Source organism: Neovison vison, chromosome 4, assembly GCF_020171115.1.
Source record: "Neovison vison isolate M4711 chromosome 4, ASM_NN_V1, whole genome shotgun sequence".
NCBI classification, from domain to species: domain Eukaryota; kingdom Metazoa; phylum Chordata; class Mammalia; order Carnivora; family Mustelidae; genus Neogale; species Neogale vison.
Window position 1 is genome coordinate 69,233,268 of NC_058094.1, and position 71,350 is coordinate 69,304,617.

At 41.1% G+C, this 71,350-nt stretch overlaps 2 protein-coding genes and 4 non-coding genes across 6 annotated transcripts; 2 read left to right on the plus strand and 4 right to left on the minus strand.

Moving 5' to 3' along the window:
* The first annotated feature begins 11,895 nt into the window (after window positions 1–11,895).
* Window positions 11,896–14,078, plus strand: CRH (corticotropin releasing hormone). The gene is made up of 2 exons (XM_044245523.1): window positions 11,896–12,222; window positions 12,959–14,078. Exon 2 carries the CDS (start codon window positions 12,973–12,975, stop codon window positions 13,561–13,563), a length of 591 nt encoding a protein of 196 aa, XP_044101458.1. The 5' UTR covers window positions 11,896–12,222; window positions 12,959–12,972; the 3' UTR covers window positions 13,564–14,078.
* Window positions 14,079–15,734: 1,656 nt separating this feature from the next.
* Window positions 15,735–58,123, minus strand: TRIM55 (tripartite motif containing 55). Its single transcript, XM_044245522.1, has 10 exons — window positions 57,867–58,123; window positions 57,123–57,295; window positions 50,649–50,814; window positions 48,772–48,867; window positions 37,422–37,655; window positions 37,054–37,076; window positions 36,826–36,950; window positions 35,067–35,323; window positions 33,438–33,725; window positions 15,735–15,952 (listed from the first exon to the last, which is right to left on the minus strand). Exons 1-10 carry the CDS (start codon window positions 58,032–58,034, stop codon window positions 15,830–15,832), a joined length of 1,653 nt encoding a protein of 550 aa, XP_044101457.1. The 5' UTR covers window positions 58,035–58,123; the 3' UTR covers window positions 15,735–15,829.
* Window positions 58,124–68,210: 10,087 nt separating this feature from the next.
* On the minus strand, window positions 68,211–68,283 carry TRNAA-AGC. The gene has a single exon. It is a non-coding gene; the product is annotated as a tRNA-Ala (tRNA).
* Window positions 68,284–68,419: 136 nt separating this feature from the next.
* On the minus strand, window positions 68,420–68,509 carry TRNAY-GUA. The gene is given in 2 exon segments: window positions 68,420–68,455; window positions 68,473–68,509. It is a non-coding gene; the product is annotated as a tRNA-Tyr (tRNA).
* Window positions 68,510–69,021: 512 nt separating this feature from the next.
* On the minus strand, window positions 69,022–69,114 carry TRNAY-GUA. Its single transcript has 2 exons — window positions 69,078–69,114; window positions 69,022–69,057 (listed from the first exon to the last, which is right to left on the minus strand). It is a non-coding gene; the product is annotated as a tRNA-Tyr (tRNA).
* A 367-nt stretch (window positions 69,115–69,481) lies between these two features.
* Window positions 69,482–69,554, plus strand: TRNAR-ACG. Its single transcript has one exon. It is a non-coding gene; the product is annotated as a tRNA-Arg (tRNA).
* Window positions 69,555–71,350: the final 1,796 nt, after the last annotated feature.

Consider the following 71,350-nt stretch of genomic DNA (forward strand, 5'->3'; position numbering starts at 1 on the left):
CTTAGCAGAGTTCCAGTGAGATGAGAAATAAGAAAGGCAAAGGCTTCTGGAAGAAGCAAAAACAAGGGAAGCCACTATTACAATTTCCTTGACCAAAATGGAAGTTGCTGCAGTGTCCCAAAGTTCCCAGAGAAGTCTCTGTGGCTAGTTCCCGAGAACCTGCTCAGCCCCTTTCAGGGCATCCTTCCATCAGAAGATTTCTGATAAAATCCCAGCAGATAGAAACATGGGTTGATATTTTTGTATTTCATTAAAACCTCAAAGCCCCAATTTTCTGTCACTGCTTATGTTCATTCTTATGTTTATTCTTGGCCCAAAGAAGATGCTCATTGTCAGAGAGAGTTGACTTGGTTTCAGAGGCCTTGCCGTTACTTTGGGGATGCTACTGAGACTTGCGTAGACATAAGGGCCCTGCTTTGAGCCATCCCCTACCTGATGCTCCCAATCCCATCCTGACCAGTCTCACCACCCTGGCACTGTACCAGGAAGGCCACCTGTGTATATGGCAATGGAGTCTCGGTGGCACCATGCTGCAAGATCAGGAGCCACCCCCACAATTAGACATAGAAATGGGAGCAGGAGGAACATGGCAGCTCTTCTGCAGAAATCAAAATGATCCAGCTTCAGGAAATTTAGTAAAAAGACTAAGCTTTCCCATCTTCTCTCACGAAAAGCCCTAGGAAAAGTTCAAGCGCCTAGAAAAGCCACTGAAGGAACCAAATAAATATATTTATGCATTTCCTAAATTTAGACTAGTGGAGAGACTTACTGTTTACAAGTACTTGAAAGGTGTAAACATTAAGAAGGTAACAAGAAGCTGAAGGGCTGCACAAGAAACTGTATCTCAGAATATTTGATGGAACGGGATGAACATGAAATTATCAAGGAAATGAGATTTGGAAGAGGCTTGGTAGTCTAAGGCTGGCCTCCTGGAAAGTTGTGAAGGCAACTGTACCTGTGCTGTCCCCACCTCGTCTCTCTGACTGAACAAAGGAGAGGGGGCATCTGTCTGGAGATTACTTCAGGGAAACAGATGAGTAAAGGAGATTTAAAAAATTATGATGAATGATTATTTTCTGTTGCCTGGCCTTAGACCAGAGACTAAGAATGAACAATTGTGAGGTCATCCAAGAATGTTTAGGGTATGGAGAAAATAAATGAAACAGCCAACTTGATGTGAGTGGTCATCCACTCACATCACCCAGTCAGAGACACTGACAGACAAGTCTGTAGCAGCCTGTGGGGCAATGAAGGTGCTCCCATTAGGAAGTGAGGGACTTACTGATCTTGGAATAGAAAAGAGATGTATATATTCTTGTATTTTATTTTTAATTAGGAATGTTAATTGTTGTTTTTAATGCCTCCGTATAATGTAAAATTCCCCCTTTGACTACACCTACTTTCAATTAAATGGATAAATGATCAGGCTAAGAACAGAAGTTTCAACACAAAAATAATCCTTAAGTGAGCAGGCATTTACCAAACAGGGTGACACCAGCTAAACAGATATTTCTCAACTCAAAATTATGCTATTCCTAAGTAAAAATGTATCTTTGTTTGAGAAGACAAGACAGAAACTGAAATGCATATTGCTCAGTGAAAAAAGTCAGTTGGAAAAGGCCACATGCTGTATGATTCCAACTTTATGTCATACTGACAAAGGCAAAACTACAAGGACAGTACAAAAATCAGGGTTTGGAGGAAGGGAGGGAGGGAGGAAGGGAGGAAGGCATGGATAGATGGAGCACAGGGGGATGTCCAGGGCTATGAAATGATTCTGTGTGATACTGTAACTGTGGATACATGACATGATGCATTTGTCAAAAGTCACAGAATATACAACACAAAGAGTGAACCCTAAAGCAAACAATGGACTTTATTAGTAATAGTATATCAACATTGGTTCATCAGTTGTAACAAATGTAGCATAACAGTGCAAGACATTAGTAATGATGATAACAATAGGGGAAAACCAAGGTGGAGAGAAAGAGAATGTGAGAATTCCTTGTACTTTCTGCTCAATATTTCTGTAAACCGAAACTTCTCTTAAGAAAGTAAAATCTAGGGGTGCCTGGGTGGCTCAGTGGGTTGGGCCTCTGCCTTCGGCTCAGGTCATGATCTCAGGGTCCTGGGCTTAGCCCCTGCATCAGGCTGTCTGCTTGGTAGGGAGCCTGCTTCCCCCTCTCTCTCTGCCTGCCTCTCTGCCTACTTGTGATCTCCATCTGTCAAATAAATAAGTAAAATCTTTAAAAAAAAAAAAGTAAAATCTATTATTTTTTTTTTCTTAAATCATCTGGGTGGCTGAAAAACCTCTGGTATTAGAAAATCTCAGTGATTACATCTATTTTATTTCATTAATAAGCATTAAGCTTAATAAATATTGAACTGATGCTAGGCTCTGAGGAACTGAGATTAAATAGAATCACTGCCTTCAGCAGTAACAACAACCATGTCTTCAGCTGACCACAATAATACCTAATATTTATTGACTGCTTCTTATAGTCTAGGCCCTCAATTCCCTATCTCATTTAATCCCATAACCCTACAGGGGATAAATAAAGAAAGCAACATTTTATATTGGCTTGACAAATAAGGAAATAAGTTTGGAAAATTTAAATAACTTGTTTAAGGTCACCCTCCTAGGAAATAATAGAGTCAAAACTATATTGCAGTAATTGGACAACTGCCAATCAGAAGTCTAGTGCATCCCCACAGGAACAGGGAACCAGTTAACATTCTTTATTCTATTTGTAAGGCTGCTTTGAAGAGCTTTGTTCTTACTGAAAACTTCAAGTAAAGATATTAGAACAAATTCCATTATAAATAGGAATCAAATATGGTTCTGCATCAAAAAGCTGAGTAACTTTTTTTACAGAAGATATTTATCAGATTATGTAATTGTATTTCTCTATATAAATTTGAAAAATCCTTTATTGCAGTTATTGTTGCTGTGAAGAGGACATTAGCACAAGTCAGAACTTCACAGCTACTGAGAATTAAACTACAAGGAAAACAAGTTGGAAAATGAGGTAAGGCTCAAATATGTATCTATATTTAACTTTATATGAATAGGAGCATTAAACTTCACTGCTGCTTGAGGCCATTAAAATCTTTTTCATTATCCTGGGAACACTGTTGGTCAGATCACTTCTAAAATTCATGGGAAAGAGAACAGTGACTGTGGCAAATGAGACAGATCCTTTCTTTCCCACATAAAGGTTTCATATAACCATCCTTTCAAGGGTTTGTTGACTCATAATTGTGAGACCACCTCGAATTAACATAGTCCTTCTCTTAAGCAGAACAATCTACTAGTCAGGGTCCTGGGCTCAGCCCCTGCATCAGGCTGTCTGCTCGGTAGGGAGTACTAGTAGTACTAGTAGAACAATCTAGTAGTCAATCTAAACACCAGTAAATACCATGTGTAAGCAGTGTACCAGGATTTATGGGCTACAGAATGGGAAGTAATCTTGCAAAGAGCTCGAAAACAGAAAACACACACACACACACAACACACACACACACACACACACACAGGAAAATAACTGTAGACTTCCTAATGAAAGCTAACATCACATTTCCCACAGGTGAATGACAGAAGCCTTGGAGATGAAAAGAGCTTGTAGCAAGGTTCAGAAAAGGTCTACACCAACCAGGAACAACATCTTTGAAATCCACAGCTCTTAAATATTGACTGCTCATTGCTCTGTCCACCTTTACAGCCCTCACTGTATCCTGTCTCTTGAGTGACCGAATTTTTTTTTTAGTGAAAAACCTAGTATCTCCCATTGCAAACAGTTTTGTCTAGGACACTTCTGCCTTTTCATACCCAAAGAAGGTCCTCCTTTGCAAGGTGGGCTCACAGATTTTGACTGAGTTAAATTACCATAGAGATCATCTTCTTCTCCTCACGAGAAGGTATGCATTAGACCTGACCAGTTATGGGTGGTGAGGAAGAGTTCTACAGCTCTTTCCCATGTGACCCTTTCCAGGGCAGATAATCCTGAGAAGCATTGGAATAGATACCCTCTCTTGAAACCCTTTCTTCAAGGGTAAAAAGTGTCAGCCTTAAAGTTTTTCCCAGGAGTCGTAGAAGATGACTCAGTAGTTCTAGTCATGTACTTTAATATGGATGCCAAAGAGTAAAGCTGGACTCTCCATGAAATGCCTTGACTTATTATATCTCCCGATTAGTCCCACATTATACTTGCTTTGTGGTCAAATAAGTGGGAAATGCTGAAGACTTGAATATTTACAGTGCAGGAAAAATATTTTAAAGTACTAGAAACTTTTGCAGTAAAAAAATGTGTTTAACTTTTCTTCATATCCTCCCCCGCTCCTCTGTTATTTTCCCTTTGTAACACCAGTAACATTCCTAGGAGAGCTCTTTGAGAAATCTTTCTTTAAAGTTGAGAAATGTTCATGAATATAAATACCTATGCAGGATGCTTGGTCGATGACCAACTATTGTAAGATGATTAGTTGCTGCAAATTGCCCTTCATGACACAAAGTTCACACACATCTTCTCACTGCCCTCCATCCATTATCTGGAGCCTAAAACAGAAAATTCAATGTATTATGATGTAAATAGAAAGGTCAGTCATGTCTATCAAGGCAAGGGCTTGTTAGAGAAGCAGAAACGTGCCCCTTTTCTGTAGCTCTGAGTCATCTCCCTAGAGTTAGTTACTTCCTAACTTTTGGAAAAAATAAAGGGACAAATAATAAAATCCTTACCATTTTCTGAGGAAAGGAGATGAGACACCTAGTGATTTCTGGATGCTGAGAGAATTATTGACTGATGGGGAACTGAAAGGAAGCCCTACCCCTTCACTAAAAAGGAGTGTGGCTGCCCACAGGTAGTGTCCCAGGCTCCTGGAGCAATCATAGGAGACCCTGCCATTGTCTTATACAGCTCTTGGCATCACTAGCATGTGATGTTCTTGCTACAGAGGCCCAGTTGTAATGACCAAAAGACTATAGGTTGTTTATCTGCCTCCTGTTCCTCCAGTCTCCTCTCTAACAATCTACTTTTCTCTATTCAGAAGTCTTTCCAAAATACATGGGTGTTTGCCTTCCCTCCCTCTGAGATCCCATTAAAATGACAGTATAAACCCCAAATGATAAAGAGAATAGGATGAGGACCATAAGCAGATAAGAGGCTTTAACAAACTTCTGAAATAACAGAGAAGATGAAGTGGTAGCTGAGGAAACAAGGCAGAGGATGCAGCTATAATGGGTCTGCAAAGGGGTAGCTGTAGAAGGAAAACAGAGAAGATGGAGTATCTTATGTAGGAGGTATAGAAGTCTTTGCAGAAGCCACACAAAGGAGCAGACAGCTGAGGAAGAATCCCACCTGCAGAACTTAGGAGGGGCTCAGGACTTAGAAACTCCAAGTATTGCCAAAGGCAGGAAGGAGAAAAGGGGTGAAAATAGGGAGCATACTTGAAGGTCTATATATGGAAGAGTTAATCCCTCTACCAATCTTTCCTTCTTTATGAGAACACTGAACATTCAAATATCTACCTGTTAGGCAAAAAGCAAAGAAATAAACATTTGTAAAGTATGTTGTGATTGGCTGAATTACATCCCCCCAACATTCATATGTTGAAGTTCTTACAACCACCACTCCCCACCCCTGTACCTCAAAATGTGACTATATTTGGGGATAAGGCCTTTAAAGAGGTAATTAAACTAAAATGAGGTTATATGGATGGGCCTTCATCCAGTATAAGAGGTGTCCTTGTAAGAAGATGAGATTAAGACATATACGCAGATGAAAGACCATGTGAAGTCACAGGAAGAAGATGGCCATCTGCAAGACAAGGAAATAGGCCTCAGAAGAAGTCAGCCCTGCTAACACCTTAATCTGAAGATGTGAGAAAATAAATTTCTCTTTAAACCACCCAGTCTATGGCACTTTGTGTTGGCAGTTTTAACAAACTAATACATAAATTTTCCTCAATTGAAGTTGAATAGTGTCACAGTAAAGTTTTCTATAATTTGACATTGATGGATATTACATCCCACAGTATTGACTGTTTTGCTGTCTTTCTAATCACCCTAAATGGAAGGCTGCTTGATAACAAGGTCCTTTTTCTTCATGGATAGCTCCCAGCCAGCTTTGTGTCACCCAATTCTTAAATGTGAGAGAGCCACCATTTATACAAAGGTTACCTTAAGGGATTTAAGGGACGTCTCCAACATAAAATAGAGAAGCCAAAGTAAATAAATTCTTTTTTTTTTTTTTTTTAAAGACTTCATTCATTTATTTGAGAGAGAGACAGTGAGACAGAGCATGAGCGAGGAGAAGGTCAGAGGGAGAAGCAGACTCCCCGTGGAGCTGGGAGCCTGATGCGGGACTCGATCCCAGGACTCCGGGACCACGACCTGAGCCGAAGGCAGTCGTCCAACCAACTGAGCCACCCAGGCGTCCCAAATAAATTCTTTTTAATGATCATAGATGGAATAGATGATTTAGAGAAAGAAGACTAATTTTCCTAGTTAATATTCTTTTTTTTTTTTTTTAAAGATTTTATTTATTTATTTGAGAGAGACAGTGAGAGAGAGCATGAGCGAGGAGAAGGTCAGAGAGCGAAGCAGACTCCCCATGGAGCTGGGAGCCTGATGTGGGACTCGATCCCTGGACTCCAGGATCACGCCCTGAGCCGAAGGCAGTCGTCCAACCAACTGCGCCACCCAGGCGTCCCGTCCTAGTTAATATTCTTAAAGAAATTTGACAAGAGATTATACTGTAAAGCAAAAATAAGGGCTATGAAGAAAGGATGAAGAAAGAATAAAAGGCCTGGAAATTGAATATATGGCTATAAAATAAAACTAATTGAGGAGTTGGAGGATATTTAGGAGTCCTCCCAAAAAGTAGAAAACAAAAGAAAGAGCCTTAAAAAGAGAGAATATAATGAACAGAGAGGACCAACAGGGAAGGTACATCTTACAATAAAAGTCCCAGAAAGAAAGAACAGAAAATGGAAAAAAATCATAAAAATAATACAAGAAATTTTTAAACACTTAAAGAACAAGAATCCCCAAATTCAAATAGATAAATGAAAAAAGACCGAATATCATTGTGAAATTTCAGAATATCAGCAACAAAGAGAAAATACGAAAATCATCAAGTGTGAATGAGAGGGAAAAGGGTCCTATATAGAAATGAGAATCAGAATAAATTGGATTTTTTTTATCAGCAACATTGGATGATAAAACACAGGGAACCATACTTTCAAAGTCCTATAGGAAGATTGTGTTCAACCTGGAATTATGTACCTTGCTAAAGTATCATTGAAAGCAATTATATGAATAAAATAAAATAATTTTCAGAAATGCAAGAAGTCAGAAAATCTACTTACCATACATCCTTTCTTAGAAAGCTAACTGTGGATGTGCTCCAGCAAAATACACTCAGAAATCAGGAAGAAATAAATCATGTGGTTCTAGATAATGAATTTAATTGAGAACTGAATTTTGTGCACCAGATTTAGAAAGTAACCAGTCTAAAGCAGGATGTCATAATGCTCAAGGGGAGGGGTCTTAAATAGAAGGGGAGGCTTGATAAGATTGTCATGATAGAAAATTGGGGGGGGGACCAAAATTAAGAGAATAATTCTAGGAAAAACCAGACTGTTGAATATGAAAAAAGATGATTTGGTAAAACAAAAACAAGAAAGGAGATATAATCAGAGTCTATGACTTTGTTATGCAGCAAACAACTTTTACATAGTCAATGGTTAAAAACCTGTATTGCTTTTTGACTTTAGGATCAATCTATAATCAAAACACTGAAGATTTAACTATGATTATAAAAAGATTAACACTGACAACCTAGAAGTAAAAGTACAGAGGAGAGAGCCTGGGAGATAAAGATGCAGGAGGCTGAAAAGCTGAAGTGATACTAATATTCTCATAACCATCTGGAAGTTAAGAGATATTATTTATATTTGAAAGATCAGAAAATGATTCTGTAGATGTAGTACCTAAAGGTACAAGGACAAGGTGTAGAAGAAAAATTACAAAGCAGGTCATTAGTATGGTGATCTAAAATGAGGAATGTATAGAAATTGTGGTACATCTCCTTACAGTCAATAAAATGGATATTATTTAGATATAGGAAAATATTTGAGATATTTTAAACAAAAAAAGCAGACTGCAAAATTTTATAAAATGTTCATCTAGTTATTTTTTGATGGGTGGCTTATGGGTCATTTTCTATACTTCATTCAACACATTTTCTGTAGTTCATCTATGTAGAAGGTGTGTTGTTTATCTACTGTGTTTTGGTACTGTGCTAGGGCTGTGAGTATTGAATATGGAAGTTTATAAAGACAATCAAGTCTCTGCCACACAGCTTACAGTCCAGAAAGGAAGACATATTTACCAGTAACTATTTAAAAATGTGAACTCTATGATGATGGACATTCATGATGTTAGGAGAGCACTGAGCACAGATCCTAAGCCTAATTTAGGAATCTGGAAAAGACTCCTTCAACCAATAACTTTTATGTTTTAAATAAGAGAGATTGTTTTCTTTTTTAAAGCAGAGATTCAAAATTGGAAGCATATTATTATCTCAATTACATAAATGTATGTGTCAGGAAAAATTCTCAAGGGACACAAAATATTAACTGAGATTATCTGTCAATTTTGGAATTGAGGATCTTATATTCTTCTTTATACTTTCCTGATTTTTTCCAAATTTCTACAAGGGATAAGTAGCTTTGATAATAGAAGTTATCATTAGTGGTAAAGCAGTTAGGTAGTTGTGCTATTTGAGATCCTTTCCCTAGTCCTACCTATGGAAGCTGAAGGCAGTTACTAACATAGCTGAAGCACAAACAGTTACCAAAACATCTGTCTACCCTAGACTTTTTAAAAGACTGTCATTGGAGATGGTAGATTCCTTTCAACAAAAGTTTCAGTTAGCAAACTTGGAGACTGTCTTTGTTTGCCATGAATTTTGCTAATAGTAGCACATGTTGGGGTGTTCCTCAAAAGTGCAAGGAGATGCAGATGCCAAGGATAAGCCCAGCAGTTCTATTACATCTGATATTTCTTTATTAATTGGGCTACTGTGCCATGTCTTTCAAAATTTAACTATATCCTATACGTTTTTATTGAAAAAATGTGGTTTAAAATGTAAAGTAATCACTATTTTTATGCCCATGTTCCTTGGCTTGTGTTTTTAGGTTCTAAAAGCATTTAAATTGGTTCTCCAGTGACTAGTTACTCCTACATGTAGGATCAGATCTATCCGTGGTGATTTTTATGGACTATCAGTTTACTGCACATATAAGTCCTCTGCATCATATTATTTCTCCAGTCACACATTTATATAATTATTTTGAGAACCACAGAACTCTGTATTTCATCCAAAGATCCCTTTTCTCCAACATGAACTAAGGTGGAAGATCAAACTAATGCATTGTAAATTGGCAATACATTTAAAAGCTTCACATTATAATACAAGATTCAGCTGAAAGGTAAATTGCAGTGTGTGCACCCAGAGATTTAAGATGAAGTGCTGGGGCATCAGTATGCAAAGAAAATCTCTGTGGTCTCATGCCTTAGGAGATTTCTTAATAAAAGAAAGTTTAGGGTTGGTGTGTGAATGTTTCACTTTATCTAACTTTATCTTCTCGTGTCTATTTGTTTGTGTGTCTCCTAGAAAAGGGGGAGGTTCAAAGGTATTGTTATGTTACAGAAATCGTATAGGCTGCTAGTCAAAAGAACTGGATTCTAATTCTAACTTTATCACTAACTAGGTAAGTCACCAGAGGTTATCTCTGGTTTTCATTTAAATGGAATGATCTCTTCAAGTCAGTGATATGATGAGATCTTTTGGATTAATCACTGAGTAAGGGCTGTTCTACTCAGTTCCTCCTCCTCTGGGATCCAGGCCTTTTGTCCTCACCCTATTCAGAGCAACTCTGTCCCCACCAACTACCTACTCCAGGAAAATTTGACAGCAAAAATTCAACAGTGAAGAGGAAACTATACTAAAACATCCTTCATATGGCCCAAAGGAGAGAGATCTGAAGGGATGTAGGGTTAGTCAGAGTCCAAAATGTATATCTTCTCTGGAGGAACCTCTCAGGCCTTCCCAGCTAAACCCATGGTCTTATCCTTTTCCTAGTTCTTTTTCTGTATCCATTTACCTGAACTTCCAAATCTACTTCTACTTCCAGATTGACCTCTAAGCTGATTCTGCCACTGGGGACAGTAAAGGGATCATAAAGGAAATTAAACAAAAAGTTAAGTTCCACTCAAAGGGGAAAAAAAGCTCACAGTAACAAAAACCAAGGTTCTGTATGCCCTCATCAACATAAAACACTGCTTCCCTATAGAAACTCAACCTTTTTCTATAATTCTCATTTTCCATTAACAACCTACGTATTTCCCAGAAGACACGTCTTTGTTCTCTTATGTACATTTCATCTAAAAGTATGTTCCATAGTACAATGATCCAACTATAGGCTGAATTCTCTGGAAACTGCCAGCATTTCTCTTTCTACCTTCCTTTTGTTTCTAAGAGCAGTTGTGGATTAGTATAGACCCAAAATGGGAGTTGAAATATGTATTGCATCTTTTATCATGTAGATACCAAAAAAGCAGCAGGGCTAACCAGAAATGAGCAACAGGAGATTTCTGATAAATAACTCATGGTTATCTAGAAGCTGAATTAAATCACAGATACCAGAATTTGGAATTTCATTTTGAACTGCAAAATTAGAGATAACGGCCTCCTACTTATATGATAGTGTCAATTTAATTTGAAATTTGAGTATGATTTTACAAGCTTAGCATTCCATTCTGTGGTAGCAGAGAGCATTTATGTATTTATCAGGTTTCCATGCATTTAAATTTGGGAAAAAAAAATGATTAAGAAAAAAACCAACAACAATCTGGGTGTCCCTGTTGGATACTATAATGGATGTTAATAGTATTTAGAAATAAAATGAATGAGATTACCTTTTTATGGGCTCAGTATTCATCAATGAAAAGTACAGGAGATGAATTCAGCCCTATTATCAGGCAGTTTGAGCCTTTCCCAATATAAAACCGGAAGTTAGAATGAATGCTTCTTTCACTGGGTTTGCATCAGGTAGACCAAATGAAGATTGTATAACTCATACACCTCTCACAAATCCTTTCTCTCTCTAATTTGAGAATAAGAAAATCCACTATTAATTTTGGATTCTGACAGGAGAGACAAAGAGGGAGCAGTGAAGTTCTGGGGGAATTTAAAATCTCACTACATCCCCAACTGACCCTAGTTTGGGCCACTTCATTATGGAAAGCAGCTCCTGCCAATCATTTTTTTTTAAACTTGAGCCTCATTTCAAGAGACTTATTGGTCTTGCTTCTGCAGACTCATAATTCCTTTATTTGCTCTTGGGAAGAAAAAGCAGGTAGAGGCTTAAAAGCTAGATATCCCCACAATCCTATCTACTTGTTCATCATTCTTAACCAGGCGGAAAGTTGATGCAACACCTGTCTCTAGCAAAGGATGATTTTCAGATACTGAGGTGTTGCCAGAGACAACTGGTCAGAGAAGTTAGGAGGGAGAGGAAAGAGGAGGATCCAGATCCAACCCTTAGAACTGGTTGCTGCTTTCTCCATAGGACTGTGCATTGATAGACCTCCTGTCCCTCACACTTTCTTTTCCCCCTCCCCTCTCATTCGATGTCCTTCTGACCCCGAATTCGACCTTTCATAGTAAGAGATCAGTATGTTTTCACACTTGGGAAATCTCATTCAAGAATTTTTGTCAATGGACAAGTCATAAGAAGCCCTTCCATTTTAGGGCTCATTGACGTCACCAAGGAGGCGATAAATATCTGTTGATATAATTGGATGTGAGATTCAGTGTTGAGATAGCAAAACTCTGCCCCTCGTTCTCTGGCAGGGCCCTATGATTTATGCAGGAGCAGAGGCAGCACGCAATCGAGCTGTCAAGAGAGCGTCAGCTTATTAGGCAAATGCTGCGTGGTTTCTGAAGAGGGTCGACGCTATAAAATCCCACTCCAGGCTCTGTTGTGGAGAAACTCAGAGCCCAAGTCCGTTGAGAGACTGAAGAGAAAGATAAGAGGGGAAGAAAAAGAGAGTGAGGACAGAAAGGCGAAGGGAAGAAAACCCCTGAAAAAGCCCCGCAGACGTCCCTCTGCAGAGAGGCGGCAGCGCCCCACTCACCTGCAGAAGCACCTCAGAAGGTAGGGAGCGCTTAGACGGAAACGCGCCTCCAACTTTGCATTGCCTAAACTGCCATGGTGTGCGCGGCGGAGCCGGGTGTCCCTTTGAGAGTATGTGTGTGAGTGTGTGTGCGCCTGTGTGTGTGCGTGTGTGTGTTTGCTGACTGTGCTTCAAGATTCCTGTAGTAGCCGGGATGTGTCAAAAGCAAACTTAGACGGCTGCTACCAGTTACTCCTCGCTGGCCTTGTAGACGAGTCCCCGCCATCGATCTCGACCCCCGAGAGAAGGACGCAAGGGCTGGGATGGAGAAAAAGGAGGAGGAGGCAGCAGTTCTCAATTTGGAGGACAACGCTGAAAGATCCGGAGAGGGCGGGGGGTGGGAGTGAGATCTAAAATTTGTAGATCTTCTCTAGAGTTCGGGGAATCGGTTTTGGGGATCATTAGAAAGGGGACTCAGAGACCCTTCGAGGGTCTCGGAAGAAGGGTCACTCCAGCCCGAACGAGGGGCTGAGCTTTAGTGCTGAGCCCTGTAGGCATCCCCTTTCCTGAACCGCCCCCCCCCAAGCTCACTCCAACTCGAGAAGTCCTAGTTCGAGAGCTTCAGCACCGCGGACAGTGCCTGCCTGAACCCCCGAGGCACGTCTGTGCGTATCCGGTAAAAAGACCCCAAGCGCACCTCCCATTTGAGCTAAACTCTGACCAACTCTTTCTTTCTCTCTTCTCTCATTCCTCTCTCCGCCCACCTCTGTGCCGCAGCGAGCGCCCCTACCATGCGGCTGCCGCTGCTCTTGTCCGCGGGCGTCTTGCTAGTGGCTCTCCTGCCCTGCCCGCCATGCAGGGCCCTCCTCAGTCGGGAGCCCATCCCGGGCGCCCGGCAGGCCCCGCAGCACCCCCAGCCCCTGGATTTCTTCCAGCTGCCGCAGCAGCCCCAGCAGCCCCAACAGCCGCAGGCTCGGCCCGTCCTGCTCCGCATGGGGGAGGAATATTTCCTCCGCCTGGGTAACCTCAACAAGAGCCCCGCTGCTCCCCTCTTGCCCGCCTCTTCACCTGTCGCTGGCGGCAGCGGCAGCCGCCTTTCGCCGGACGAGGCGGCTGCCAACTTTTTCCGCGCTTTGCTGCAGCAGCTGCCGCTGCCCCGGCGCCCGCTCGACAGCCCCGCAAGTCCCGCCGAGCGCAGAGCCGAGAACGCCCTCGGCAGCCGCCAGGAGATACCGGAGAGGGAGAGGCGATCCGAGGAACCTCCCATCTCGCTGGATCTCACCTTCCACCTCTTACGAGAAGTCTTGGAAATGGCCAGGGCTGAGCAGTTAGCGCAGCAAGCTCACAGCAACAGGAAACTGATGGAGATTATTGGGAAATAAAACGGTGCGTTTGGGCCAAAAAGATGCAGCATTTAGCACACAAGAAAAAAAATTAAAAAAAAAAGAAAATAATAAAGTATCCTGTATCATCGCATTGCTCTAATACCATTTGTTTATTTTTTTATAGCTTGAAGCCTAGCAGATATACAGCGAGAGAGCCTATACTCCTTAATTAGCATGCACAAAGTGTATTCACGTGCAGTAACAGCAACAAAATGTTATTTGTATTGTCTACTCTGAGTTTCCATTTCCAGGTGTCTTTAATGGTGTTTAGAAAGTATAGACCCAGAAGGAAATGTTTTGAAGCAGACAGAAGTCACCCAATTTATTTTGTTGTGGTCTGAGCCAAAGAGAATGTCATTCTCTTGGGTGGGTGAAACAAAATCTGTAAGCTCTTTGAATCAACCTTTCCTTGTAAACGTTTCAGTAATAAAACATCTTTCCAATCCTTGGTCAATTTGGTTGTGTAAGAGAATGTTGAATATTTATATTTTTAATAAAAGCTTCAAAGATAATGGTGACTTTATTTTTCCTTTTCCATGTTCGTAGGAGTAAAGCTCTCAGCTACTGGCTTTCTTCACCCTGACTTCAGCACAAGAGAAAACAAAACTCCTTGCATTAATTTCCTACTAAAAATGCAAACATACACCAGTGGCTTATACAGATACTGCAATTGCCTCTCTGTACGTCAGATTACACCTCTGAGGTTAAGTTAAAATAATTTGGGAAGTTTCTTCCAGCTTTAAGACTTGATAATTCTATGAATAGGAGATCAATTCATAATGGAAATAATAATTAACCCCGATTAACTATAAAATGTTAAATAACTGTAGAGGGCAGGGAAAGAGGAAAGGCAAAGAGGAGAGAGGTTTGCAAGACATTCCTCCAAACTATAGGGCCAACACTGCTTGTTTTTTGTTTTTGGTATGAGAAAGACTCACTTTATCAAGCTACTATTTGGTACCAAAGATATACTTTTTCTATGCTATTTCAGTGCCTGCTTTTAATAGGAAAAACTTGAAAGCTTCTCTACTTAAAGCAACGAATTTAATTGCTATAAAATGGCACTTGGGAAAATGTTTTATATAAAAAATATTTTGACTTTAATAACTTCACAAATGCTCTTCTCATTTATATCTATACCAATCCTCATCACTGTAATTCTTAAGAATATAAAGTGTGCATTTTGAAAATGGAACAGGCACATCCAATTAGTTTTACAGTGCATTTATCTTTGGTAGTTGAGTTATAACTTAAAAAAAAATTCAGTTGAATGTATAATACTCCGAAATTAATTTGGATGTATGAAGATGCTTCTTCCCTTGGGACCCTTTGAATACACTTGACTAACATATTAATAAGATCACATGAAACACTGAATAAGTCATTATAAGACTAAGTTGTTAAAAACAGCATTTATTTAAGAGTTCATACAGAATAAAGTAATACTTTTGAAAGAGGCATTATGGTGGGACAAATAAATCATGATTTAAATATATAATGTATTTTAAATATGTATTGTGTGTGTATAGACATTTAAATACACACAGTTATTCTATGGTTCACCAGGTTTGTGCCTCAGTAGATACATAAGAAAATAGACAGTTCCTGTTGGAAATTCTTTTTCAATTCAAGTGCTTGATATCTGCACATCTAACTACGATCAGAAAAATTCACCAGAAATGTCTTAGGCCTTCAGCCTTCTGGACTAAGAAGTGTCACCAGAGCTAAGGAACATTTCTAGATATACCTCAGTGACATCTGTTATGGAAAAGAGGAAACCTTTGTAAAATGTTTCATATCTTTGGTCAATGATTTACCTTTTGTCCATATATTGATAAATCAGTCACTTCTGAATTTCACTGACCAACTGCAATTTTAAAGAAGAAGAAAGAGAGAGCTACTATGATATTATAACAAAAGCCAGTGCCTATTAGAGACAAGAGTGTAGTGCACACTTTTTTTACACTTGCCACTTGTTACGGACACACACGTATCACACCTACATACTCTTCATAATGTTTCCCACACAATAAAAGATTTGCATAAGGTCAAGTTTCTTTTTTCCAATACTTTCAGCAACTATTTTCTCAAAATTGTTTTCCCTCTGGAAAGTCATCTGGAATTAAAAGGTTTCTTCTTTTTTTTGCAGAAATCCTGTTCAGAGGTCCCTTTCATCACCTGCATCATATTAATTTCACCTAGGTTCCCTGCTGCTGGTGTGCATCTCAGCCAGGCAGACAAAGGGCAGCACTTGGAATGAACATCATTCACTCAGGGAGTTCAACCAGGAAAAGGAGAAGACATGACGGGCTGGCTCAGAATCAGCTCCGTTCCCACTCCCTGAAGCTGCGGCCTGTACCTGGAGGGGAGGGTCCTCAAATCCAATCTGCAACAGAAGAAAATCTGGATCAGAGGAAGAAGAGCCTAGTCCTTTTGGGTTGGTCCAGTCACTTTTCTACTCGGGAGAAAGGATAATAATAATTATTATTATATAGAACATAATTATTATTAGGGATGGAAAGCAAGCTCAGGCTGTCTTGGCTATGGCCAAGAGCCATGAAAATAATTCACACTCATGATCCGAAAAGGGGCAGCAGTAATGCATGCAGTGGAAGGAAGTTCTTGGGAAAGGGTCCAGGCTATTTTTTTTTTAAGTTCACATATATATGATTTAGTAAGCCGAAAGTGGCATTGAACTAATAGGAACTTGTGTTTAGAAAAGTCCTCAGTGTACAACATGATGACTATAGTTAACACCGCTGTCTGACATATTTGAAAGTTGTTAAGGAGATCCTAAGAGTTTTCATCACAAGGGAAAAAAACACTTTTTTCTTTTTGGCATCTATATGAGTTGGTGGATGTTAACTAAGCTTACTGTGGTCATCATTTCATAATATATGTTAAGTCAAATCACTTACACTTTAAACTTATACAGTGCTGTATATTATATATTTATATGTAAATAGTATATTTTTTGCAAAGCTGCAAGCTTAGTTTTGAGCAAATCGTGAATGAAAGGACTTTTTTTCTCTAGGCAATAACATCTAATGACCTCAAAATTTCTAAAGAGATATCTATTTTTTATATAGATAGCTCCATAAAAGGTATCTATCCTTTATAGATACCAGACAGATACCGTTGTGATTTTGAAGTAATTGACCAATCTAAACTCATAAGTGAAATTAATTTTTATTGTTTTGAGTTGAAAAAATAATGATGAAATGGGGGACAATCATAAAGGAGTCTTGCTGAAATGCAATCTGATGTGTATACTCAGACTCCTTAGATTTAAAGGTACTTTGACAAACACAGCTCTTCCTAGAGCTACGGAAGATGGCCTAACAAATTCTGATGACTTCACTGGTAAAATTATCCTGCTGGATTAGAATGGCACTGATTTCAAAGCAATGAGGTAGGCACATGCATTCAATGCAGAAGCCCGGGGTGATTTTGTGAAGCTGCTGCATGAATGGACGATAGAAAGCTGACATGACAAAGCAGAATTTTGGTAAGTACGCTGTGTTGTTGCCACTTAAAATAGTTTAGAGTGAAAATGAGTGCTTTTCCTGCACCTTCCCAGATTTTACCGTAAATATGTGTTTTAGGGTAATGTTTCAAGTTCAGTAAAATTGTCCCAAGTCTTTATGGTTCGGGGATTATCCTTCCACCTGCCATGTTGTTCCTTAATAGAAAGTTTAGAAAGGCCATGAAATCATACTCAGTCACAGTAGAATAAAATCAAAGCAAGTAGTTTTCCATGAAGGAATAGTAGAGACATCAAGTGAAATTGGGCTTTTTTTTTTTAAAGGCTACTATTATGCTATTAGATTCTATTTGGTAATGGGTTAGATACCTCTGTGTCCTTGAAGTTGATGTGGAAAAAACAACATCCTGACAGAACCCTGTGCCCTTTTATGGACATCAAACTATTTTCTTCCCCACTGTAGTCACCTTACTCTAACTAATCCTAAAAACAAGAAAACAAACAAACAAACAAAAAACCGAAACCAAAATAAAACAAACAAAATAAAAAACAACCAAATAAACCCCCAATCCAAGTGATCTGGGCATATCAGTGAGCTGTGGAAGACCTTTTTCTAACCACAATTTTATAGAAGTGAATACTGAATTCTGCCTAAACATACATACCACGAGTGTGCATTTTGTAGCCTCTTTTTCTTGAAAGCAGACCCTAATCTAGAGGAATCTTCCATGACAGCTGTTCTGAACTATCTAAAGGGCAAAACTAGTAGCGTAAGGTATTTTCTGTAGAGGGATATATAATCTTTGCAAAACTGCTGGTGGCTAACAAACCATTTGATACTGCCTTTGGGATTTGTATATATTTTTGTGCTTTTCTGTACTTGAGAAGAAAATCTATCTTCCATTGAAAAAGTTCTAGCTGTTAGGGCCTTGACAGCCTTCAAAACTTGGTATCAAGTAGTTTAGGTTGCTCCTTTAACATTCCTTGTGTTTTCGTGCAGTTATTAGATTTCCTTCTAAATGATATGGACAGATGCTGTCTTTCAGAGAAGAAAAGCCAGTGTCTGAGTGGTTGCCAAGAGCAGAGATTTATCCTGAGTATTTTCAGGTGGTTACACCATCTTCTTGTTCTTGTTTATGTAAAATTGGGGACCCACCAACCATCTCAGCAAAGATGTTTTATGCCAAGACGTTGAGCCTGGCATAGAATCCTAGACTAGCCACTTCCTAAGCTGTATGACTTGGATAAGTCAGTTAACCTCTCACTTAAAAAACTAAGGTTTTTCTTTTTGTAAAAAGAGATGAGACCCTATCTCACAAGGCTGTTGTAAGTACTGAATAAATAAAGTAATACATCTAAAGCACTTTGCACATGCCTCACTTACATTAAGTGTTTTTAAAATGTGCATTTCCTCCTTCCCTCTTCACCTTTTCCTTCTCCTCCTCCTTTCTTTCCTTTCTTATATTAGTGAAGAGGCTGCCCTACCATGCAGAATCACCTGGGAACAGCTAATGAGGAACTGTATACAAGAGCAGTGACCCCCCAGTGAGGAAAAACGATTATATTTGCAATCATCTTGTCAGAATTGGTTATTATAGGATTTAATTCCTGTGGCATACTGTAATCATGATTATCCATGATCTATCCAGTGTATCTCCAAGTAGCCCAACTTTATATATGGCTCTTTCCTAAAGGAAGAATGAGTTAAAGATTTAGAAACCTCGTCTCTATGAATACAGCCCATTAAATCATAAGCAGACCTTTTTCCTATAGCTGTCCTCAAATAGAATTGCATATATGTATTCCTTTAGGTAGTTTTCCAAATGCTCCTCTATCACAGGAAATGCTATTTCTTGGGAATACAGGTGTTCCATGGAGCTGAACAAAGGATAGAACATGACAAGCACTGAAATTCCCTACCTGCTTTTGTGTTTGTCCTGCATTTCAATCTACTTTGAGATGTATAAAAAGATGAAGAAAGGATTATTAGTCCCTTATTACACTAAATTTTACACATTTTTCTCCAGTAACCAAACTTACAACCATCACCTAACACTCTGCTGTATCACTATGGGGCTTCAGATTATTTGAGAAATGAATTTTAGGCATAAAATAAAAGCAGGAAATGGACTAGAGAGGCAGCATTTTCCCTGTTTCAACTGCGAGATACAATTCAGTCAAGATCCACAAAAGACCGTAGAGGGGAGTGATATACATTTGCATAGGAGGAAGGCTATCTTCTTAGATGAACTTAACCAGGAATGCCAGGTATTCATGAATCAGATCCGTGCAGAAACAAAATACTTTACTTGGATTTTTTTTCCCTGTTACTATCAAATTTTTTTTGAGAAGAAGAAAATTAATGTCAGATTATGATACAAGGTTCTTACTCCATAAAAGAGTAGGGCGATGAGAGGTTTTTCCACCCAAAGCTTCATGATGTGTTGGCATCATCCTTATCAAGTGAGGTCATCTAGAATCATTGCTTATTGATGGGAATCAAGGAGCATGCATTCTTCCAGAAGCCTGTGGACATCTGTCTCTGTGCACAGGACTGTTCCAGGTTATGGACTGTGTTTACTTGGTCTGAACTGTGTGGCTTGAGTGGTATCTTGATACAAACTTGAATTAGTTGCAACATTAAAAAATCAGGTGCAAGGATGTGGAGAAAGAGAAGCCCTTGTGCACTGCTGGTAGGAATGTAAAATGGTGCAGCTGGTATGGAAAACAGTGGGGCACTGCCTCAAAAAATTAAACATAGAATTACCACATAAGCCAGCAAGACCACCTTTGGGCATATACCCAAAAGAGTTGAAAGCAGAGACTCATATATGCACACCTATGTTCACAGGAGCACTATTCACAACAGCCAAGGGTGGAAGCAACCCAAGTGTTCATCAATGGATGGATTGGATAACTAAAATGTAGCATATACATATAATAGGATATTATTCAGCTTCATAAAGGAAGAAAATTCTGACACATGCTACAACATTGATGAACCTTGAGGACATTATGCTAAGTGAAATAAACCAGTCACAAAATCACAAATATTCTGTGATTCCACTTACAGAATACAAGAAGTATCTAGAGTAGTCAGACTCATAGAAACAGAAAGTAGGATGGAGGTTGCCAGGGTCTGGGGGAAGGGGTAGAATGGGGAGTTGTTTTTTAATGGATACAGAGTTTCAGTTTTGCCAGATTAAAAATTCTGGAGATTGGTTGTGCAACAATGTGAATATACTAAGACTACTGAACTGTATGCTCAGAAATGGTTAAGATGGTAATTCTTATGTTATGTGGGTTTTACCACAATTAGAAATTAAGAAAAAAAAATAGGAGACTTCACATTAAAATCTGGATATGTGGGTTCTCTTGACAAAGCAGAAATACAGCAATCCAGCACCTGCATGGAGAACCCCCACTCTCTGTCCTCTTGGATTGGGTATGCGCTCTCTCTCTCTCTCTCTCCTGATTTCCATCATGCTCACTACTCCCTTTTGCCTCCTTTGCTGCAAGGCTGGTTTCAGTGGCCCCCCTTTTTTTTTGTGCTTATATAGTTGCTATGCTCAGATTAAAGAGGAAGGCAAATTAAATCTTGTATTTACGCTTTTATTAACATTTTTCTTTTACCTGGCTTGCTTTTGCATTAATGTTACCTTTGTGGTCTCTAAGGACACACAAACCTGTTGCTCTTAACCGAAGGCTAGTTTTTAGTAGGAAAGCGTCAATGAAAAGAGCATGAAATGCTCAATGGAGTCTTTGGCTTGATTTTTTTTGTTTTTTGTTTTTTTTTTGAAGATTTTATTTATTTGACAGCACAAGTAGGCGAGCCATAGGCAGAGGAAGAAGGAGAAGCAGGCTCCCTACTGAGCAGAGAGCCCCATGAGGGGCTTAATCCCAGGACCCCAGGATCATAACCTGAGCCCTAACCCACTGTGCCTCCCAGGTGCCTCTCTTTGGCTTGATTTTCATGCTAAACATGATTTTTTTCTTTTTTTAAGCCAGCATGCTTCTTGTAGCAAGATTCTTGACAAAGCATGAAACTGCCTTCAGTGCTCAACTGAAGCCAGATGTGTCCCTGGGCACTTAGCAGAGGGGATCTAACTGGTGCAGTTTAGTGAAATGCTCTTATCCTAGCATGGAGGCAACAGCAGCAGCCCCTTTACCGAAATACATCCTGCACCACATGACCCACTGGACCCAAACCACACAGATGCGTTCCTGATAGTCACTCTCGCACAAGTCTGGGTTCACATTTAAGAGCGAAAATATTTTTTTTAGCTGGCCCAAGTGAAAAGCTGGGCTCTCTGATCAGTAACTAGTGCCCTCAGGCTTCTTCAAGGCTGCCCAGAGACTCCAGGAGGTGCCTGCATCTGCTTTTCCCCAAATGATCATTCTATCTACCACTGATGATCCTGGTCTGTTATTTACCTGCCTGTGTTCCATTTCCTCACCTTGTCCAGGTGATAGTAAGGTATCTGATCATCTGAATGACGACTGAGACATTAGTGGATGCTGATGGCTTAATGTACACCCCTGCCACACAGCATGGGAATGTCCATGTCTTATGCTGTGGGACAACTATGGTGAACATGGGAGCCACTGTGTCAGTCCATTGAAGGGATGTTGGGGTCAGTGAGAAAATTTGTGTCCAAGCCCCAACCCTTGGGCTTCCATCACCTCTCTGCTGCTGTGTATGCCAATCACAAATTCAACCTGAAAGAAGGATCTGGTTATTCCCACCTGTTAAATGCCAGTCCTCCTTGGCCAATTCAAAAGGACCCTTACCCATCTATAATGAAATAATTTGCCTTAAAGGAATGTGGATAGAAGGGATAAGGCTAGACTTGAGGCTGCCGAGTGGGCAACCACCCTGTTTTTACTCTGAACCTGCTAGGCTGGGTCAGAGAATCAAGGTCAGAGGCTGGGAACAGGTATGAGTAGAATTGCTGAGGTCATGCCTAGAATGTTTAGTCAGAAAGACTAAACTCAAGCACTGGCTTGCTCCTTGCTTAGCATTCCTGAACTGTAGGCCCTTGGATAGCTTAAGCATTATGGATTCCAGACTGGAAAAGAGAATACGTCCAAGAAGCTGAACCACGCATCAGTTTCTGAGGTATAAGTAGGATGTGGTCTGTAATTCACAGCCGAGGGTCTAAGCCTTGGAAATTCTGCTGGGCAGGTCTTCTACCACAGTTATTTCTTTCACAGGAATACAGATGTTTCTGCTTGGTGGTGGAGCAACTGAGATGCATTAGGAAGCACAGAGGTGTGTAAATATAGCACACTCTCTGTGAATGCTACAGGAAGAAGAAAATAGGTACACTCCAAAAGAGCTATAGGAGGAAAACACCCACCAAAAGCATTTTTTCTTGGGAGGATTTGCAGCTGTACACACTAAGTAAAGGAATGGGTGATGGGCGAGCCTGGGTGGCTCAGCAGGTTAAGGTTCCAACTCGATTTCAGCTCAGGTCATGATCTTGGGGCCCAGGAATCCAGCCCCGTGGGTGTCTTTGGACCCTGCACTTAGGGGGCTGTTGGAAAGTCTCTTTCCCTCTCCCTCTGTCCTTCCCCACCACACTCCTTCTTTCTTTCTTACTCTGTAAAACAAATCTTTTTTTAAAAAAAGAAGTGGGTAAAGGGATTTGATTTGGGAGCTTTGCCCTTGTTAAGGAAGACCAGAAACCAGAGTAATTTTCTCAGACCTATGAAACAAGAAAAAACTAAATTTACCACTTTTTCTTAACCCAGAGTAAGATTTATGGTGTGTACTGTTTTGTTTTAAACATGGTATTTAGGCATTGATGGGGTCGGGGTGGGGAGCAGGAAGAAGCTAAAACGTTGGTTTCACAACCTGACAAACAAAAACCAGCCTTCTCTGATGTGGACCTGATGATCCTGTGTTCAACTGTAGAGTCTGTGTTCTCACCCACTCTGAAAGAAGTACTGAATTACAAAGAACTGCTCATTTGATCATTAATTCCTCACAGACGGGAGCTTCTCCGCCTTGTGTTAGGCAAATAGGCCAAACAGGTCCTCTTCTAGAGTCTTGGGAGGCTGATGGTATTACTATCAGCCTCAGGCTCAAGGAGGCTAGGACCTTGCTCAAAGTAACGCTAATGAGAGTGCTGAGAGAGATTAACAGTGACCACAAATCCAAAGAGAAAAGCGGCTGCTGTTGAGCGTATGAGACTCACGGGAAGGGCCAATTCCAGCACTGGAAGTCAGATTGAGAGAGGCAGGTTGGTCAGCAGGGTGGGGTGCAACTAAGAACGAGGGTACACCGCCATTGCAACGGCCAGCAGCAGCGAGGCCTAAAAACGACCCCTCTGCCCCATGAGCCCGTGCCAGTGCATCAAGAGCTGGGACTCAAAGCAGGGGAGCCCCTATTTTGGCTTAGTCATCAACCCATGTAAAGTGGGGATTCACTCACTTTTCCTACACGCGAGCTTGGTGGAGGTTATATTGCAAGCTAACAGCTCACACTCCCTGGCGGGGCACGGTGGGGCGGGGCACGGTGGGGCGGGGCACGGGATCACTGGGCTCTAAGCTCCCGCCTCCTGTAAAATGTGCAAGCCTAACGATTCCTCCTGGACAGGGTTTTTTTTTTGTTTTTGTTTTTTTTTTTAGATTTTTTTAAATTTATTTATTTGACAGAGAGAGATCACAAGTAGGCCGAGAGGCAGGCAGAGAGAGAGAGAGAGAGAGGAGGAAGCAGGCTCCCTGCTGAGCAGAGAGCCCAATGCGGGACTCGATCCCAAGACCCCGAGATCATGACCTGAGCCGAAGGCAGCGGCTTAACCCACTGAGCCACCCAGGCGCCCCTGGACAGGGTTGTTTTGAACTTTGAATGAGAGAACGTCTGTGAAAGACTTTGTAAATGACAAAGCAAGGGACACACAGTAGTGACAGCCCTGTCACGCAGCATCGGTTTTTCAGATGCATCAATGTGTTGATGGATTAATTCTTTGTGGGTTGTAGTGGGAGAAAAGAAATCCCCAGCATGTGCAATACTAGCAAGGGTCTTGGGTTAAATTAGAATAATAAACAGTTTTAAGACACTGGAAGCAAAATTCAACTAGCTGTAAGAACTCCCCCAGAGAGCTCTCCCTGGAGCCTGCATTACTGTTTTCACGGAATTGTAGAGCTGTAGGCACAGGTTGCCAGGGGAAATGAGTTCATTATACTGCTTACACACAACATGTATTTCCCTCTTTCAAATGGATACATCCATTTTAGCTTCCTGTTAAAATAACCTTTACCAAGGATGCTATTTGATCCTGAGAAATAGCCTACAATTTTAGTATAGACATTTTTTGTCCTTTTAGAAAATCCCCCAACTTGACAGTAATTAGGAAGTCACTTTCCCAACAGGAAAAAAAAAAGCCGGAAAATAATTGCAATTGAAGAATACAAATGAAAAAGCATTAATAATGTTAATGTAATGGTCTCATTAAAACTTCCTTAAGAAAAATCTTACTCTCTCCTATAGTTTTTTTCTATGTAAAATGGACTGCATTTTATTATCATAACTTCTTATAACTGCTAGAGTTATTAAGTCCTGGATGGTGTTATGCAGTAGATATAGGCCAGTCCTGAGCCCTGATCAAATTTTGCTCTATTTTTACCAAGCTTAAATTCCAGCACAGGGAGGGTGCTCGCATATCAGCATTTTTTAAGCTTGAATCTCCTAATTTGTAAAAAAAAAAACCAAAAAAAAACCCACCACAAGCCAGTTGCTCTCAGTAGGGATTTCTGTCTGAAAATAATTTGACACCCTGAATCCCTCAATTAAATTTAGAGAACATAGTTAAATTTTCATTCATTTCAGTTTGTTTTGGAAAATTAAATAGATCATTTCAAAGAACATGGGGCCTGTAGTCACACTCATGGGAAATCATGTTCTTGGTCTCCTGCTTAATTTTTTAAAATGTTCTGTAATACCTTGGGAGATTAAATTCACTTGGAAAAGCAGTTTTCCAGCCCTCTAGCGACCAACATCTCTCACCTCTCAGTCTTCAGGTGGCAACTAGAATTAATATTTGCCCTGGAAATCAGAATCAATGGTTTGGTCTTAAAGATCATTTGCATGAAAATGATTTTATCTTTTTGCATGCGACAGCTGTGGAGCCCCAGGATTCCACGTGGTGCTTTTCCTTGGAACTTTGGCCTAATGTTCATCTTGGTTTAGGAAGATATGAATATCTTCTAGGAGACCAAATCTTGGAATGATGAGAAATTTGATAAGGTCTCAGATCTGAGGACACATATATTGGTTTCTGAGAACCTAGGAGATAAACCCTTCAAGAAGGGAAAAGACTCTGCGAGCCTCTACTTGTTAAACCATAGGCTTCCTTCCTTCCTTCCTGCCTTCCTTTCTTCCTTTATTACTCTTTCTTTTTTCTCCCTCCTTTCCCCTCCACCATTATCTCTCTCTCTCTCTCTCATGAAATGTGTGTTTTTGTTTTTGTTTTTTTTTCCCTCTGGGAGCACCTTTGTAACCTCACAGGGTAATATTTATAGTGCCTGGACTGGGGACTAAGATGGTATGGACTGATTCTCCTTTGGTGTCACTTGCCCACTGGCATTGACTTCCATACATCCCTTTTGCTATTTTAAAGTAAAGAGCTCAAAGGTATAGGGGACCAATGTGGTTCCTAGGTTCTGTGTCTGAACTCATGATATGCTAGATAGGAAGAATTTGGAAACACTTGAGACAGTAGAAAGGACCATGCAATTCTGCCTGTCAATACTTGGGTTGGGAATCTCAGATCTTCTTAGCCAAGAAGGCAGCTTGGTGCTGGAAGTCTCTGGCCCATGATAGGGTGGCCTCTGTCAATAATGTGAAAACTGGTTTAGATAAGACAAGGAGTGAATTAGGGCATAAGTGTATCATGAAAATATACAGAGACATTTGCTTATACAGCTAATTACATCAGAACTAAAAATAGGGCACCACAGCCCAGTGACAACCAGTCATTGAATCATAAAGTTCAGCCTAGTCACTTAAAAGCACTAGATATGTCAGCTATTTCAGTTCCTGAAATGCTTGGCCCTGTACATTGCTAGGGGCAGAAGGGGAGACGGGATTGTTGGATTGGGGCTATGAGGCCTTCCCTATTGCCAGATTCTTGCTACACCTTAAGGATTGTCCGCATCATTCTCCCCTAGCCTCTCCCCACCTGCCTTCTAACTTTGCTAAGTTACTTTAAAAGATAGTATATGTGTATGAGGACCTTCATACCCATTACAGCAGGCAGATGCACACAAAAAAGAGAGATAGAAAAGAATTTTGTTTTGCTTAACACTTATCTTGGGATAAATTCTTCAAGACAATGGAACAATGCTAAATATAAATGCACCTAAACAGAGTTTCAAATGCATGAGGTAAAAGTAATAGAATTGCGAGGATACATACACAAACCAACAGTTATAATCAGAGATCTCAAACTTCTTCTCTCAGCAATTAATAACACAAGTCAACAGAAAATCAGTAAGGATATCATAGACTTGAAAAACATTATCAGTTGGGGTGCCTGGGTGGCTCAGTGGGTTAAGCCTCTGCTTTTGGCTCAGGTCATGATCTTAGGGTCCTGGGATCAAGCCCCAAATTGGGCTCTCTGCTCAGTGGGGAGCCTGCTTCCCCCTCTCTTTCTGCCTGCCTCTCTGCCTACTTGTGATCTCTCTCTCTCTCTCTGTCAAATGAATAAATTTTTTTTAAAAATCTTAAAAAAAAAAAAAGAAAAACACTATCAATTAACTGACCTAGTTGACATTTATAGAACACTCACTCAACAACAGAAAATACAATGTTTTCAAGTGCACATGGAAAATCCACCAAGGTTGATCATATTCTGGGCTATAAAACATATCTTAAATTTAAAAGGATTGAGAATATATAAAGAGTATTCTCTCTCCACAACAGAATCAAACCAGAAATCAAACAGAAGGATATCTGGAATATCTCCAAATATGTAGAAAATAAACACTACTCATCTAAATAACTCATAGGTCAAAGAACAAATCTCAAGGTAAATTAGAAAATATTCTGAATTAAATGAAAGTGAAAATACAACATACCAAATCTTGTGCGATGCAGTTAAAGCAGTAAGTAGAAGAAAATTTATAGCATTAATGTTTATATTAGAAAATAAGAAAGATTTCAAATCAATAATTCAAATTTTCCCCCTAAGAATCTATAAAGAGAAGAGAAAATTAAACCCAAAGTAAGCATAAGGATGAAAATAATAAAGAACAGAGATGAATGAAATAGAAAATTTAGAAAAAAAGAGAGAGGGAAAGCCAATAAAGCCAAATAAAACCAATAAATTAGAAGACTTACATTACCTGATTTAGAGACTTCTGTAAAGCTATAATAATCAAGACAGTGCCGGTATTGGTAGAGAGACAAACATACAGATTAATGGTTCAAAGTAGAGAATCTACAAATAGACCTGAACACATATGGTCATTGGAATTTCTACAAAGTCATCAAGGTAATTTACTGGGGGAAGGTGTTGGAACAAATAGTGTTGGAACAAATATCTATATGGAAAATAAGCAGACAAAAAAAAAAAATCCTTGATCCTTTTCTCACAATACAAAAATTAACTTACAATGATCTTAGATCTCATTTAAGAGTTGAAACTATAAAAATCCTAGAAGAAAATGAGATAAAATCCTTGTGATTTTTTGAGGTAAGCAAAGATTTCTTGAGACACAAAAACCACAAAGCATAAAGGAAAAAAAAATGACAAATTGAACTTCATCAAAACTAAAAATGGTTGCTTTTCAAAATACACTTAAGGACATGAAAAGGCAAGCCACATACTAGGAGAAAATATTTGCAAAACATGTTTGATAAGGGAGTTTTATCCAAAATAACATAAAGAACTTTTACAACTCTCCAATAAGATAAACAGCCCAAAGAAATAGGGCAATTGTGAACAGATACTCCATCAAAGAAAATATCAAAATGGTTTAGAAGCACATGAAAACATGCTGAACATCAGTAGTCATTGGGGAAATGCAAATTAAATGACATAGAATACACATCCATTAGAATGGCTAACACATAAAGAAGATTGACTCTGTGCCCACGGGGATGCAGGGAGGGGATTAACTGAACTGCAAAGGCACATGAGAGCACTTTGTAGACTGATGGAAATATTCTACATCTTAATTGTGTAGTAGCTATAGAAGGCTACATATTTGTCAAAACTGATTGAACTATAACACTTAGGTAGATTTTTAAGCCACATATTGCTCTTCTCTCCATTCATCTACTATTCTGTGATTAGCTCTACCGCATACATTCTAAGAATTTGCTCTACTGGGCAGTGAGGTCTGTAAGTGCCCTCAGGTGGTCTTTAGAGTTGAGCCGTAATGGATTTTATGGAGTTTATGGCATCAAAAGGGGTAATTGCAGCTCTGTAAACATTCAGCTGAAAACGTGCCATGGAAGAGATTTGGGAGAGTTTGGGAAATGGACATTTATGGAAGAGCTTCAAGGCCGGACATATATTTTGAGAAATATGATGGGCTATTTCACTGAGAACCTGTTACTATTGTCCGTTGGTGTACAGACTCAGGCCTGAGTCTGTAACCCTCCCAATGAAAACATACTGAAACAATTTATAAAATTCTTAGTACTACATTTTTCACTCTCCACTGTGTAAATCAATGAATCTTTTTTTTTTTTTTAGTTACTTCATCTTCCCTGTGAGAAAACTGAGACTCAAAGAAAGTAAATGCCCAGAGTTGGTGCAGAGAAGTGGGAGGACAGGAGCGTAAGTCCTTTTTATTAATTTCATAGATCCTTCCAGTGCCTAAGACAGAATTCCTACCCAACTTGTTTGTCTATTTTCAGACTTGAAGAATGGAATGTGAAGAGTAGCTATTCTATTCTTCAACAAATAGCTATGATATGGTAAAAGCTTCTAGGTTCTCTTATAACCGTAGCTTCATACTCTGGTGAAATATGTGAGTTGGAGTTCTTATAGAGGCAGAAATTTGCAGAGATTTTAATGTCAAAGTCCCTATTTCCAAAGCAACTGACTCTCATTGGGGTGTGTGTGTTTGTGGCCGGGGTGGGGGGATGGGAGTTCCTCTGACCTTGAGGCAGCCAGCATGGTCCAGCTCAAGTATCAGCCAGAATAGCAGCCAACTTAATCCACCAAACAAGAAGACATTTATCTGGAAATCCCTGTTCCCTGAACAGCCTCCTTTAAACACTTTGGACAAATTCTTCCACACAAGGCCACTAAACCTCCTTAGGGAGGGAGGAAGGGAAACAGGGAGGGTCTTTCATTGTTGCTGGTCCCACTTTGGAAAAATCTAACTGCCACATATATTCCCAATAAAATACTCAGTTGTCCATGAGTGTAGGTTGTGGGAATGGTCCTTGTCTTAACACTCAGGTGTAATTTGCATGTAAGTTCTATGCGAAGAGGGAAGCAGACTGGACTTGGAAATGGCCACAATAAGGCATGCCCAGGAGATGAGGCTCACAGAGATTGTTTTCCAAGGGCAGCTGACCCGCCTCTTTCCCACCTTATTACTGCCCTGTCCTCTAAAATTGACTAGGGTGTGATGTCACTTTTTCAAAATAAATTAAACATTAATACATGAGGTGGATCAAATGTTATTTCTCCCAAACTCTCTTTGCATTGACTGAACATACAACAGTTATGGCCTAGAAAGGTGGAAACTTAGAAGGCAATTTTGCAGCTAAAGACCAGTTCATGTCCAGGGGCTTTCACGGGGTTTCCTGGGTGGAATAGAATATTGCAGGATTCAAAGTGCCTCCTGCAGAAGAGTCTCTCTTCTGTGGGATTCAGTTTTGCCACAGGGATGAATCCAAACCTTGCTGAGAAATTTTTTTTTTTTTTCAAGAATGGGTGGTGGGGGGAAGGCAGCAGTGTTCCTCTGAATCCCAGGGGGCCACTGGTGGAGACTGCTGATATGTGGTTTTTGCCACGACCAGTTTCTAACATATAACCTGCCTATGCAATTGGGTGAAGAGAGAAAGTACGGGAAAAAGGAGATTGTATGGTATCAGAAATCACAGGCAGCAAAGGCAAGGGCGGGTTTCACTGTGTGAAAGGATGTGAAGAAGGCACTTGGAAATAGAACATTTGCCTTCTTAAAAGCCTGAAGTGAGTTTATGGATCAGTCGGTGAGCCTGAAATGCTTGAGATTCTCAGGCAACCTTATTCCCTGACACATAGTAAAGAGAGGTAAGACCACCGGGGAATCGAGGAGAACTTTTGTGTCACATCCTAAGTGTCCACGGAAAGGCTAATAATAAAGCATGGAATCCAATAAGCTAACCTTGCATTGGACAAATATTAATTTAGTGAGTCGGGTTCTGAAGTGGTGAAAATGAAGCAGGCCTGCAAACATCCTCAGGGGCCAGGAATCTGATACTATGGTGAGGTCTCTATTGATCTGTCCATATTCTTTGCAATGGTGAATGCCAATCACCCTACTCCAGGGCACTCCCAACTGTCTCACCCTCATCTTAGCGGGCAGGCATGTGAATGTCAGGGTACATGACATGGGCTCAGTGGATGGCAGACAAGAAGCATGACTCTTCCCCCTGCAGCCTCAGAGAAGCATTACAAGAATATATGGCAACAAAACCCCAAACCTGAATTCTCAGAATATAAACTGAACTCTTCAGACAATTATTCAGATCCACAGTGATTCAGGATATTCCCGTAAAATATGGTGTTTTCTCTCTCCCTCATTTGCCCCATTGAGTCCATGGCCAACGCTTCTACTCACTGCTCTTCACCACAAATAATAAGCAGACTGTAAGGATGCTAGGAACACTCTAGGGTACACAGGTTTCTGGCTCACTATTAGACACTGGGGGCAGATCCTAGTCACCCATAGTTTCAGACATGACAGGGACCCATGGAGATCCTACCATCATTGCTGAACAGACAGCTAATGAGGCAGAAAGGAACTATGATGGGAGCTTCCAGAAGAGTCAATGTCACCCCAGGAAAAAGTCAATGAGCCAGAAATAGCTGAGGCCTTTCAGCACCCAGTCACCCTGAATTGATTCTGAGCTACAGGCACAAGGAGCTGGGCCTCAGGTCCAACAGGGTCATTTACTCAAAAGAACATGAGGCTTGAATCTTTAAATATTATTAAACTGATAATCTCCCAAAGGCTGTTAAAGGAGTAAGATGTCAGTTCCCATGCAAATCGTACAACAGTCATTAAGAAAAGACTTGGCTAGGAAAAGGAAAGGTTTTGGCTTTATGACTTTTCTTTGGTTCTCATTCTTTATGTCTGGTGGATGAATGTTGATCTTCCTGCTTTTTATTCATTCAGATCTCACCTGGCTGAGATCCCCCTGATGGTGCTGCACCCAGGGTATCTTTCTCTCAGAGATCTCCTCTCTCAGGAAAGACCGTAAACTCTGAGGATTCAAAGAGAACTGAGAAGTCCCCTGGACCACCTGTCCACCAGTGCAAGGATTACCTGCGTATCTTTGGCAGGGGTCATCCAGCCCCATCTTGGGTGCCTCTGGTGTAAGCATATGAAATGTAGCTTCTTAATCTATGGAAACCGTATATATTCCTGAACTCGTCCTCCCTGTACTTTAAGAGCAGTGAATCCTCACAACACTTTTGAAACTGGCCTCCACTCATGGCCATTCTGGAGGGTCCATTCTTAGTGGATTACTGAATAATTGCCCTCTGAGTCAGGACTCCCCTCCATGCAGGATTAGATAATGGAGCAATTCTCCTCAGGAAGGCATCTTGAGGTGATTGCATCGTAGGGAGCTTAAAGCCATGAGTATTATCTAGAATTTCAATCCTTTTCGATGGCTGAGCCTCAAAGTTGGGGAGAAATTGATCTCTGAGCCTATAGAGTAGGAACATTATGGAAGAAACTACATGAGATGTTAGTGAAGGGAAAAGAAAATATTTCCTACCCATTAAAGTTAAAACCAAGCACTGAATCTGACGCCAGATGTAGTGAAGTATAAGAAAAGCCAAAAGTGCTAGGCAGATTACTAACTCCTGTGAGAAAACAAGAAGAAAGCTTCACTGATATTATCACAAATAATATTTTCAACATCATTTAGATGGATTTTGCATTTTGGTTTGGAGGCCTATTACATTCTCCTATTATGGGGTTTTGCACCACTGTTTTCAGAAAACAGCTCCTCCTGACTCAACTTCCACTAAAAATGTAAGAAATCCAATTAACTTTCTAGAAATAAAGTTACCATAAATTTTCTAGAAAACTTTACATTCCATTTTTAACCGAAAAACTACCTCCAAATGTTTCCTTATACCTAACATTTATTTTTGTCATTTTTCATTTGTGAAAACAAATATATGACACAAAAACATGGTACTTTTCAGTTTTCCAAAAATAATTTCCCTTTATTACCTCATGAAATTAAGGTTCACTTGAGCAGATACAGTCAAGAAATAAGTAACTTTCTGATTTTTTGAAAAATAGCGTTTGTTGTTCATTATCACCTCATGACCCGGCGCATGGAACCAGGGAGTATTTCTTTGACATCCCATGTCTGGGCAACATTCATGTCCACACACCATTTAAGAATGTTCATAAGGATGGAACAACCATGAGCATTCTTCCTTGTAAAGAAATTATAGAATATTTCTTCTAGAGAGTCTTTGAGCCATGCAAACATCTAACCCATTGTAGGAAAAACACCTGGCCTTCAAAGTACATTATAAAAAGGAAAAAAAAAAAAAAACCAAAAGGTATTAAGTAACTCTTAAAAAAGCCTAATGTAGGAAAACCTGTGCTTTTCTGCTCCCAGCAGCTCGTGTTTAGGAAGCTCTGGTTTAATCAAGCCAATACTATCTTTTTCTAGCCATAGCCAGCACACTCCCAGAATCCATGAGTCAATCAGAGGTTATTTTCCAGAGCGGACTTAGAGCTCAGTTCAAACGTGCTCCTTCACGGTTGCTGGGAATGACACAAAAGCTTAGGATTAGTTTTTGGAAGCCCAGAGAGGACACAGAAAAGGCTGAGCAAGGGCAAGTGGCCTTGGCAAAGGGAAACCTGGGACAGCAGCCAGGCACCGCAGACAAAGCAGCTTCCGACTGCATGCGTCAGGGTCCGGTGTGCTTGGATCCCTTCCCCTGGGAAGCCAGGTGGGGGATCACCTCACAGAGTTAAGTCAATCTGTTTTCCTTTTTGTTTTGCCAGACTTAAACAAACAAACAAACAAACAAGCCCAAATTGGAGGATGAGTTGTTTCTGCATTCTCCCCACAGCCAGGGTTTCTTTCTGCCCCTTGGGAAGCCCTTCTTTCTTGCTGTGACCCCAGCAGGACGCTAGGTGGCATGGGGGAGCATTCCAACACAAGAGCATCAACACTAACCTGAGAAGTAGCTGCAGGTGAACTAGTTTCCTTACCACTCACTGCTGCCCTCTCACTGGCTGCAGCTTCTGCCACTTCTGCCTTCTGCACATTCGAATCCTCAGAACCAGGAGGCCCTATGTGTCCCAGACTTTCGCTCCCTGGGGTGGAAGGTGGGTTGGTGGTGGCTTTCCGGGTTTGGCCTTTGTACCAACTAGGGTAAAACAAGGGATCCGCAGGGTCCGTTGCTGCAGGGACTGGAGTTTCAGACTCTGTGGTCTGCTGAGAGCCAGTGGGCACAACCTCCCCCTTGATTGGGGCAGATACATTCAAAAGTAAAAAAAGAGGAAGAAGAAGAAGAAGAAGAAAAAGCAGTCGGTTTTAGTTCCCTTTGGGTTTGAAACAGTGAGCTGTCTGTGCAGCGCCTGATTTAACACATGTTCAACTTGATCCCACCCTCTGCGAGCGCTCAGGGAAGGAGAGCTGCCAAGGCTCCTCTGTCTGGGCACCTTCGCGTGCCCACTCTTGTTTTCTATGCTTGTCCTTCACTAGATGGTAGGCTGAGACAGATAGCAGATGCCTGAAATGAAGGGTGCTTATAAAATATCTGATATAGTAGAAAGGTCGATCTGTTGGCCACAATCAATATTTTGACATTCCAGGTGGGCTCACCAAACCTCTTTTCTAAAATCCCAAATTGATCTTATTGATCAAATCCACCTCTCATTTAGTTACCACACCTCTTTCAAACTCAGGGCAATTGGTATACCCAGAATTTCAAGAGTCGAGGGACTGTAAATGATCTTTTAGCCTGGTTTCCTATGGAGACCGAACATAGAATGTAATTCTTTAATTCAGAGTTTCCCCTCTAACATTTTGTTTCTATCGATACTTTCAATCCACTATGAAAGCAGGTGCAAAACCAGAACACCTTTTTGATGAATCTATATTGCCCACAAACTCCGTAAGTCGAGACCTCTCTGCTGAAGGTGCCATGAAGTCAGCACAAAGGCTTGAAAACTGGACAGTGACATCTTAGAAACTAAAGCTCAGCCAATCAGATACAGGATTTGGGATGAATTATCTCCTAGGAAATCTCTATAACAGTTCTTTTAACATATAATCTCATGGAATGACAGATATATAGAAAATTAGATGTCATTTGTTTGCCCACTTACTGAAAGATGTGACAGGGATAAACTAGCATGACTTCTCTATTTACCACCTTTATTATCTACAGAAAATTCAAAGTTCTAAAGGTGTAGTCATTTTATTTCTCACCCTGTACCCCACAAATGGTTTCAGAGCAGACCCAATCTTCATGACATTGGCTCTCTATGAACTAACATGTTACACACATAGCCCTCTCCCCTGCACACGAAATTTCCAAAGATTGCCTCAGATTTGAGGGTGCTATTGGGGGGAAAATTGTGTTAAACTCAGTCTCACCAACCAATGATAACAACGAACTGTTGAATCACTTAGTGGACTTTCCCCCTTGACATTGTGAGTGCTCTGAATTCTTTTGTCTTTCACATGCAAATGTCTGACCTAAAGCTACTCTTTTCTTAAGGCAGAACAAATTGTTTCGGCTCTTCAGCAAGGAGGCCCACCTGTGCGTCCTGTGGGAGGGAATTAGTGAATGGTTACCTGTGTCACTGGGACATCTGCAGTGGTTGGCAGGGCTGGAGGTGGCTCTGGGGAGAAAACTGGAAGTGCCCCTGTGGCAGCCTGGAGCTCTGAGGCCAGCTGAGAGGGCTCCAAGGCTTTCTCTGGACTTTCCTCTTCTCCTGATGACTCTGTTCGAACATTTTCTACCTCTTCCACTTCTGCTTCTTCCCCTTCTCCTTCTGCTCCTTCTCCTCCTTCTCCTTCTTCTTCTCCTTCTTCTTCTTCATCTTCATCTTCTGGTAAGGTAATGTGTTCTTAAAATCATTATAATTACCACTGCAGCTATGAAATCAATTAATAGCCAGTACTTAACAGCCCAGATTAAAGTTGGGCTAGGGAAATCTTCTCCATCAGACACTGGGCTATGGCCCAAATATGCCACATTCTAATTAAATGTGGACAGGAGAAATGTGAAGATGGGCCCAACCATCTCCATCCTCCTTGTTCCCCTTCCCAGTACAAAGTGCAGTCCTTACTACTACTGTGAACTATGAACCTGACCCCCACTCCCAGAGCCTGGCCACATTTATACCATACTTTGTCACATCTGCAAGCTCCTGGAGGGCTGGGGCTGAGATTTTCACTTGTTTATCTGTGTCAGATTAAATGGAAATACAACTCTCTTCCCTTTCTCAGAAAACATACAAAACCCTGTCTTGTTTTAATGTCTTACCTCCTCTGTTCAGTGAATGCTGACTTATGCCCAGTTAATGCCATGACTCTTTTTCTAATACATTGATCTTAATATTCCCTCAGGAAATATTAAGAAGAGATAACAATATTAAGTAATTTTTTTAAAAAGATACATCCTGAAGACTTGCTTCTCAAGTTACATCTGGTGGGGGGGAGCCTGGGTGGTTCAGTGGGTTAAAGCCTCTGCCTTCGGCTCAGGTCATGATCCCAGGGTCCTGGGATGGAGCCCTGCATCGGGCTTTCTCCTCAGCAGGGAGCCTGCTTCCCCGCTCTCTCTCTGCCTGCTTCTCTGCCTACTTGTGATCTTTATCTATCAAATAAATAAATAAAATATTTTTAAAAAATAAAGTTACATCTGTATACACTGATATAGCTTCCTGGTTATTAGTGGTCTAGTCAAGGTGTCTTGTCATCTAGATGACCATGATGAATCAAGACCATCAATATCCTTGGTCAGTTCCAAGGTTATTTTCCTTTTTTCAATTATTTCATGGGGACTAACTTCCAAGAGGGCGGTCTCTGGGCCAAATGGTAGAGATGCATTTATAACTCATGAAATACATCTGGTCACAGAGAGCCAGTTTTGTTTCCAGGTGTAACTTATTCTGTGACTCATTACTATTCTTGCCCTCTAAAGTCCGATTAAGTGGATGTGCTACAATATCTCTCCAAATGTCTTCTACATTTTATTTTTATCTCATCCTTAACCTTGCACTCCATAACACTTCACAGCACTGTGGTTGACTCCTCGTGTAGGGTTGCTGTTGAAACATCATCATCACCATCAATTATTAAGTGTTTGACTGCTCAGAGTCAAATGCCCAATAATGGCATTCTAATGGGCACTGTGCTGTGCAAAGTTAAACACTGTCAACCAACTATATGAATCTGTAATGAAATAGAGTTTCACATTGGATTATGATCCTTGTATAATTGTCGACATCCATTTTGGAGGTGATCCTGAATCCCCTCTTTCTCCTGCTGAACCCAGCTGCAGCTCTCACACACCTGCAACTTTGGCCAAATGGTCACAAGAAAAACAAACCTCTGTAAAAATCAATTTCGCGGATGATTTTTTCTTCTCTATTGAGGTTGACTGTGAAGTGGTTCATGTTCTCATAACCATGTTCTATTTTCTCCATCTGAAATGCCTTCGATGCTTCAGAAATTCTGCAACAAAGACAAGTTGCCACTTTCTGTCACGGTCTAATGTTTGATAGCCTCGGGTAAAAATGAAAAGTATGCATTTTTCCATAAAATGAAAATTACTTACTTTTGTAACAGGGTTTTGGCATTCTGTGAAAGCAAACAAAAGACAGACCTACTTAAATTCTTTTCATCAAAGACTTAATTCTTTCCTCTGCTGATTCTGAAAATCTCAGAGCTTAGTTTCTAAATGCTGTGAATAACTGCTGTTCTATACCAGAACCTTCTTATATTTAAGTGATGTCATGGTCCCTTAAATATATGCTTATGAAGTTGTTTAAACAGATGGAGACATGAACACATAATGAGCTTATATTGTAGTTGGTAAAATAACTCAAAATGAGATATACATAAAATAACAAAAATATGATGACATCTACTTCTCCAGCACCCACCTTCTTGATTAGTTTTATTAGGTACCAAAAGGAGACTTACCTGCAGAAACACTGCCATTTCTGGCTCATCCATGAACTGGATTCCTGATTCAACCAACTTTGACACATTTTCCAAATGATCAGAATACTTTTTGATCAGAGCACGGACATGTTCCAGTTTCTCCTCTTGGGTTCGTGTAATGACTTGGGTCATTTCATTTTTCCTCTCCTCCAGGATGCCATACAGGTAATCAAACTTTTCACAGAGTTCCTGTTTCTGTTTTCTGCAGCATTCCTGTTAGTTGGGTTAGCTCATGTTAGAAAGTGTTTGAAAGAGTGTCTATTTGGCAAAATCACCTGGAATGTTTTGGAGGATAAGAAAATTTGCATATATAGGGTATTTTTTTCCCTTCAAGCTGTCCCTTAGATAGAGATTCCCATTGTGTTGATACTTTGAAAAGCTCATATTTATCAAATTTGATGCTTAGACAAACCCAAATCAACCAAATTGGCTAAATGGATCAATGACTTTTTCATTATGTTCTTTATAAATGGAGAATTTCATAGAAATTAGGACACATTTTTAAAAAATTGTATAGTGGTTAGATAGCTTATAGTGTTATATTTTGCCTTACGGTGAGTGTGTGCATATGTATGTGTGTGTAAGGAAAACACCATGATACTTCCTGGTTTGTGCCCTTCAGTCTCTCTGCTCCACCTACACTACTCCTGTCCTAGTTTCAGTCCTCGAATGGAGATTCTGGTTCTTCCCACTGGCCTCTACATCTGGAATTTATTCAGGCAAACCCATGGAGTTTTTCAAGCTCCAAATTCATTTTCCTGGAGTACATCTCCCTGGGGTACAGTGCTTTTTCTCTGACTACTCATTTTCCAAAGAATAATATTTTAACTTCATAACTGACTTTCCAGCTTTTCCATTACCTGGTTCCAGCTTTCCTTCATAGTACTGTACTGTTCTTCATCGCAATGCCCTGTATCCAGCAAAAACAAACCACTCGCTTTCTTTGCTCATCGTTTCCCCTCTTTTTAGAATGCTCTTTCCCAATTCACAGTTGCAAACTCTAAGTAATCCTTTTTTTTTTTTTTAAGATTTTATTTATTTATTTGACAGAGAGAGACACAGCGAGAGAGAGAGAACACAAGCAGGGGGAGTGAGAGAGGGAGAAGCCAGCTTCCTGCTGAACAGAGAGCCCAAAGATGCGTTCCTCTATCCCAAGACCCTGGGATCATGAGCTCTGCCAAAGGCAGACACTTAAGGACTGAGCCACCCAGGTGCTCCAACTCTAAGTAATCTTAAAGACATTGTTGGAATACCAGTTCTTCCATAAAATGTTATTTGATCTCTATGACTGAATGCCATCTTTTAGTTCTTCTGAAATCCCATAATATTTACCACCACTGGCATATACCTCTATCCACCTAGTCTTCTATTTATCCAATACTGTCTAAAACAAGGAAATACCGGATCTGGCCTTTGAGTCCCCAAGAGAAAGAGAGAAAGGCTGTATGGGAGATTAGACTTGTGTATTTCTACTGTGTGGCTGAAACACCTCTAGTACCATTTAACTTCCTTCTCTTTGAGTCCATGTTAAATCATAATTAACTTTGCAGTTGGCCTGATCATTGGCTTTTTGGTTTTTCAAGCTCCAGTAAGCTTGGTATGTATATATGCCAATTTCCTTGGACCTGACCATCTCTGGGTCCAGGACCTTTACAGCTGAGAACAGGCTTTGAGACACCAATGATCCAACATAGCTCTCCTGTCCAGTGGAGGCTTCTTGAGAATCCATCCAATTTATCTGATATCTCTGACCTTTGTGACCCTTATTACATTTTCTTTCATTTTAGTAAACACTGGTCTCTTGTGTGTCAAGTATCACTTTTTTCCTATACATGAGTTTCTTAAATATCTAAAAGTATAGGCTCTTTAAGGATAGAATCTGGGTCTGCTTAGGACATATACCACTTTGGACAACAGATATTCAGTATATATCTGTTGAACAGGCTTTTTAAAACTGTTTCATTTTCCCCCAATTTCTCTACTATTCTTAGAGTAAGGGGAAAAAATGGATAACCTAAACCAAATAGTTGATTATGAAGATACTCCAAAAATGTGCAGGAAATACACCTCACTCCACTGCTTCCCTTGGAACACAATCAGTTCTCATCATATTTTCTGGACAATAATAATGCATGAAGAAGGTAGGCTGAATAATTGAAATATGTTAAAGATTTATAGCAAGTTTTATGGAAGTTTATGGATGCAAGACATTCAAGGGGAGCAGGGGTGGATGGCTCAAGAAGAGCTTCTTAGTGGAAGCGATGCCCACTTTGGCCATAAAAGATGAGCGGGAGCAGAGAAGGTGTGAGGAGGGGATGAAAATCCATAGAGCCTTGACAGTTGTCAAGGTAATAGGACAAAAGCCAACAAAGCATGTCCAGACCTGGAAATCACTGGGCTTGCCAAATTTGCATCCATTTCCAGCCCTTTAGCTTGAGATCTGGACCATTATGAGGCCTCAGAACTGAAGCCTGTTAGTACCTTCCCAATCAAACTTTCTTTCCCTGTAGTGCTTTCTGTTCAAACTCACGGGAAACCTTGTGTTCACCGCATTCCCGAAATATGCCTCTTTGATGTTTAGAAACACTACTGTTTACTGCAAACATTTGATGGTTTCTAGCTTATTTTTCTAAAAGAAGTTGTACACTTGAAACATATATAACAAATAAAATAAGATGTGATACTGGTAGAATACTTTTGTTCTGAAAAGTTTTCTTCCATATGATTTAATATGTGTGAGAACATTCAAGTTCACAAAACCCAAATTATTTATAATGACAATGATGCGAAATCATGTGTCATGGCTAGTGTTTTATCTAGTGGTTTAAATGAAATAACCACTTTATTTTTACATTATTTTCAATTCCAAGTATATTTTATTTCAATTGGGTTTTCTAGTAATTTTTACCATATTAATTTTAATACAATTACTATCATTTAATAGAAAATATTATTTACTTATTTACAGTATCTCAAATGCTGCCTTATGCACAGTTCATGCTTGATTATTATTATTATAAAATTACATGCTGTATAAAGCCCTTTTAATATTACCTGACACATTATGGGTACTATATCAGTGCTTACTAAACTTAGGTCTAATTATCCTTAATTTGAATTATTAAGTTGTGGAATTTTGAAGTTGCATGGAATATCAGAAGTAACCTGCTCCAGAGCAATCATTTCACTCATGTGGAAACTGAAGTCCAGCAGAGTTAAATCATTTTCTCAAACCATTCTGCCATTTATTGTTGGTGTCTGGCCTCGAGCCAAGGGTTTTGAACTCCTGGGTCGCAACTACTCCTACCATAACCTGCTGTGAGACACTTGAAAGAAACTTGAAAAAAATTTTATGTGAACTACTGTGAACCAAATATATGTCTTTTAACAAAGTGATTCCGCAGCAAGTAGGCTCTTAAAGAAATTTCACATTGTTTCAGAATTATATTCATTAGTTCACTCCTTCAGCAAAACTCACTAATTACTATGTATCAGGCATTAGAAGATCTAAAAACCTGCCATGATTTTTTCAGTGTTCATGAGAAGGGTAGAAAAATGATCAGATTTTCTAACAAAAAACAAACAAAACTTCTTTTTTTTCCTCTTGCTTAATGTGCCTTTAGTATAATTCTATGCAAAATAGGAGTCAGAAAAATATGTTTCTAAAAAAGGAAAAATATGCTTCTTTCTTAGAATTATGAAACTTGTACTTACAGACTTATAAATGAACCAAAGATGTTCAAGTTAACCTAATGTCAGATTCAAATGAGAAATATTCCATGAAATTAAAATTCTTTTATTTTTTTCATACTCTCCGATGTAGAAGCAATACATGAGAGACTAAGGTGGGTGCCTTTCTATCCTTCTGGACCATAAGACCTTCAAAGTGCTACAAAAGTCAGCTAACAACAAACACCTCAGCTTATCGACTCACCCTCTGCGGTAATTAAGGAACAAGTATATGTTACAGAAGAAAAGTATTTTCTTAGAGGCCAGCTTGCTAGTGATAGTGATTACTCTGAATTTCAGCACCTACTGTGCCTTTGTAAATATGGACCTGAAATGCTTTTAACAGTGACTTTCCAGTAACCTGAAAAATGGAATGGGAAAAATGTGGACTTCTGCCTCATCAAAATGTCTGCAGGTAGCATACTTTAAAGGATGATTGTTACCTGCAAAAGCATGATAGCAACCATCTTTCTCTGTTCTCCACAAAACCTTCCTCACCTCAGAGATTTTTTTCCCCCTTTTAACATTCTTTTGCACTTATTCCAGTTAAAAGACTTGGTTTAAAAAAAAAAAAGGTTTCAGTAAAAATTCTCGGCTGCGTACCTTCTCCTTACCCCTACTTCTCTGGATGGTAATTGAATCAAGATATATACTTTTTTAACTCTGAAATTTACTTTTTCAAATATTCTCCATTTTCTTCCTTTTGATATCTGTAGTTCCTATGTCCTGTGTGTGTGTGTGTGTGTGTCAGGGATGTACACGGGGTCCTGTGTGAGAGTGTTTAGCGACTGAAGTAATTTCCATCACAAAGGCACTAGGTATTTGCCTCCAAGTATTTTCTGATGTGTAACCCCCCACTGGAACATGACCTACCTCCTGGGTCTGCCAAGACACTTAGAAGAACCAAAAGAAGTTGTCAGTAATCTTTGAATGAAAATAAGATTCATCTCTTCTCTAAGGTGAACCCAGTAGGGATGCAATATACCAAAAAGGGTTGACTTTATAAAGGGAAAACTGTGGTAAAATGGCAAAATGATGACAGGTGGAATATCTGTTTCCAACCAATGTCATAATATCCGGCTAAAAAGAAAAAAGACCAAGTAATCATTTGGCCATTTCCTTAGACGTGAGTAGGTAACCTTTAATATTTATCCAAAACCCATTGTTTAGCTGTTGCTTTCACAGAAATGTTAAAACTGATAGACTCAGGGCACCTGGGTGGCTCAGGGGGTTAAGCCGCTGCCTTTGGCTCAGGTCAGGATCTCAGGGTCCTGGGATGGAGCCCTGCAGCAGGCTCTCTGCTCAGCAGGAAGCCTGCTTCCACCTCTCTCTCTGCCTACTTGTTCTCTCTCTCTCTCTCTCTCTCTCTCTCTGCCAAATAAATAAATAAATAATCTTAAAAAAAAAAAAAAAAAACAACTGACAGACTGTAATTTTGAGCCTTCTTTATATTTTAGTGATGATAAGATACAAGATATGCAGCTGCAGAAAGAAGCATTCCAAGGAAAAAAATCAACTACAGACACTCTTCTACTAAAGAGTATGGAACTCGCCGCTCAAAGAACCATCATTCCATTGTTTTTAATGGCCGGATTTTCAGGGGCTCACCGTCTCCCCCAAATACTTATTGGTTTTATGGTCTAACTCCCCTCCTAGAACAAAACCTTCCTGGGAGCAGTAAACTTTTCTGTTTAGTTCATCACTACTTCCCAGCATTATGTGTGCAGAATATGGCATAGTGGGCACACATGAGAAAGACTGTCTGAATGGCGGAGTGAATGAAATATGACTTGTCTCTAGAGATGTTCAGTCCTCAAAAGTTTCTATACTCCAAGGCTCTGCTTCATTCAGTACTCAAAGGAAGATAGCAAAAAACAGCCGTGTGACCCCAAGGAAGCCTCTTAGCCTTAGGGTGGTTTTCTTATCCCTGCTGTAAGGGATGGGATTGGGTGATTGCCAAGGTCCCTTCTGACTCTATAGTTCCAGACTCAACGGCTTGAGGTAAATGTAGAGATATTCTGGTCTTCAGTCTCTAAAATGTTTCCACTCCTGGCAAATTTCAGGGTGGTCATCTCTAGCATGAAGACATAAATCCTATCTCTCGGCCCTGCAATGTCAGTCCCAGTTTGGGAATGTGCCAGGGCTATGACAGGAAAACCTAAGACAATTGGAACCACTGCTCTTACCATGTAAGGAACACGCCTCTGGGACGAAAATAGAGCTACAGATAAGCTCTTCGCCCCACCACTTGTCACTGAGCAACTGGCTCTAGCCGGCTCATTCACAGACCCACCACATTCCTACCACTCATCTACACCCACACTTGTTTGGTGCAGCAGCTCTGGGTCTGGGAGGGCACACTCAACTTCATTTGAAATACAGGACTTCATTAAGCCCAGTAGGGTTTTCTGTCCCCAACACCCCCAAAAGAAGGGGAAAAAAGCAGACAGCAGGTTAATAACACTGAAGAAAGGACTATCTTAAGGTAGGAATAGTCTCCTGAGGAAATCAGCTGACCCTTTGCTCCTAAGGTCTCTATTCCTAGCACCTGGGAGAAGTCCCATGAGTGCAGAGTAGGATGAGCGGCTGGAGAAGACAAATGAGGAGAACATGTTCCTTCCAGGCACATGAGCCGGAGTTTAGCCCCTCTCCTGTCAGCGGGGTGGCTTGTGCAGTGCTCAGTGAAGCAACTCTACCCAGGGACCGTAGGGCTCGGGAGTCCCAAATTCATGCTGTTTTCTACTGTGACCATGTTGCCACCCACTTCGTGTTAGAAGAACAATTATGTTCTAATTCATGGGATCGCTAAAGCTTACTCCTGGGGTATCTGTCCAGACCATCTAGAAGCTCCTTGAGTAAACTCTGTAAAGCAGAGAGCCCTGTACCCCTCTGGATCAGTGAAAGCCACAAGAGCATGGTGAGATGAGCAGTTCTTTAATTTGCTCCTGTCTGCAGTGGAGAGTCAACGCGTTTCCCAGAAGAGCCTTAGCCTCCCTTTCCCAATATTTTAAGTTACCTCCAAGCCTCTTAGATCAAGAACAGGGCTACTATCTTCTACTGTTCCATGTTCAGTTTTTCTGTCTGAAAGGGGTTGCTTACTTAGCTCTACATTACAATCGACCAAGACCCTCAAAGTCTTATTCTGACACCGTTTAAAAGATTATCCCAATGCCCCAGTGGTTCAAACAATTTTTAGCATCATTACCCTAAGTGTGTTCTTTCCAAGCTAACTGCGAAAATAATAGGAGGTAACTTAATCAAGGCCCTGGCCTGTGCCTCTTACCCCAACTTAGGCATCACAATAACACTGTGAAGAACGTATTTCTAACCCCACTAGACCAGTGAGGAAGTTGAGGGACAAAGGGCTTAAGCCACTTCCAAAGGTCATATAGTTAAACGACTGCTAAAATTCAAATTCTGAAGCCTGGTCTTTTAAGCCTATGTTCTATTGCCTTTAAAATGTTGCCTTAAAAATTCTGGCATGCTTATTAAAATGATTCTTATATTTGGACTTCATCTTTGTAACTGCATGGACAAGGTCCCAAAAGCTATTTGGGTAAAATTATTGTTTTGGAAGTATAATAGATTTATTTTCATTGCAAAAATCATTGGAGAATCTTATTAAAGTTGTCATTTTTCAGATAATGGAAATGCTCAAGGTCAAATATTTATTATGCAACTTGTAGCTGTTTTCTTTAGACATGCATCCATACAAAGCAGGATTATTTCTAGGCCCGCCTGCCTGCCTCACGAGGCTAGTATTAATAGCCTACTCTCTTGGTGTCCAGTGACATAGGATAAGTGCCCTTTGTAAAGACTGTAAGGCGGAGGTTATGATTTCTAGGGACGAGGAAGGAAAGCCAAGCACATTTTTCCGGAAGCAAGAGAGCTCTGAAGGCAGTGTGCTTGTCTACTCCAACCAGCAGCCCTCTAAGTCAAAGCCTGTTCCAGAACATTTCCTGGCCTGGTAAGGCAGGTGTGGCTCCAGATCATGGTGGGCTTGTCTAGAACAGTCTAGGAGGCCCTCCAACAACCTAAACTAGAGAGCTCTGGGAGTGTCTCAGGCTGAGCCACATTCAGCCAGGTTAGCCACAGTCAGCTAAAAAGACTGTAGGCTCCTTTATACACTGCCAGCCCACAACAATAAGAAAAAAATGCCACTCCTCCTTTTGACACAGTTCAGACTGGCCTTTCGTGACTACAGTCCTTCTCAAAGCCACTCAGAATCATTGTAAACCCACATCAACTGCATACATTATTTTTAAAGGGTAATAAGAAGTCCATAGTGTGATTTAGCCTAAGCTCAACAGCTCCCCAGGGCTGGTCCTGGGCTGGATGCCTGGCCAGACCAGCCCTGCAAGACATTACATGATCAGGGACAAAATTAGACATGGGTGAGGGATGGACACTCTTACCAAAGGGCAGGTGTCAGGGTCCCGAGTGGGAAGAGGCGCGGTAATTAGGGAAGGATAGTGCCCACCCAGGGACTACTCCATTTCCCATCCCTAAGGGGTTCTTCACCAATCAGAAGAGAGAATTCTTTAACAACAGCTCCCCACCCCCTGGCCAAGAGCCACTCCTGGCTTCCCAGAAAATGTTTCCAGGCAGGTGGTGAGCAAAGCCAGGCAGGAAAATAACCACCCAAGGGAAGATGGGAGAACAGGAGCTCTGGGACCTGAACTCCGGTGCAGATTTCACCTGCTCTGTAAAGTAGGACCATTTCACTCCAAGCCAAGAACCTGTGGTGCTTCACGACATGCTGCCTTGAAGGCTGGCACACACAAAGAGAGCCTCTGATTTTTTGCCACTGATATGGTCCTGGTTTTATGGAGATCATCTCGAGGTTTAGAGGTGCACCCTGTGGCCATTAGCGGCAGGGTCTCTGCCCTCTGGCCTCTTCAAATGGAGGATATTTGCATCAGGTAGGGATCATAAAATCAGAGACCCCCATGAGGCTCTGAGCCAATACCTACATCTTCAGATAAGCCACCAAACTGATCTGAAAAGACTGCTTATCTGAAACACATTCATTCATCCTTTATTTTATTGGTTATTAAAAATGTCAGGCTCACTTTAGAAAAATGTGTAATATAGGAATATATAAGGAAGGCAGTAGACCCACTGTTCATTGCTCCTAACCTTTTGGTTTCTGGGGTTTTCTCCCCCTATAAATGTATATGAGGGTTATTTATGAATATATACATTCTATACAGTTTTATTTCCTTAAGGTAAGATCTCAGAAGTGAAATAAATAGGTAAAAGGGATGGACACATTTATGGCTCTTGCCAGTTTACAGCTTCATCAGAAAGCTCTACAGGGGGCGCCTGGGTGACTCAGTGGGTTAAGCCGCTGCCTCCGGCTCAGGTTATGATTTCAGGGTCATGGGATCGAGTCCCGCATCGGGCTCTCTGCTCAGCAGGGAGCCTGCTTCCCTCTCTCTCTCTCTGCCTGCCTCTCCATCTACTTGTGATTTCTCTTTGTCAAATAAATAAAATCTTTAAAAAAAAAAAAGAAAGCTCTACAAGAAACCGTTATACTCCTCTATTTAACCTGTGAAAATACTTGTAAACGCGTGTCATGTTTGATGAATGCTTTTATCAGGAATAAGAGGAGTCCTAACCCCGACCTCCACTGCCAGGAAGTTCCTCCTGATACCTGCACTAAATCCCTTCTGCCGACTTAACTTCAAACCTGTTCCTTCTTGTCTTGTTCTCTATGAAAGAAAAAACAGCTGCTTCCTCTTGTCCCCCTGACTGGCCTCCAGGAAGAAAAGCAGTTGTCAAATCTTTCCTCGCCCTTTCAGTGTCCTCTGAGACTGGCTCAATGGAGCCGGAGTTGTTTGCTCAAGGCCAAAGGTGACCCACAGAGCTTTTCTCCTGTTTGTGTACCGCAGCCTCTACGTCCTGGACGGAGGTCTCTGATGAAGGCCTGACCGGAGATGAGTATAGAGATGACCTCACCCGCCCACAATCAACACGCTCCTATTTATACACTGAACACTCAACACGGTACCACACTGGAGTGCTGATTCATGGCTTACTGATTCAGTTGTATTGGCCCTTTACTGTAAGTAAGCAAAAAGAGAAGAGTTTATAATGTCCACTTTGTAATCTCGTTGGGTTCTCCACCAAGAGAAAACTTTTCATCTATAAATGGATCTCAGATTTATCATGTTCTTTTCAGGAATATGAGCATGGAGAAGAGAGGACATTGATTTTAATGATGTGTAAATCTAAAATGAGATGATTATGGCCGGTCTCTTGAAATCATCCTCGAGGAACCGCCTTGGGCTTTTGATAGAATTTGCCTTTCTAATGATAACATAATGAAAATGGGGTACTTACCAGGCATTCGCCATGCACGAGGCACTGCGGTAAGCATTTTGTTTATGCTTAATTTCCCACAGTAACTCTATAAAAGGAGTACTATGTCTCATTTTTACGGAGGAGAATGAGGGATTGAATGTACATGAGAATGGATCTTAAAACCCAATGCTTAGTTTAAAAAAAGTAATAAGCAGAATGAGAAATACAGCACAATACCATTTATAAAAGTAAAAGCCATGGATATAAAATGATAAAGATTTTATAAGAGTAGGTAAACAGAACACCAAACATATTAGAGTGGTTATTTACAGAGAAGAGAGTGGGAAATGGGGATGAAAGGAAATAAATAGATAATGAGAGAAGCCTTGTCCACAACAAAAACAACAATGCCTCAACATTGCACCTGAGGCCCAAGTGAAAAAAACAAGTAACCCCAAAACTTAAAGCAGGGAGATGGCAATAAATGGCTCCAGGTTACAGATCCAGAGCGCTGCACACATCCAGGTCTTGCTCTAGCCCTCTGGGCCGCCCAGTTTCACTAGTCTGTGAATCTTTAGTTCTTGATAACATACTTGCCACATAGCTAAATCTCTGAGGCTTCAGAATTCTGCCTTCAGCAATTACGCACCTTATATTGGATCTTGAGGAAGGGTGGATTTGAAGTATTTCTTATAGGTCAGACTTAAGTGTGAGCTATGCAGCCAGCCATTCACGCATGTGTTCAAGTTTGTACTGAGTGTTTCTTATGCCCGAGGCACTGGGCCAGGCAGAGGGCAGGGATGGGTGAGCCAGAACTCTGGTCTCAGTGAGCTCCCAGCTACCGAATCATTCTCTAACCCACATCTGTCTCCTCCTGCTGCCCCGCTCTGTGGCCCTGCTGTTGGAGCACAGATAGGTAGCTCAAACCTACATGGGATTTTCCAAAGCACTAACTAGTGTGTCGTAGGACCGTTTGGATTTCCACCAAAAAAACCCGTCCATGGTGGACAACGCTCTTTTGCATTATTGGGAATTGATTTTTCCTGTAGCTCATCTTTCCAAATGGGTTGACCAAGAAAGAGCAACAAATGTCACAATCATACTAGTAATGTGGCAAAATCTGCCTTGTTGACTCATGTGGTAACTTTTCTTCATGAGCCAGGGGAGTATTGGAGAGACCTATGAGGAAGGAGGTCATTCTGTATAGAAAGCTTGGGTGGCATGAGGGAGCCACAACCCCCCCACCGCAGGAGTTCAGGATTTGTTTATATTTGGTCGGAGTTGCTTGACTTACCTCAATAGTTTTACAGGTGTCCTCCAGCTGACTGATCACTCCCTGGACTCGGTCATTGCTTCCCACGAGAATAGCGATGCCATCACTGAGCTCAGACTAATGAAGGGAAGAGAGGCATGCAAGATTTTAGGAGTTTTCTAGTCAGTACTGATTGCAGATAAATCACAGCATTGTCTTCAGGGATTCCTAATGCAGGGTCCATCGAACCCCTTAGGAGTAATAGTGAGGCTCAGAAGGCCTGACAACCTCCTGGTCTTGTAACTAAACTTCCGTATGCGTGTGTATACAAGTATATTGTCTGGGAAGAGGTCTCATAGTTGTCACCAGATTCTTAATGGAGACTGTGACCCTGCTAAAAAAAAAATGATAAATCCTGAATTATGGACTACAGATAGAACATATTATGCACCTTCTATGTGTTAGGTGCACAAGTACATATAGACAAGACTCAGTCATTACAAACTTGAAGCTGAAACATTTGACGGCTCTAGGGCAGAATTTTCAACTTGAAATTCCTCTCCTCTTTTGACTCAAAAGAGATGCCACTGTTTGTACTCAGCCCTTTCCTAGACTGGCTATGGACCACCAGGCAGCACTGAGTGGGGACTTAGGACACACACCTACTTGGTCCAACTCTGCCTTTAATGTCTTTACGATATTGGGCAAAGTTGTAATCTATTTGGACCCTAATTTTCTCAGATATATAGTGAGAAAACCGAACCTGAACTGTGGTTATAAAACATTTTAAAGCCTCGGAACACTTTCTTCAAAACGAAGCTAATATGGAATTCCAATATGTAAAAGTGAAGCTGCTTCGCCCAAACAGGAGCAGGTGGAAGTCCTGCCAGCCTGTCCTTGTGTCCATCCCACATGAGTTTCTAGGGCTCTGAGGGAAACAAGAACTGTTCGGTTCTAACATACTATGACTTGAGTGAGTTGGGCGTGTGTGGAAGGAAAAGGGGGAATCATTAAATCATTAAGCGGATGGAAAAATAAATAAATATTACAGATATCTTGCTAAATCCTGCCTCTTTAGCTGCTAGTACTCACTGGTTATGACTGGTATTGTCTGAAAGATTGGCTTTTAGGTTTGATTCCAACTCTGATCCTCACACGTAAAGCGCTGACCAAATGTGGGCTCTGTGATGCTTCACAGAAAGAAGCCGGCTATGGAGCCCCTCAAGGTCTAGGTGTGGGAGCAGCTCATCTCTCTGAGCACATCACCGGCTGTTTATTTGCATTAACTGGGCACATTGCTACTTGCCAATGGATGAAACCAGGTTGGCAGGTCAGTGATAAGCTGGGGGACAAACTATTGTTGGTCATAGTGAGAGCGCCTGAGGTTAAGGCCCTGGGGTGGGGGCAAGTGTCAAATGGTAGGGTGGGGAGGAGAGGAGGGCCTTTCAGCAACTGGCCTTGGGGCAAAGGGCAGGAGGCCAGCCTGACCCAGCCTTGAAGCCTATACAGTAGGAGTGGGGGAGAGAAAGCCTGGGAGGGGTGTGGCAAACAGAACGTTTTGTTAGCAAATGAAGAAACGTTTCTGTGCCCGGAGTGAAAAGTTATCCTTTTCATATCTAGAGTCTGAATTTCAAATAGCTCAGACCAGGGGCCAGCACACTGCTTGTCTTCAGTGGTCCTCCGAGGTGCCCAAAAAAACAGCAACCCTTGCCCTCTGTGCACCTTTCTGACCCTTGGCACCCCTTCCTTCTCTAGCAGTCCCCTTCCTTTCCATCGGCACTGCGCCCCTTCCCACTCCACCCTCTGCACCTCTGGGCCTTAGGACTGCGTGACTTGGGCTGGTCCCCTTCAGCAAAGGGAGCCAATCCTGCAGGTCCTGGGAAGGGGCTGCAAAGGAGGAGCTGTGGGGGCTCTGTTACCTTCTGCCTCTGGAACACGTGAGTTAGGGGTGCCACCTGGCAATCCTTGTGTGCTCCGAAGACCTTGCACAGAGAGCAGGTGGGCACCTCACAGTTCAGACAGTAGATGTTGATGCGTTCCTCCTCATGCTCCTCACACATGGGCTGGTCGGACTTCTTTTCTGGTCTGGGAGGAGGTAGGCAGATGCACGTGTTAGCTCCCATTGGGGCAGAGCAGAGAGGGGTGATTAGCATTGCTATTCCAGAAAACTCCCGGGGTACCCTTCTTGTGCCCAGAGCCCTCCAAATTTAGTTGCCCTGTGGGCTTGGCAGTGGCATGCTGCTAGATTTCTAACAACCAGCCTGAGGGAGGGGAGGACACGGATACTCTGACTTGTAGCATTTGACAATTTCTGTGGTGAGTGTTCCCATCGTGGATGATTTCAAGTTATTGAAGGTTTAAAACACGTGAGTGGAATTCCTGAAAGTTGGACAGCAGGCTTTTGAGTTCGAAGTGTGCTCCAGCAACTATCTCCACACACACTCAAAAGTCTCTTGAGATACTTTCCAGTTATGGGTAAAGAAGGAGAAGTGGCTGAAACTCTTAAGTCTCAAATTTACCCCCAGGTTTGCAGAGCCTCTAGATCCCAACTCTCCAGCTTCTGGCAAACACCCTTCCCACCACAAGGAGGAGGGGAGTGGGCTGGATTATTCTCTGATTATTGGTCTGGACACTGGTGAGAAGAAGCTCTGTGTAAGAAGGAAAATGTCAACAGGTGCTTCATTAATTTGTCTGGGTCTCTTTCTGTCATTCAGAAAATGACATACAAATAACTGATTAAGATTAAGAGTGGTTAGTATGTGCTCAGTGAAGGTGAACAGTACTTGAAGCAATAAGAAAATCCAAAATGCTGTTCTGGGACATGGTGGTAACTTTAGACGTAAGGTTCTCACAGATAATCCCTAAGTTTCCGTTTTCCCAACAGTTCAGCACCCACCAAGACTTTTCAGAACCGCAACAGGTAATAATGGAGCATTGGATTTGTGTGTGTTAGTGAGAAGATGACCAAACAATGAAGAACGAAAGCATGGAATGGGAGAGACAAATCATTGCTATTTAAGAACAACCTGTTAGGGACGCCTGGGTGGCTCAGTAGATTAAAGCCTCTGCCTTTGGCTCAGGTCATGATCCCAGAGTCCTGGTGATCGAGTCCTGGTGATCGAGCCCCGCATCGAGCCCTGCATCGGGCTCTCTGCTCAGCGGGAGCCTGCTTCCCTTCCTCTCTCTCTGCCTGCCTTTCTGCCTACTTGTGATCTCTGTCTGTCAAATAAGTAAATAAAATCTTTTAGAAAAAAATTCTATTAAGAACAACCTGTTAGCTGTAGAATCACCCGGAACGGCCCAAGTTCACAGCACAGGGTAGGGCCCTGTATGTTCCCCTAACAATCAGCGTGGCTTATGTATTATTATCAAGATCAAAATTATGCCAAGTCATGGTGTTCTAGGCCCTCTCTGGAGAGCATGGTGAGAGATGTGGGTGTAGCCTACTTCTGCAAAAACCTGGAATTCTTACATATCCTATCTACAGACCAAGGTTGTTAATAGTTTTCAGAGGTGCCTGAAAAATGTAAATACAAATCCATAGCCTTTTTCACATTCCCAAACACATAGTTATTTAAAAGCATGGTTATTTAAAAGATTTGGGACTGAGTTTTTCTATTGTTATCAAGATTCACTTTTTAAAAACTGCAAGTTTTCATGGGCCATGACATTGATTTTTATGGGCCTTGAAATCAATTTCAGGGTCATCACCAACATCATTAAAATCACAGTAAAATAGAACAGTAAATACTGTGAACTACATGTAGTAAGAATAAGGTAATTTTATGTGAAACTTTTGTTTCTGTTGTACATAGATGTGTATGTATGTACGTATTTGTGTGTATGGGTACACATATCTAAGTACACTGGAAACAAAAGTATATATTTCATATCTATCTATCTCTCCACCCATGTATGTAATGGTCATTGTATCACAATGTAAAATGTATTTCTATTGTGAGACATAAATCAAATGGTTGGAAAACCATTGCTATTGATGGGGTACCATGTAGCTGCAGCCCCAGAAACTCAGGGGAAGGCAGAGAATATACTGATTTAGATCTATAAATCACTAGGTAGGAGTCAAGTCAAGAGATTAGGCTGTGGGGAGAAGCCCTGGGTCTGGTAAGGAAATTTATATGGGCTTCCAGCTTCAAGACTTCAGAATCTGGTTTTGTAAAAGGAATTTCTGCCCAGTCTTGCAGCCATATGTTTTCCATAAAGTCGGTGGCCTCCTGACTTGAATTTCTGCTATATTCTCGGAAGTCAACAGAAAAAACTAAACTCTGCCCAGGTCTGTTTCCTCCACCAAAATGTGAGTTCCATGAGGGCAGGCCTGTCGTTTTTTGCAGAAACCCCAGTGCCCAGAACAATGCCTTGCACAGAATGGGTACTCAGTAAATATTTATTGAATGAATGACGAATGAGAGAATTTTCCAGTTTAATGGACAGTATTCCTTGTGCTCGAACATAAAGACCACTCATCTGGGGAAGGCATGTGAAATATGGGGGAAAGCCCAGGGTTACTTGGCACTCGTGAGCCTCAAAGGAAGAGGCCAAACAACATTCTGAAGACTCCATTTATGAGTGACAAAGCCCTAGAGACTAGGAGTGGTGGTTTGCTCTTTGCTTGCTCAAAAGCTTCTCCAACTCCAATACCTTCCCTACCATGTATCTCAGTCTCGTAATAATAAATGTCAAGCAAATGCCTGGAGCACATTCACTGGAAAATAGCACAGGTGATGCTTTTGTGGCTCATCTCCCTGCAGCATTTCTGGAGGGCAGCCTGTGTCCCATGTGCTATTCTGATATCAACAGCTCTGACCAGAGCTCAGGTATGTGAGTGTATCTATACACAATACATTTACATGTACAATATATATATATAGTATAAATACACACACAGTATACGTAAACACTAAAAATGTGGCAATAGCCATAAGGCTGTATGTTTAGTTTTGACTGTGATTATTTTTCCATAATGTGATACAGGCTGAGAACTACTTCCCATATTTCTTATCAGGTTTTTCTTCCTTAGGTAGCAGCACGGGCCCAGAGGCATCCCCCACTTATAAGTGGGTGTATAATAGAAACCTTTAGACAACTTAACACATGTTTCAGACTTGGGTCAAACAGAGCATAAATATGATGTAAATATAATGTAAATGCCCCTTCATGAGGTGAGAGTGTCTGAGCCCGCAGTTGTGGCTCAGCCTCTGCTCCAGATGTAGACAGAGGCCCCTGGCCATTTGGTGGGGACCTGCCACAGGGAGTCTGGAGCCTGCTGCCTCTGGCCACAGGAGGTAGGGACCATCCCAGAGTTTCCTGAAGGGTGGGCACCTGGTCTCGGTGATACATGGCAGGCAGTGCCTTTTGAGTCGAACCGCTCTCCAAGTTCAAGTCCAGCTGAACTTCTCCGTGTGACAGCTGTGTGGCCTGTGTTACTTAACCTCTTTTCAGGCTCCGCTTTGATTCATATCTGAAAATTGGCCCGAGGGTCTTCTAATTAAATATAGCAGAATGAACCTATGCCTTTTTTTATCTGTATTTTCTGGGGAAATCCCACTAAAATGAGAGCGAGGAAATCTTAAGAATCACATTGTAGTATAAATTGATAAGGACAAAAAATGAGCAGGATGACAGCAGATGAGAGATGTCGACCAAATGTAAAACTGAGAACATCTGGATGAAGGGAAGTGAGCTGCTCAAGTTGCATCTTATTTCTGCGAAGTGACTGCAGGGGAGAAGCCTGCAAGGAGCAAGCTGACCCCAGCCGTGGAACCTGAGGGAGGCTCTGGAACTGTGAAAGCCAGGTACTCAGAAGGCAGGAGTGTGTGGCAGATTGCAAAGTGGTGCACTTTCTGCATATTTGGGGGAGATACTCGAGAATGTGATCCACAAAAACAACAGAATAAACCAACGAAGAGAAAAACGTAGGTCCCAGGAAACAAAGCTTCAGCCCAGGGAAGAGTACAGGCAGGCAAAGCCCAGACACGTGAGGACACTGTCCTGATCGTCCGCAGTGAAATGTCGGTAGAGAATGTCAAATTGAAATGGGCATATAGTCATAGTATACAGATGTCACTGGGCTTTAACAGAAAAAGAGCTAAAACAATGAAAAGTGTCTAGCTCCGGAGAGTGAGACTTGGGGGTAGAGAGAGAGTGGGATGAGAGGGGAGGCCTCCTTAGCGGTCTCATGTTATTTGAATGTTTAAATTATATACGACTTGGCTTCAGTGAAATATTCAGAAACTCTAACAAGGTAATAATAATCACAATCTCACAGGATTGTTATGAGAATTAGAGAATTATACACGATTCATGTGTAAAGGACCCTGAACAGCAGTTGACATGTACTCAGCACATATTAGTTTAACTTATCATAAAGTTATTTATTGTAACTTTCATGATTAACATTAGCAAAATAAATTCCTCTTCTTGTCACCTCCCCAAACTGTAGCTAGTTTAGCACCATGCAGAAGTCTAGGTAAGGCCAGGTGTTGTCAAGATTTACAATTTCTAGTCCTCCTCTCCTTTCTGTCCCCACCCCAGTGACAGCCAGAAATGGTTTCCTCTCACTCTGTTATCCAAGGTTGTTCTCAGATTGCCTAATGGACTCTGAGGCTCAGGCTCCTGGGCTGGCAAGGCTGCCTGTCTCCAGGGAACACCTGGGTTTATGCCCAAACAGAAACACCTGGGCCCTCTTTGCAACTTGTGGTTTCGCCACCAAGTAAAAATGTCCCAAAGGCAGGTCTCAAGTTCAAGAAATAACAGCACAAGAACTTGATAATCAGAAAAGCAATGTTATGAGCTTCATGGTTGGAAATTTGGTTCATTACTTTCATACAGTTTGCTCACCTGGGCACTTTTTTGGCAAATGCGCATGTAGACTTTATGGTTAAAGTAAGGATGTGTCTTTTGGTTTTGCTAATGCTGCAAGTTTTACTATCTCTTCTCTGCATTTCATAACACTATTGCTATTATTTCCCATATCTCAAGCTCTCACTGTAGCAAGTAGCAAAATGAAATTACTGCAATAAATAGAATATGTAAGAAGCTTTGTGGTGTTCCATACTTTGTGGTGTACTTTTACTTAGAAAGTAGCCATTCTATGCAAGACACTGTACTAGGCACTGAATCTGTTGTTATATAAACACCCTTAATAATTGTCTGGGTTATTAATTGACTGATCTTTTTTAAGAGACAGTGCGTGTATTTGCATTTTAAAGTAACGAAATATAATCCGATGTGACCTGTGAAGCAACAGCAGCAACAATAGCACTTTCTTTCTTCTCCAGAGACTCTGGAAGCAAGGGAATAGCTAACTCCGTGTCTCTGCAATATGTCATCGGCAATTACTCTTCTTCCCCAATTCCATCTAGATTCTGGCACTATCTAATTTAGTTTGAATCTTAAGCAGAAACTAATAGCCGTAATGATTATAATAATTATATGTTAGATTTATAGAACAGCTTTCCTTTTAAGAGTGCAAGGCTCTTAGGGTGCTGCAGATGTTCCATAAATACATGTCTCCTAAAAAGAATCACAATAAGTTCATTTCCAGATGGTCTCAATATTGCTATCAAGCTTTGTGGACCGGACTGACCTGTGTACAATTGAAAAGGGCTCTTCACACCATGCCTTCTAGGAATGAACTCCTGCCGTGTTGTCTCTAGGAAAGGAAGGCTATAGCCAATGTGGTTCAATGAGGAAGAAGCCTTTTTTTTTTTTTTTTAAGTGAATGGATGCATATGCTGAATATCAATCCATCAGCAGGTGAATGCTAACAGAAGGAGGCAAGTAGTATCTAGAGACTAGGGAAACAGCCTGAATGCCACCCCCCTCCATGTCTCTGAACTTTACTTTGCTAAAGGACAGGACTGTGCATTGCTTTGCAACTTCCCAGAGTCCATATCATGACTAAGTATGTTAGAGAATTTTGTTTTTATGATGATCATCTAGACAATTTTCAGGTGAGATTGTCTAAACTGGGAACTGGCTTATTTTGGAAAATCCCATTTCTATTAGTTTTCCCTAAAGTTTTGTACTATAAACTTTCTGCTACGTAGAATCTGGAGCTACAAAGGACCTGTGAAGAGCATGGATGTCTAAAACATACGTAATACAAGGCTTAGAAGGATGGGCTGAGTTATGCCTCTTTCAGTATTATTGAATGGATTAGTGTTAATGAATTACTTCATTCTTAAATTGATACAAAGCCTTGGCCACCAGCTCCCTTCTTCCATGAGCAATTCTCCCTTGGATAAACATTTTCAGAGAAAACCATGTCTGTGATGAGCAAACAAGCCTTTGGTGTACTGATCTGTTAGAACAAACAAACAAACAGACAAAAAACGAGCTTCAGATGGGCTTGACACAGGGAGGAACCGTACCTGGTGGACTCCTGCTTGTAGATGTCAATGATATTTTCCACCAGCAGGTTCCTCTGAAGGCCATATATCCCATGTCTGTCCAGAACCACTTCATGTCTACAAGATGGGCAGCGAAATCGGCCCCCTGATGCCACGGTGGTACCTCCTCTTGTGGGCAAATACGGGTTAGAGGCCTGTTCTTGCCAAGCAAGAAAAGAGGAATTGAGTAATGCCACACGTAGCTTTTCTGAGACTTCTTTCACTCTGTTACTACAAACAACATCAACTTCTCCTTTAAGCTGGCCATAAGATAATCCCTTAGGGCCTTCTAGCAAACAGTCCTAAAATACAGGGCCAGCACTTATTCACTGTCAATGGCCGTGTACCGTGTTCAGCATGAGACACTTTTCTATTCAGTGTGTTCATAATCAAAAGTTCCACCAGAAACTCCAACATTAATGTCTTGGGCAGTAATTCATTTACAGTTTGAAGCAGATTCAATGTCTTGAGGTCTTTCTTTTCTTTTCTTTCTTTCTTTCTTTTTTTTTTTTTTAAACAAATGTGATTCTTAGTATTTAAGTAAAACTAGATTCAGGAGTAAGGAGGAGGCAGAGAGCAAAGCAGAAAGCAAATCATTAAAAAAATTCATTTCTTAAAATGAATGTAGCCTTAAAAAGTTTTCTAAAAGAATTCACCTTTTAGGTGAGCACTTGATTCTGAGAAAAGAGACTCCTTTTTTACCCCCTAAATTCCAAAGAAACCTACCTGGAAAATATCACTGGCACATTTCCTACACAGGTTATGCTGACAGGGGAGAATAACCACAGGCTTCGTGAACATCTCTAAACAGATCGGACAGATGAGTTGTTTCTCCAAGTTATCCATGGTCTGCTGCTCTTTGGAAAAAGACTTGTAATTCAAAGATGCGCTCATCTCCCGGCCGTCCCCCTGTGCACTGCCAGGGAAAGCGTGCTCCGAATGGTTTCTGCAAGTGTTTCCTGGAAATAATTCCAAGGATTGGGTTGATCAAGTGTCCTTTATGGTTTTTTCGGTGGAAGACATTGTTTCAGGCCCAGGTTCAGAGGAGGTGCCCGAGCTGTTTTTAGCAGCAGGGGTCACGTGACAGTGGGCTGACTTGTCCATATAAGCCAGTGACAGGAGGATGGATTCTGACAGGTGACAGAGAACAGGAGCCAACATTCCTGTCCCAAGGAGTGAAGAGAGTGGGTGGAAAGAAGGATTACAAACCCCATTTAGTCAGGGTTGTGAGGAGAGAGAGGTTGAAGCTGACAGTTGTCAACAACAAATGCAAATGTGCATGCCTGGTCACTGAGCCATGCCCGCTGTGAGCACTCAGTAAGAGCGTGGTGATGCTCGCTGCAGGACTGGAGAGAATGCAGCCCGAGAGTCTAACTGTATAACGGATGCCATTTCTGCCTTGAGAGGTTAGGAGGCGAGTCACCAAGAGTGACATGATCATACTGTCTTAAATGAAAACAAACAAAACAGGTCTTGAAAATCATGCCCTGGGCTTTATAAGGGCAATTGCCTAAAAAGACTTGCTTAATGTTAATTTTTTCATCTTTGCAAGAGTTGTGGTCTGGGAAAAATTCTGATTTAAAAACTTTTTTCAATCCTTTTCACCATAAAACTATCTATAAAAAAAATTCAAACACCATTGGATGAGCCTATTTTTTAAAAAACTTGTTAATAAAATTCTAGTAAGTTCTTTCTTTCTTCCACATTGTTTTCCCTCCTCCCTAACCCCTCTTCCATCCTGTATGCCTACAACTCCCTTCTCACACACACCAAAAACACAAAGAAAATTTGGTAATCTTTTATTTTTTTATTTTTTATTTTTTGTACGTATTATATACTTTATTCTTATTTTTTATTTTTATTAACATATAGTGTATTATTTGTTTCAGGGGTACAGGTCTGTGAATAATCAGTCTTACACAATTCACAGCACTCACCATAGCACATACCCTCCCCTCCAGCCACCCTGTTTGTTTCCTGAGATTTAGAGTCACTTATGGTTTATCTCCCTCTCTGGTTTCATCTTGTTTCATTTTTCCCTCCCTTCCACTATGATCCTCTGTCTTGTTTCTCTAATTCCTCATATCAGTGAGATCATATGATAATTGTCCTTCTCTGATTGTCAAAGTCCACAGATTTAAATGTTAATCTCATCCAAACCTTCCTCACAGAAACATCCAGAATAATATTTGACCATATATCTGGGCACTGTGGCCCAGTTAAGTTGACACATAAAATGAACCATGACAATATCCTTCAACATTTTGATTTTGGAAGGCTTAGTGGATATCAGGTAGGGCCTAGAGGGAAAAAAAATTTTAATTTGCAGCAATAATAATGAGGTAGTAACTGGCATCTGGGGTAGCAGACCCACTATTTCATTTTTCCATAAAGCAGGGAACAGATATCAGTGCTGTTGCCAACTGAAGTGAACATGGAGTCCTGCTTTTATACCTGAGTTTTCTCTGGTCTGAAATTCCTACTATACTTCTTTGCATTTGCCTCCTCCTCCAACATGATTTTTTAAATGATAATCTCCCTGGTCTGATATTCTTGGTCTGCTCTTGAGTCACAAATAGTGATCCTGATGTTTGCCAGGAATTTGTGAAAGAACTGTTTCATCAATATATAGTTATTTAAAAATTAAATATCAGATCAAAGGTGAAAAAAGAGATACATTCTGTTTATCTGTGATGAATCTGCAGGTTAATTTCTCCTTGATTTAAAAATACTCAAACAGGGAACACATTTTGTCAATACATCACCAGCATGCACTTAATCACAAGTAAAGAGTAGGCCGGTGTGACTGGTTATTTATGGTCTTATTGCTGTGTGCACTGAAAGCCTATCGAGAATCTAAGAAGCTCTATTAGCTAATAATAAGTTACATGTATTCATAAACATTTCAGGCATCTTAGGAGAATTTTGTGATTCCTTTCAGTATCTATTTAGCAACTCCAGTAAAGAAGGGAAACAGTGACTTTTTTACTGCATTAATTCAGTTCACCTAGCCTAGGGAATTACCTGTATTTATCATTACATGGGCTATGGAGGTCTGAATGAAAGACGTGAGTTATTCTCTAGGGAAGACAAAGTTTCTACAGTAAAAGACTCTTCAATCTAAGGAAAAACGCTTACACTAATAATGTACAATATGTACAATATAGCCAAGACTATCCTTATTAAAGGAATTCATTCTTTCAAAAAATATTCATGTGTCCCCATTGTGCTCAGTTCCATGGATGGAAAGACAAGACACAGCTTATTGCCCTCATGGAGTTCAGTCTAACAATGGAAGTAAGACATTCATACACAGAAACATAGTACCAAACAAAGTGTGATAAAGAGCTACAAATTTTCAGAACTGGATTCATTAGGAGGGCTTTGTGGGTGGGTTGATCCCTTGAGAACTTAGGTGAATAGATGTATAGTCAGGTGGGGCATAGTTGGGTCTTCCCAAGGGAAGGCACAGAAGCAAAGCCAGTAAGGCACAGGAGTGCACGGAATGCTGAGTGTGTGGTGTTTTGGGCCAAAGTGCAGAGCATGCTGCTGGCACATTGGCAAGCCACAAATCCTGGGTTAGAGAGTTTTTAACACTTAATAAATTAGGGAACAGGAAGTTATTGGAAGTTTCTCACAGAAACATTTCCATGAGAGCTTTTCATTGGTTAGATTAGTCTCATAGTGGTGGTTGGGATAGATCAGGGTGAACATGACCTTGATAAAGACCAGATGGGAAGCTGTTGCCAATAGCCTAGGTGAGAGGTCATGCTGCCCTGGCACTGGGTGATGGCAGTGGGGAAGGAAAGGAGGAAAGGGATTCTGAAGCTATGAAATTAGGATCCACAGGGGTGACTCAGATGTTTTTAGTCTGAGCAAACACCAATGATGCAGTGAGAGGTGCACAGTGAGTCAGGGGACAGTCCTCCTAATCCAGCTTCCTTTTCTACCTCACTTTGTGGTCTTGGGAAACTGACCTCAACCTAACTGAATTTCATTTCTTTTATCTGTAAGTGAGTGGTGTTCAGAACCTAGCTTAATAGTATTTTGGGAGGGGGGGGAACACCCCTTGGAAACGATGTTAATTTTGACATCGAGAATCTCCAATTCAATTATTTGATGTAAAGCTGATCTCTAGCCTCTTCTCTGTTTTTGTTTCTTGCCTTGTCCTTTTTCTTAGAACTGTGTCCAGCAAACTAGCAAGAATCTCACAGGCTTAAGAGTCAAGTTGATAGGTAATTATCACTATCCCTTCTTTATCCTCTTTTCTCCATTCTTTGCTCCTCCTCACTCTTAAGAGACCAGCAGTCCATGAGGTGGACATATGAATTGAGAATGGGACATGGGAGTAGCACTCTGCTCTAGGGAAGAACCAGAAAATTTTAGTCTGTTCCCAAATCCTTCACGGAGTCTGAAAGATAGGGAAAATTCTGAAATTGAATCAGATTTGAAGTCAACTTCAAGGATCTGCCATTTGGAGTGGATCTATGCCTCCACAGAGTCCTGAAAACCAGCTTAGTCTCCTGAAGGTGTCCTGGCCTGTGTATGAGTAATGCACAACTTTCTCCCCATCCCAAACCCCTACCCACCACAACTAGGAGAGGGGGTTGAAACCAACTGGGGGCAATTGTACAGGGAGTTGATTTGGTTGGAAGCTCCAGTTGCCCCTCATTCCCAAATCCTACCAAACTAGGGCAGGGTTATATTTATACAATCGAGAAACTGAAGCAAAACCACCAATGCTCTTACCTCTAGAAGACCAGCAGTTTCCCAACTGCCAAGGTAAGTCAGAGGAAGCAAGATGGGTCCCTACGAAGCTATGTTACTATCAGCAAACTTGGCATTAAGGCGTGATAGCAGAAAGAGAAGGTTTTCTTTTACCTCTTTCAGCCTCTAGCTACAAGGCCAAATGGTCGCAGACTTTAGGAGACAGAGCAGAGGAGTGAAATGTGGGTTTCTGTGTGTTCATCTTGGGAAGGAGGAAAAAAGGGTTCTAAAATCTGTTACTTTTAGTAGTATGATTGATCCTTGAACAAAAACTTATATGCAGATATTTTTACAGTATTGTAGGTGTACTTTCTCTTCCTTATAATTTTCTTGATAACATTTACTTTTCTCTCACTTACTTTATCTTAAGAATATAGTATATAGGGGTGCCTGGGTGGCTCAGTGGCTCAGTGGGTTAAAGCCTCTGCCTTCAGCTCAGGTCATGATCCCAGGATTCTGGGATCGAGCACCACACCCGCACCCGGCTCTCTGCTCAGCAGGGAGCCTGTTTCCTCCTCTCTCTCCACCTGCCTCTCTGCCTCCTTGTGATATAATACATATAGCATACAAAATATATGTTAGTTGACTATGTTAACAGTAAGACTTCTGGTCAACAGTTAAATTTGGGGGGAGTCAAAAATTATATGCAGATTTTCAACTGCATGGGGGTTCAGCATCCTTACCTCCATGTTGTTCAAAGGTCAGCTGTATACTGCCAAAACAAACATAATAAATATGTACAGACTACTAATCATTGCTTATAATAGCTCTCTATAATAGGTATTATAATTTCCATTGAACCAACTGTAGCTCAGAGAAGCAGCTGCCTAGTCGTATTGCTGCTAGTTGTGAAGCAGATTCAGAGACACATCTTTTGACTACAGAGCCCATGACCTCACCCACTAAGCTATACCGCAACCACACTCTACAGCATACCCTCCATTAAAATTTTCTGCAATGATGTAAATGTTCTCTATCTGTACTATGTAACTTCTAGCCACAGGTGGCTATTGAGTACTTAAAATGTGTATAATGCAACTTGGGATCTGAGTTTTAAGTTTTATGTAACTTAAGCTTAGGTTTAAACAATCATATGTGGCTAGTGGTTGCCATATTGGACAACCAGCTCTAGAATATGTCATATTAAAAAATCTTGGGAGAAAATTGGGAGTGTATTTAAAGGATTCTGTAGCAGGAACAGGGTCCTCTCCTTTTAGTGGATTTTATACTTCCTGGTCAGAGTGATATGAATTTCTAACCCCAGAATACTTACAAGAGCAACATCAAGTAACTTTCAAAAACAAGAGAGACCATTCTGGGAGTAGGAGGCATTAAAGAGTCCCAGGGAGGGGGCACCTGGGTGGCTCAGTGGGTTAAAGCCTCTTCCTTCAGCTCAGGTCATGATCCCAGGGTCCTGGGATTGAACCCCACATCAGGCTCTCTGCACAGCGGGGAGCCTGCTTCCTCCTCTCTCTGCCTGCTTGTAATCTCTGCCTGCTTGTGATCTCTGTCTGCCATATAAATAAATAAAATCTTAAAAAAAAAAAAAAAAGTCCCAGGGAATCAATGTCAAGCATGCAAACTGTCCTGAGGATTCCAGAATGTTCTTAGCATTTCATTTACCCATGCTCCTTTTTGTCTTTTTAGTGTAGGTAATTGCAAATACAGATATTTGAAAATAATCAAGGCTTAGCTGGAGGAGCTAATCATTCATCAAACAGAGTATCAGACTTAAGGTCAAATGGAAGGTGGAACTAAAAAGAAGTAAAAAAAAAAAAAATGATAAAATTTGAAGCAAAGCATTGAGGTGGAGAGAGTGCAACCCTGCTGGAAGAAAGAGAAAACAAAGGGCACTAGAAAGCTGATCTTGCTTCTGGCTCAATATCTAAGGTAGAGAGGAAGGAGAATTCTTCCTTCTTGTACCCATTGGAAGTGAGAAAGTTAATGGCTGACTAAGTCATTAAAACAGGGAAAGAACACCAGATGGTATGGATGTGGAGACAGAGAAGTAGGGGCTGCTTAAGCAGCAGGTTTAGTTAGCCTGGAACACTTAGGGCATGAGTGAACCAGGACTTTCAGGTCAACTCCAGCCCCAGTTATAGCTCTTGAAAAGTCACTTTAATTCCATGCCAAAACAATGCTTGATAACTGTGCTGACCAGGTCCTCTTAAACTAAGACAGTGAGGTTATTAATTCTTCCCTGCAATATCCATCTGTTCATCTATCTATCCATCCATCCTTCTTTCTCTCCCTCCCTCCATTAGTGAGAACACTAATATATGACCAGTGGGGAGAAGGCAGCACTTCATTCAGGATTTAGATGAGCTGGTGTTCCAAGAGTCAGGCTCTGCTGATCAGTCCTGCTAGATATAACCCATCTGAGCACAGGAGACATGTACAGTATATTGTTTCTTTTAGTATTCTGGGGTTCAGAGTGTAATTTAGAAAAGGACTTTTCTAACCAACTTTATAAGTTACTTGAAAAAATTACAACCCAGAACTCTTACCAGTAAAAGGATTCTTGCAATCTTTTTACACCAAGGACTCAACTCATGATATCTATACAATATTTAACTTTTTTTCTGCCTACATTGTCAGCCTCTTTAATTTATCTATCTGGCAGTAGGAAGCTTGGATATGTGATTTTAAATTTTTTTAATGAAAAGAAACACTTTACAAAATCTAAAATCAAAGAGAAATGAATTAACTCGAAAGGTGCTTTATAAAAGCTAACACTATGGCATTTCTTTCATTAGATAGCTTGCAGACTTCTGGCTGTAAGCTTTTCTTCTTGATAATTACTCCTCCAAATCTATTGTTTATACATTTTAATTCATCATAAATATCTCTGAGGATATGTTAAAAATTAAAATATTTTACTTTTCTCTGAACATTTCCTGGCACAATTCACATGCCAGAAATGAATAGTGACAGCCCCAACAAGTAGCAAATACTTTAGCCTAAGGCCTTCCCCGTAGTCATGTCTGAACTCCAGGGCCTTCTTGAATCCATCCTCAGCACACACAATCTGCCTCACCATCCCTCCACCTCAGCCACCTGATTGATTTTTCTGAATTGATTTTCTGAATTCAGTCTTTCTGAATTCTGCAATCTGTTTCTCATATGTCACTCCCTATTTAAATCCCACTAATGGTCCAATTACCTGTGGGATAAAAACATTAATCTTCACTGTGGTCTCTAAGGCCTGACATGATCTGGCTCCTACCTGCCTCTCTGACCTAACTGTCCAATAGAAATAAGATGTGGTTGACAAATGTGAGACATATATATAATTTTATATTTCTAGTAGCCACAGTAAAAAACAGAAACAATTGATATTGAGGTTATTAATAAATTTTATTTAACACTCTCAAAATATAAACTATTATTTCAACATGTAATCAATATTTTTAAAAATGACATATCTGTGAATAGAGATAGTTTTACTTCCTCCTTTCCAATCTGGGAGATCTTTCACTTCATTTTTCTTGCTTTATGATACTGGCTAAAAATCTCAGAATGGACATCCTTGCTTTGTTCCTGATCTTGGGAGAAAAGCATTCATATTATTAAGTATAATATTAAGTGTGTGTTTTTCATGGAAGCCCTTTATCAGGTTGAAAAAGTTCCCTTCCCTTCCAAGTTTGTTGATAGTTTTCAAAATGAGGAATGGATGTTGGAATTTCATTAAATGCTTTTTCTGCATCTACTGAAATGATCATGCGGTTACTCTTCTTTAGCCTGTTTACTATAATGAGTTATGTTGATTTTTGAATGTTGAACCAGTCTTGTATTCTTGGAATAAATTCCATTTGATCATGATGTATTTTCCTTTTTATAAATTGTTGGATTTAAAAAAAAATTGTTGGATTTAATTGGCTAAATTTTTGTTTAAAAATTTTGTATCTATTTTCATAAAGATACTGGTCTATAGTTTTCTTTTTTCATAATGTCTTTGTATGGCTTTGAGAACAGGATAATGTCGGCTTCATAGATTAAGTTGGACAGCATTCCCTCTTCTTCAATTTTCTGAAAGTCTGTGTATACTTGGTATTATTTCTTCCTTAATTGTTTGGTAGAATTCACTAGGGAAGCCATCTGGGCCTGGTGTTTTCTTTTAGAGAAAAATATATGCGTTAATACATGTAAAGTAACTACAAATGTACTTGGCTTGTAAGAAATGCTGTTAGCTCTTTTTTTAAAAATGGGTCTTAATATGTTCAATTAAAACTTACAAATGTTTACTACAGAAATTAGAAAATATTTTATAATTATAAAGAAGAAAAAAAAACTCACAGTAATGCTACTATCTAAAGGTCCCTGCTATTAATATTTAAATGTATTCTTCAGTCTTTTTACAGATAATACTTGTTTATATTGTTATTGTTCATACTTCCCTGTACCAAATTTATTAACTTAGCATTTGATTAACATTTCCCATGTCAATAGTTCTTAATAATTTCAAAAGTTATATATAGTCCATTAAGTGGTCATACTATAGTTTATTTAACTATCTTTTTGTATTTTTAGGATTGTTCTACTTTCCCGCCACAGTAGATCCAAACATCTCTTTCCTGCACTTACATATACATTTGTATAAATACACATGCAAACCCTCAGAATATTCCCTCTAGGGCTTCCCTTTGTGGTACTGCTCACATACACTGATAACAGTTAATGTTTATGGTGTGTTTACTATGTAGCAGGCACTATAGTACAAGCTTTACCTGTTACATCTCAGTTAAAAGTAGGTACCATTTTATCACCCCTAATTAACAAATAAGGAAACCGAAGCACCAAGATGTCAAGCAACTTGCCCAATGTCACCCAGCTAGGGAATGTGAAAGCCAAGAAAGGCCATCAGATGTCACAGCCCACATGACTGACTACTGTGCAACAATACCTCTCAGCTTATACCTTTAGACTTTTGGTATGAATTTCATTCCACACCTGAGTTGTTAATCCTGAAATGATGTTTGAGTTCTTGCCCAGCTCACCAGCCCTGAACACGTGTTCTCCACGTGGATTTTGGTAGCATTCCGTCCACTTATTATCCATTTCTTGCTCTTATAGTCATTTATAATTTTACTGCTATCTTCTCCAGTCAGACAGAGCACTCATAATCTCAACTGAAACTGGGACATAACATCTGATAAAAGGATTCCTCTTCCTACTGTGTAAATTTGTTTTCATGAAAATAATGATATATTTTAAATGAATCACTATATACTCAATTTAAAGACTTTATTGAAAAGAATAAAAGGAGATAAAATGGAAACTGCCCTAGAAAAGGAAAGATACACCAATAAAATGCAACAGGTTGTACACATTGATAACAAAAAAGTACAGGTTGCCTAGAACACAAAGAATTATATAATAAAAGAATTGTCATTTATTAATTGCAATCCTCAAAAAAGGTTAATATTTCTGCTTTTGTCTTTGTCTTTGAAAATGTATGTTTTGTGTTGAGAACTGCCGTATGGTTTCAACAGCTTTTTAATACCTATGTTCTAGTAAATTAGAATAGGGAGAATTTATTACCAGAAAAGCCTTGTGCGTATTCTTCTCAATTTCCGAATCTTTTAGTGAGTGTGCATTTATTTTTTGTCTTGTCTTTAACAAAACAGACTATGCTCAATAAATAGTTTTTTTTTTTTTTTTTTTTTTAAAATTCCCTTTTAGTGCTGGTTTCCAATTCTCCACAGTTACTTCCCAGGAGGAAAATGGCATTAGAACCCTCCTTCCGTAGCAAGCCTCTGGGTTTCAGGCCCCTCTCCACGTCCTCACCTCTCTTCCCCTTCCTCTTGCTTTATCTTGTCCTACTAGATCTGCCCACAGCTGAGCACCCCACGGAGGTCAGTTGAGATGAAGCGGAATAGTTCTCGCTTCCTCGGCTCAACAGAAGTTTAGGGTAGCTAGCTAGCGTCCTTTTCCAAGTTCTGTGGGTTTGGGTGGTGTTTTTTTCTGTCAGTTCCCCCTCAATATGGTCAGATGGGTCTCTGGAAGTGCAGCGATCAATCACAAATCACAAAGAGACTGGCAACAGAGGTAACTGCAACCCGTAGCCATTTTTTCACAGAAAAAGCAATTTCGTGAGCTTCCCAAAGTAAACGGGTCTAAGATTTTTAAGTTGTGAGACTAAACTCTGTCAGCACCCATTATCCCTCCGTCTGGAAAGTTTTAGGGAGCGGCAACCTCAAGCTCATCCCGTCTCTCGCTTGCCCGATGGCTGACTTTATTTCAGGTCTACCTCCAGTTGAATGAGAATCCAAAGAAAAAAACTACCAGAAGAGGAAAAAAAGCTGGAGGATGCGGGCATCGATCCCGCTACCTCTCGCATGCTAAGCGAGCGCTCTACCATTTGAGCTAATCCCCCACCGCTGGGCACGGCCGCTTATCTCTTCCTCTAGAGAGAGGTCAGAGCATTTAGAAACAGAAACTATATTTTTCTTGATTGTGTTCTTGATCTTGCCCTACAGATAAAGGCAAAGTAACAAAAATGGGAACGTCTCTCCTTCGAGCCGGAATCGAACCAGCGACCTAAGGATGGCCACGGGCACAGCGCCTACAGTCCTCCGCTCTACCAGCTGAGCTATCGAAGGGAGCGGGGTAGCGCAGCGTCGACTTTCCTTCCTAATGTTTGCTTTCTAAGCTTTTTGCGCTTTCTACCGCGATTCTTTCGTGCTTCCCAGGTCGGTTGACCATAAGATACGCTTCTAGCGAAAGCCCCGTCTGTCTCCTCACGGCAGCTGCAACGAGCGCTCGCGTTGCCCGCCCTCCACAGAGCGCTGAGGAGAAGGGCCCGCTTCGGGCCCGGGACGTGCCTCTGTGCGCTCAGGGGACTCGCGAACGCCGGAGACGATTTAGAGACCGAAGTCCGGGAGCCGGCCCCCGCCCCGCGGAGCGCAGACTCCGGCCTTTGTTCCTAGGAGCGCACATGGCGGGGATTCACCAAAGATTTCACACGGGGGATACTGCCGTAGGCCAAAACTGGAGCGAAAGTGCAAGCATTGCCAACTGTTCGTTGGAATGTTATGTGTATTAGGGAAGGGGACCCGTGCAACAGGCCGTAAATCCTACAAAGTTGGTATTAAAAAAACAAAAAAACAGTGTCTCCTTCGAGCCGGAATCGAACCAGCGACCTAAGGATGTCTCTTACCAGGAAGTCAGCTACAGTCCTCCGCTCTACCAGCTGAGCTATCGAAGGGACGAGAAAACCGCTGGTGCCCCTTGAGATTCAAACTCAGGAGCCCGAGCAAGTACAGCGGCGGGTTAGAAGTTGAACGGAGCATGCGTAGCTGGGAAACAGGGAGGGGAAGGGAGCAAAAGCCCTTGTGTTACTTCACGCGTGCGCAGAAAGACCACCCGGCTACGACTCCTGGCATCCGGACCCCCGGGGAAGGAGCGCCCCCCGCCCACCTTTTCCTGTGTCCGGGGCTGGTGGTGCCGAGGCTCAGAGAATCCGACGTCACGTTCCTTTACTTTTCCTTTACTACCCTACACTGAAGATGACGAGCGCGTGTAGCCTTACCACTCTGTAATCTGTACATCCCCTCAGTTTCTCTCCGTGTGCAGGGCCAGTGGCGCAATGGATAACGCGTCTGACTACGGATCAGAAGATTGTAGGTTCGACTCCTGCCTGGCTCGGATTTTTTTTTTTTTTGTCGCAATATATTTTTTAAAAATCCAAGGATCATTACTTTTTAGGGTTCTTCAAATCACAAATGCCAAGACTGTTTTACCGCACTTTGAGTACAGAAAGCTGTCGCGCGGGCGTTTTCGGTACGATCTCCTCCAACTCTCGAGCCCCGAGGAGACCCTGCGGCGGCCACCGGGAGAGCGCTGCGGCCCGGCGGGGGTGTGGGGCGAGGCGCTCGGGAAAGCGGGGTAGGGGAGTGAGCCGCTCAGGGGCTCTAGGTTGGAAGCCCGGTGAGGGACCTGGGAAGTGAAGCCTGCAGTCCCCGTCACGAAGCTGGTTGAAATCCCAAGGCTGCTGCTTCTGCTGCAGCTTCCTTCTTCGGGTCTTCTAAGATAGTTGAAAACTTCAGTCACTGAGTCACTAGAGCAAGGGCCCACGCACACCCCCGACATTGCAGAGGAAAGAAAGTGAAGTTTTTCTTTTCACAATGTCTTTTTGATCAGGTTCCTGTTTTATATTGCATCTTAAAAAGGGTCCTGAGCTCCCTTCTCCCTTGTAAGCAAAACGTGAAAACCATCTAGTAACTTGGGTTCTGCCCTCGAGGGTCTTTTAACCAAGAGGATGTCATGTTGGTTTGACCAAATGGAGTTTTTATTTTGAAGTTATTGATCTTATTTGTGGGGAGTGGTTTAGAATTCTCTCTTAAATCTCCCAAGTAAGACAGCGATTCCCAAAAGTAAAAGCTTTAATACAATGTGAACTTGGGGAAGAGATAAATTAGGGAGAGGAAAATACGGAGTTAGGGGAAGGGACTAGTTTTTAAGTGGGAAAGCCGCTTCCTTAAAGGTGTACAAACGGTTAAAGGAAGCTAAAAATTGGGGAACCGGGAGACACAAGTACAGACCATTTGAACAAAATGATGGTGGGTTTTATTTTTGTTTCCTAGTGATCATTGTCATTTTTGAATAAAACCGATACATGTTTAAAGTTACATAGTGTTTCTTTCTGAGAGTTAAAAAACAAACACGTCTGTAGAAAGTTGGGGACATACGTTGCATCCTTTGCCCCAAGTTTGTTGACAGAACCGTGAAGATTAGGCTACAAGGAAAGAGCCTCCTTATTCCTACCTTCTTCTCATTTTACACCTAAGGGGTTTATTATTTGCAGAGGTCAAGGTCATGGCCATCACTGCACTGTGGGAGAAATTCTGGCTTCCAGGTCTATCCCCTTCTTGCGTCCACCCCACCCCCCCCACCCCACCCCCCCGCCCCGCAGCAGCCAGCCAGAGTAACACTCTCCAAGAGGGCCAAGATGGTGTGTGATTTCTGGCTCTCTTACTGTGACAGAAATTCACACAGAGCTACTCTAAGTCAGAGAGACATTTATTATAATGTACAGGGTTGTCCTAGGGAAACCAAGAAGGAAATGTAACTGGGCTTCTTTAAGGTTTTTCTCTCAGTGCCTCTGTGTGCCTCACCATATTTCTCTAGTGGTCAGTTGGCAACATGGTGCTACAAGACCCGCCCCCGCCTTCCTGATGGTTTCACCTCACCATCTATCACCATAGGTCAAATGTCTGTTTCTCTCCCTGCCACACACCAAAATTCATGTTGAAAACCTAATGCTCCAGGTGATGGTATTAAGACGTGGGGCCTGTGAGGGGTAATTAGGACATGGAGGTGGAGAGTGCCCTTATAAAAGAGGCCTCTGGGAAATCCCTTCTCCCCTCCACCATGTGTGGGCAGATGGAGAAAGAAGTTCAGCAGTCTGCAACCCTTGGAAGACCCTTGGAAGAGGGTCTTCA

Coding starts and splice junctions, on each gene's coding strand:
- CRH (XM_044245523.1), top strand. CDS start 12,973: ATGCGGCTGCCGCTGCTCTTGTCCGCGGGCGTCTTGCTAGTGGCTCTC.
- TRIM55 (XM_044245522.1), bottom strand. CDS start 58,034: ATGAGCGCATCTTTGAATTACAAGTCTTTTTCCAAAGAGCAGCAGACC. Junction 37,656..48,771: donor ACACCTGTAAAACTATTGAG/GTAAGTCAAGCA, acceptor CCCAACTAACAG/GAATGCTGCAGAAAACAGAA. Junction 36,951..37,053: donor GCCAAAACCCTGTTACAAAA/GTAAGTAATTTT, acceptor TCTTTGTTGCAG/AATTTCTGAAGCATCGAAGG.